Here is a 72,089-nt window from a genome sequence, read left to right as displayed (position 1 = left end):
ACAAAGCTGCACCTTTCCCGCAGTTAAGTTGGAGGGACAAAGTAATAATTCTAACAAAAGAAGTTGGAGGGACGAAGCAACCATCATTTCACTCGTTGTTGAATCTGCTTCACCCTCATCTTCTTCAAGTTAACCACATGTGGCTTCTATCGTTGTTCTGCCTCATGTGGGACGCAGATCGGCTTGGTAAAGTACTGACACATGGGACCGCATGTTAGCAAACCGCCAGGACAACATCCTCTAAAAATAAGAAACCTCCCACGCCATCCGCAGGGCAAAATCACCTCCTTTTACTAATCTTGATTCTAGAATTTTTTAGATCAATATAATTGAGATTTGTATAGATAGCACACAGGAGCAAAACCAAGTGGTACGGTTAAGGGCATCCACAATGTTTAGCCAAATGTGAAAATAGCTTTTGGCATCGTGGGAACCATTGTGGACGGTGTTGCCAAAGCCAAAAATATGGAACCGAAGCTCCCTAATTGATTGGTTCAAGGAATAGAAAAATGCAACGTCTCTCCTCTTTCTCCCGTGCTTGGATGCATGTACAGTATAGAGCACAGAGTCTACTCCCTTGTCCCTTCTATCACAAATCAGAAAGCACTGAGGCGTCAAATCACAAAGCACGGACGAAGTAACCATCATTTCACTCTTCGCTGACTCCGCTTCTCCATTTTCTTCTTCAAGAAACCATCTCACAGCACTAAGTTAGACGAACGACGCTATTGTGTACTAGTAGTACTAGTACATTTACACGTCCTTTGGTTGAATGGACTTCCTGGATGCAAATAAGGCGGTTGTCTCGGCTTGCAAGTGGCACTTGCGAACGACTTACCGTGGTCTCCCTCAATGGTGTTCTCCATCGAAGGCACTTTGCCAAACCACAACATTCGAGATATCGTCGACGTCACCGCAATGGGGAAGGAAGTCAAATATAGTTACTACCTGCATTTTTTTGTACACAAGGGCAGTATATCAAAATTACAATTTTCAAAAGGCCACTAACACTAATTGAGGCAAAATTGATGGGGTTTGCCTCGTACTAGCAACCAAGGACGTTAGTATCCCCTGCATGCATGCAGAAGTGAGAAGGTTGGTTTGCATGGCGCTGCATTAATTGACACGTCAAACGAGCATTTGTATCGATTAATCCCGCGAAGGAAAACCCCGCATTTCTTTTTTAACACTAGTACTCATAGTACGTACGTACTTATCCTATTTGGGTCTAGGCCTTGCATTGCCATACTTCGCCACACATTTTGCCAAGCTTTCCTAAAGTTTTCAAAATGAAAAGGAGGTACACTTGCGCACGGCTATCGCGGTTGCACCGCACCCTCACACGATCGCTCCTGCACGCCGCGGTCGCACCGCACCCTCACACAGTCACTCCTGCACACCGCAAACCCAACCAAGGGAATGCACCCTCACTGACACGTGTTGTTGCATGTGAACAAACCAAACTCAGCCATCCTACCACTGACACATAATTTTCGTTCGTAGAGTATGTTTATACAACTACATGTTGGGGAGTATCCGTACGGCCCGTGCGGTGGTCTGTTGGGGAAGAAGAAGAGGTGAGGAAGAAGGGTTAGGAGACGTAGGATATTCATCCAACCGCCTGAAATGGTAGACTGACCCAAGTCAGGTGACTTGCATAACAATATATGTTTTTGCACAGCAAAAGATCCATAAAAACAACAACATAAAGAAAAACTATCACTGCTCGCGGAACGAGACGGCCTCGTCATCTTTGGCTGCCAGCCCAAACCAGCCGTAGCCGCCGACGTGTGTCTCCACACCGTGGTTGTCCTCGGCCTCCAGCTACTCGTCCACGCGGAGCGTGCGGGCGCTCTGCACGGACGAGAGCACCGCCCGGTTCAAGTCGAGGACGTATGGTTCCGCCTGCAGGAGGGCCTCAATGGCAGCGGCATCCACGTGCTCCGCGTTGAGTCAAACCTCCGCTGCCCGGTTCAAGTCCAGGATGTATGGTTCCGCCTGTAGGAGGGCCTCAATAAGAGCAGCATCAACGCGCTCCGTGTCGAGTTGAGCCTCTGCCGCCCGGTTGAAGTCCAGGATGTCCGGTGCCGCCTACAGGAGGGCCTCGATGGAAGCAGTATCCGCGCGCTCCGCCTCAAGTTGAGCCTCCGCCACCTGGTTCACATCCACGACAACCGGTTCTGCCTGTAGGAGAGCCTCAATGGCAGCAGCATGCGCGCGCTCCATGTCGAGTTGAGCCTCTGCCTCCCGGTCCTCCTTTAGTATCGCCAGGTTGAACCGCTGGACCGTCTGCACCATGGGGGACTCGGACGCCAGCACAAAGTCAATGTCCATTGTCTCATACCCATCGGGGGCCTTCTACGCCGTGACCTCCACCATGAACATTGGATCGGCTTTCTCCTCCTCATAGCTTGGCTCTAGAGAACTCGGGGATTGGCCCTCCACAAAGCGAGCTTGGGAACGGAGGTCCGTGGTGCCGACCGCCACCGCGATTTCAGCACGGTGCTCCAGCGTCAGCATCTTGTAGTGCGTGATCTTGCGGCGCACCATTGCTTTCCAGCGAACTAGGGGCCGCTTGATGCGGGCTAGGGGATCGAAAGGCGGGGGAATGGGCTGGAGATTAGGTGTGGCTTTAGGGCAGTAGCTGGCGTAGGCCGAGCAGTGAAGGTTCTGGTATGAATAGTGGTTCCGGTGATGACCGGTCAATCAGTTTTGACTGTACATTGCTCTTGTCGCGTTCGCGTTGCAGCCCGGCATGCTGGACCCTCCACATCGCTTACCGAATGGAACACGCTTTGTCTTGCATTTTCGCTCGCTTGTGGGACCGTAGGTGAGAGCAAACCAACATCCCTCCCCCTCCCCCGCCCGCGTCATTTATACTACCACTCCCTCTGTTTTATGTGGAGTAAATAAAAATAGAGGGAGTATACTACGGATGAGGATCCCTTGACATGGCCGAACCCATTGAGTAACTGACATGCGGGGCCTAGCAAGCATGGGGTCCGCCAGTAAGTGACCGAAAGGGAGGGTAAGGTAGGGATACCTATGTCAGAGGATCCACTTCCACTACTACTCCATCCTTCCATTTACTGTACAGGGCCTAATGCGTTTTGCGAGGCTAAATTTGACCAAATGTTAGAGTAATAATATATGACATGCAACATACACAAAGCATACGGTTAAATTCGTATGTGAAAGGAGCTTCCAATGATATAATTTTCACATTATACATCTCATGTACTATTAATCTTGTCAATAGTCAAATGCGGTTTTGAAAAACGCATTAGAGCATGGTTAATAATATAGCCAGTTGATGGATATAAGGAACTGCCGTGTCATCTATAGCCATCATCTATTACATGAACTCATACAGTAGTGTGGGCTATTTCCCGCAATTTTTTTTATAAGGTTGGCTATTGTATTAGTACTTTTTTCCATCTCCTCTCTATCTCTTTCTTCATATTTATTGTATTTAACTAGGAATGCGTATATAGCTAGGCTCTTGCATGAGATCTCACTCCCCTTACTTTTTCACATCTCTCTCCTCCACATAGTCCATATATAAATGGAAGGAGGGAGTACTATTATGAGCACTGCATACTCTAGTACAGATGTTGTCAGTACTCCACTAGTACTATTGGACAGGGAGCTTAAAAAAGTTACTATTGGACTGGCTATATGTAGCGAAATCCTAGTAGGAAGAGCATGTGCAAGAACAAGCACATTCACGTGGTTGAAAACAAATTGGAAACCATCTCGAGTACATATCTAGGAGTACGTATGAATCTAACAATATTGATTGGGCGTTGTTGAATGTTGATATTATTTTTATCAAAGTAGAGATACTTTGACTACACATAAAACTTATATGTAAACTAGAAAGAATAGGAGGGAGTATATTGTATGTTCAAAAACGAAACGAACATTGAATACCCTTTATATATGATTTGTGGATTCTACAATCACTGGTTCAAAATTTTGAATTCGCCTTAGGTATCACACATGCCCCCACTCGTTCTCTCTCGATTTCATCTCGGGGTCCGGAGCTCAATTGAAAGAGGACTAGGGTGGGTACTATACGTTCATTTCGCTTATGAACGTACAATATACTCCCTCTGATCCCCACAGAACCCCCCCGCCCCCCGTGGGTCATTTCTATCATAGAAACAAACCAAACCTTTATCTCCTTGCAATTGATCTCTGAACATCAATCGATCTCGTCAACATGTGTCGGGGCATGAACCGAATGTGATATCAAAACTAAGGCGTGAAACGACACGTAGTGGAGGCAAAGTGAAACTTTAAATGAACCGTTTGTTTGTATGCATGTCAGACAAATTACAACATTGGAAATACAAGCATGGTCTAGGCCCACATGCGAATGATACTTGGCGGAATGTTCAAATGAGGCATGCGGGAGGATGGACTCGACCGGAAGGCGACATGATCGATGGAGAAGAGGGCTGGAGAGGAATGATAAATAAGCAAACGCCACATGATTATACTTGAACGGCTCAGATAAACAATAAGTTGTCTCGCTTGGCATACATAGTGAAAGGCCTAATGCGCAACGCGGAGCACTGACGCTCGACTATGGCCGGGAAAATAGGGAAACCGACTTGTGGGGCCCACCTGTCGGGACGACATAGCACAGACTAGTCCAATGGAGGAGCTGGCCCACGACCTCCTCGCCACCGGCAACCGTTCATGTGGGACGTGGGGGCCAACAACGTGGTGCAGCTCCAGCACCGCCTCTGGACACGGCGACTGCGGTGAGCGACACACTCATCGTTGCTAGACATGGTCGGTTTCAGTGTGCCGAGGGTGGCGTTAGTGCTGTGGCACGACCAACAGTATGTTTGGTTTGTGCCCAAGGTTGCCCCATCAAAGCATTGGGTAGCCAAAATTTTGGTTGAGGTTTTGGTTGCCCATGATTTGGCCGACATTGGCAAGAAAAATGAACTAGAGTTTGCTAGAGTTCATTGGCATGCCAAAAAAATGGCAACCATCCAAACAAAGACCAATCTTTGGGTCATGACCAAAATTTTGGTAAGGTGCACTTTGGCCACAATCCAAACACACCCCAACACCCGACTCGTCGAGGAAGCACGGGGCGCCGCGACGCGTCCACAGAGTGGTGTAGCGCGGCCAACTGCAGCCTCAGGACCTGATACCATGCCGGGTCGGCTTTCTTTTTCAATGACATGCGGGGATCGCATGTGAGCAAAGGGAATCTCCAACGTTGCCACGACCGCAGCTGACTACCCTAGCACACCAAAAACCCTCTTCCCTCGCGCCGTCGCGCAGTGCGTTCCCAGCCGACGCCAGCTGCCCGCATTCATGCCGTCCATCCGTATGCCGTCCTTAAGAGGCTCGGTGCCCGAGGAACCAACTCCGGTGAGTTAATGATGCTCAACGGAATGTGCTACTTATAGCGGCAACGCCTAGCTAACCTCCACACCATAGCGCATCGTTCTCCTACCTGATACCACATCCGCCATGACCGCAAGCACGAATGCTCTACGGGAGAGCTTGTCTTCGGGGATGAAGCTCGAGGTCGGCGCCCTCGCTCAAGTCGCCTCTCGCAACGCAATAGCGGTGTAGCCGGACGCGGATGCGACCGCACAAGCGGTGGCCACGCTGGCAGCCAACGACGGCAGCACCATCAGCCACGCGTCCTACTTGCCGCCGTCCAACGTCCGGCACCGCCGAGGTCGGGGACTCCTCCGAGGATGAGTAGGGCATGGGAGGCGGCAGGGCATGGTGTGCCAACTAGCCGGTCTGTATCCCGTGTTGTACTCTTCCTCGCCGAAGACCACACCTTCACTTCACGGGTCTTGAACCCCGCCCCCGTACATAAAGATCGCAGATGGAGGATGTCGGTCGCCACTGTAGAATAGGTTTATGGTCGGGTTTCTTTTATTTTTCTGTCCTATAAAAGTTCGAAATGTAATGAAAATCTACCGTGTTTGCATTAATCTCGGCCGGTATATATGAACTTGCACAATAATATAGTATATTGTAGGAGTACTAGCAAGATTCCCGTGCATTGCACGGAAGATCAAGATGTTGTGGAAGAAAAGGAAGAACGAGGGAAGGCCTTATCTGCAAATGTGGAGAGGAGTGCGGGTAAATTGTCATAGTTTCCTTCCTATCCATTAGATGTAGATTGGACAACCTATACTGCAGGATGACAGGCACACCATCATCACCAACTCGGCTTTTTATTGAACCGAGACAAAGCTAACATGGGAAGTAAAATAAACACATAGGGTCTATACATACTCAATTTATTTTAGGCACTCCAATAGTACTCCCTCCATTTCTTTTTAGTATGCATATAAGATTTGGTTGAAGTCAAATTTGTTAACTTTGACTAAGTTTATGTAAAATATATCAAGATTCACAATATGAAATCAGTATTGTTAGATGCATCATGAAATTAATTTTCATACCATATAGCTTTAGTATTGTAGATGTTGATATTTTTTCCTAGAAAGTTGGTCAAACTCTACAAAGTTTGACTTTGACCAAACCTTATATGCAGACTAAAAAGAAACGGAGTACGTCCACTACACATTCACGCATTTCACATCTTTCTACATCTACGGGAACCTATAAAAGGGTTAACGTAAATTGCCTCTCTCTCTCCTCCCCTGATTTTCATGGTGGTGGGCCCCTCCCTCCCCCCAATCTACAATCAACAGCTCACACTTTCACATTATGTTAATTACATAATTGGGATTACGTAGGTGTAGCATTACTCGTCCTTAAAAACCCAACTAAGCCAACCTCCCAGCATATCACGCGGGAAAAAGACCTGGCCGCACAGTTTTAGTTGGGATTACCGGATTACCAGTAGTAGTATTGATGGATCGCGCGAAGCAACAAGTTTACACACGTTTGGTCCTGCACACGGCTCACACAAACGGAACACGCTTCGGATTGCCTCTTCACTGACACGTGGGACCGCACTTGGAGAAACCGACCATGCGCCAAACTCCCCCCGCCCACCGCGTGAAAATCCTCCCCCCCCCCCATCCAAAAACTCCCCCGAAATCCTAGATTCAACCGCCCTTCAGCCAACTAAACAATAATATTCCCCAACCCCCCGCCCCCTGTCCCCCTCCACTCCATTTGCTCTGCCAAAGCCGCCCTCCCTACCGCGCCAATACGACGGTGCCGTGGTTCGTCGAGGGGACGCATGGTGATCCTTTGCTTCCACAGTACGCTCTCGTAGACTGTCGTCCTCTAGGCGCACCGCCACCGCTGGCGACGTTCTTGTGGAGGCGCATGGCGGTCTGCGCCACCACCGTTGGCGGTGTTCGTATGGAGACGCACGGCGGTCAGCTTCTCCCACAGTACACGCATTCTAGACTGAGGCCCCGTGCATGTTGGTGTAGCGCTGAATTTTAGTTGATAGACATTGTTAATGTCATTGTTTGCCGAAGTAGTTTACAGTCAATATGCTCTGCTTAAGAAGCTTCCTTGCTCAGTTCTCCACTCAATCTGCTTAGCTGAGATGGCATGCCAAGGTCGATTAGTTGCTAAAATATCCTGCCATATATTTATTGTGACGTAGATTGCCATGGTCTAGTAGCCAATCTGTTAGGTGAAATAGCTCTACACCATTTTATACTCGATCTTTTTTGCTGCGATGGCCTTCGATAGTTCGGTGGCTGTGTGCTCGGCCTCATTGACTGCTGAAACAGCCTTCCATAATTTAGCACTCAAATCTTCTTGCTGAATAAGCTTTACAATATATTTCATTACTTAGATCTGCTCGTCCAAATATCTTGCCATAGCTTTAGACATCGACCTAGGTATTTTTTTTCTGGACTTCATAAAAAAGCATATATGTTTTTCCTGTGATATCTAGTAGAAAAACTAATTTGTATGTCTAACAGATGGACATGACTTGGATAACTTTTGCTTGAAGATTCGCCGCTGCATATGTCGACGGGGTTGAAAACTTCATGAACTTCATCAGAGATGAGTACGGTGGTCCAAAATCACATGTGCTCTGCCCGTGTAGCAGTTGTATGAATTTAGTTACAAGACCCCAGTGAACTGTGCAAAATCATCTACAGTTGTATGGGATGTCGGTCACATATACTAGGTGGGTTCATCATGGTGAAGCTGTGAACATCAATGTTATTAACTACGTGGAAGCAGCAGATCACCATCTTGATCTACCTGATGCTCAAGTGGAAGAGGAGGAGGAGGTGGTGGTGGCGGAGCCAGTGAGTTTGACCAACATTGAAACAATGCTACGAAATGCTCGTGCATTCCGTGAACTTTCACCTGCAGAAGAAAACTGGTGGGCCCGCATGTTGGAACAATGCAACATGGCTATCACCCTAGGAAATAAGCTATCAGTATTCTCAACTATGGTCACCTTTCTTCAGGTGAAGACATCTGAGCGGATAACCAACAAATCATTCGATGTGATGTTGGCTTCTTTCCGCAAATCTTTCCCAGATGCGTCTGAGCTGCCACACACCTACACTAAAATGAAGAATTTCCTTCATGCAATTGGAATTGGATATGATATGATCCATGTTTGTAAGAATAATTGTGTTCTGTACCAGAAGGATTATGCCAACTTAAGTGAATGCCCGGGATACAAATCATCAAGATGGAAAGATGGCGATGCTGTGAAGAGGATTCCTCATAATGTTCTGAGACATTTTCCAATAATACCAAGATTGCAAAGGTTGTTTCATGATGCTGAAACAAGAGAGGATGTACTGTTGCATTCTAGGAACCAGGAGTACAGAGATCAGAATGCCATGAGCCATCATCTCATTGTAGTGAGTGGAAAAGCTTCAATCATAAACACAAAAAGTTTGTTGCCGGCCCGAGAAACATTAGACTTGTCTTAGCTTCAGATGGATTTAACCAATTTGGCCACCAGAGCGCCACATATAGCATGTGGCCAGTGCTTGTTATCCCTTACAACATGCCTCCAAAGGTCTGCACCAAAGAATCAAACTACATGATCGCCTTGCTCATCCCAGGTCAAAAAAGTCCTGGAAAGGATTTTGATTTGTTCATGGAGCCTCTTGTGGAGGAACTTCAACTACTATGGAGGGGTGTTCTCACTCGAGACCTATATAGCAGCCCACCAGCTGATTTCTTTTTGCATGCTATTATAATTTGGTGCATCCATGATTATCCGGCTTTGGGCACTATGTCAGGGAGAACGACACATGGTTACAATGCACGTGTTCGGTGTGACAGGAATCCACTATCATACGCAATACTTAGCAGGATCTGTTACATTGGACACTGTTGTTTCCTTGCCAAGGACAAGCCACATCCTAGAAAATACCGAATACATGTGTTCAATGCAAAGCATGAAAACCGTGATGCGCCAAAGAGGCTCACCGCCGATGAGTTGCAAGTGGAATTAGAGAAGGTCAGGCATATTACACCAGGAAACCATCCTGGTAATGGTAGCGGGAAAATGAAGCATGGCAGGGCAGAAGAGAGATTATTTTTTACCCGCAGGTCTACTTTGTGGGACTTAGAGTATTGTAAAGATTTGGATCTGCGACAAAATCTTGATGTGATGCACATTTAGAAAAATATATGTGACAACATTATCGGCACACTTCTTAATATTGAAGGCAATACGAAAGATAACTTAAAATCTAGGATTGATTTGACACACCTGGGTATCAGACAAGATTTGCATGTGCAAGATGAAGGTAAACCACGGGATATGGCACCAGCTGTGTACGTCTTGGACAAGGTAAAAAGAAAAGAATTCTGCAAGGTCTTGTCACGTGTGAGATTCCCACGTGGATTTGCTTCCAACCCTGAAAGGAAAGTCAGTGCAGATGGAAACAAGGTATAAGGATTGAAAACTCATGACTGCCACGTCTTACTTCAAAGGGTTTTACCTATTATCATTAGAGGATTGGGCCTCCCTGACTTATACAGAGCAGTTGCAGAGTTGGGACAATTCTTCAGGGGACTCAGTAGTAGAAATATCATGATAAATGCTTTGGAGCGTCTTAGAGATAAGATACCAACTATCCTATGTGACCTTGAGAAGATATATCCTCCAGCCTTCTTTGATGTGATGGTGCATTTGGCTGTTCATCTACCTTATGAGGCACTACTTAGAGGTCCAGTACAGTATGGCTAGATGTACCCTATTTAAAGGCGGCTAGGCACTTTCAAGGGCTATGTTATGAACAGAGCTAGACCTGAGGGTTCCATTGCAGAGGCCTACATTGCTACAAAAGCGTTGACATTCTGCTCAAAATACATTGAAATAGCTGATCAGCTTAGCAAAGAGGTGGGTGAAGACAATCACGGACTCAATATTTTTGATTATTCTGTTCGAGTTACAGGGAAGAGTCGACAAGAGGACAAACCTGAAGATTTGAAAATGGTTTGGTATGTGTTGAATAACTATCCTGAGATACTACCTTATATCAAGTAAGTGCTAAGTACTGCATCTTATACATCGTAATCTACTAAACGTGCAACACACTCTTATACATTTAGATGTTTGACGCGGTCACTATGTTGTGCAGCATCTACAAAAAGGAGTTACTGCCGCAAAATCCAAGAAACATTGACAAACTGGTTATGGCAGGATTTGCGAAATGGTTCAAGAGCCATGTAAGTTTTTGAATTGCACTGTCAGTTTTTTTAATATATTGAGTACATAAGATGATCAACTTGTCTATTTTCTAACCATAGGTTAAGAAGATGCGGGAGGATGGGCAGGCAGTTGATGATGCCCTTTACTCACTAGCAATGGGTCCTGATACTCTGGTAAGACATTATGAATCTTGCGTTGTTCGAGATGTGTGCTACAACACCCTTGCATGAGACAAAGGCAGGAAGACACAAAAGAGTGCCATCATGAGCACGGATACGTATGGCAAAGAGACAATTGAAATGCATGCTAACATAATAGACATTGTTTAGTTGCAGTATATCTCCAGTTTCGAGGATCATCGGTGTGTGGTTCTGTTGTGCTGTCGTTGGTATAATCTGTTTTCCAGGATCGCAAAACCCAGAGCCGATGATTATTTCAAATCCATCAATGTCAAGGCGGCGTACCAGAACAACGAGCCTTTTATTTTGGCAAATCAAGCAACACAGATATTTTTCTTGGAAGACACATTTGCATGCAGCGATGACTGGAGAGTATTGCAAAGGTTTGAGCAGAGGAATTCGTTTAATGAAGTTGCACAAAAAGATGATTCTTACACTGCTCCTAATGTACACGATAACAAAGATTTTCCTAATATCTTTGAGAACCATCACGTTAATGACGCCGATGAAAAGATTGCCTGTCGTGCTGTGGACATACAAGAGTTGATCAAGAAGCAGCCAACGTTCGAGGACATTGAGGATGAAGAAGAAGATGACACCGTGGGGAATTACGATTTAGACTGATACACATGGCAAAGATGTTGATGCTGCTATTGCGGATGATGATTACATTGCTTTTGTCATATTTGCCTGTCAAAAGACATTTTTTATGTACTATGTGAAATTGTGTTTGCTATGACAACTGAAACCTGATGAACATGTTGTTTAGTATTTTGCTGTGAGAACATCACTTGTTATGTATGCTGATTTGTGTTTGGCGATTGTATGACGACTAAAACATGATGACATTGTTGTTTAGTTGTACTCATATTTGGCTGTGAAACTTGAATTTGATGATGTAGTTTGCTGTTGGACTGCAATTTTCTCGACGTCTTCGAATGAGAACAAAGCTGACCCGATAGGGCCTCCGCTAATTTATTTATTTATTACCAAAAGGGCCTCTGCTATTTATTTATTTATGAGCAAAAGGGGATACCCCTTGATTTCCGTTAATAGAAATCATTAGATGTTCACAACACTACGCCCAACCTACTATACATGTTTCATCCATTACTAGTTTCATCAAAGTGCTCATGTCATAGCCACTGAATACATCCCGAGTGCTACATACACTTCAAATAAAGAGACTGCATCTTCCTCTTCGGCGGTTCCTTCACAAGCTCTTTCATCTCCTCATTGCTATCAAGGCCGTTCAGCAGCTGTTGCTTGGCCATGATCAGAGGAACTGCATCTTCCTCTTCGGAGGTTCCTTCAGTTACTTGTCCAACACCCCAACCTGCTGGTATTGGGATTCCTCGGCTAACCAAATAATCAACATAGTTGCATTCCCCCACATCAGCAACTTCCCAGAAATACAAATGACACGAATCTTCCCTTTTCCGCATGAATCAAATTGGAAGATCATCAACCAAACTATTAAAAAATCAATAAATGAAAGCAGCAGAACAACACTTAAACGTAATATTACCCCATGATTCGGGCATTTGTAGAAGACTCGGCCAGGGTTGAGGATTGTGGTTGAGACGCGACGGATGACTCTGTGTGATTTGCAGCAGTGGCACCAAACCAACGGCAGCGGGTTGCGATGAGCAACCGGCTATGGTGCGCGTGCCGGCGGGGGTGTGATGAGACCCACAGGCGATGGTACGGGTGGCGACTTGGCGCATATCTGGTTGTTGCCTCCTGAAGAGTAGGTGGACGAGCAGCCAGTGGACATGGTTGCTGCGGCCAGAGCTTCTGATGCTAGGCAGAGTAAGTAGAGAAGAGGAGAAGCGAATGTTGGAAATGTCAGCTTCATTACTTATAGAGTAGCATAGCACCATATATAGTCATAGTCTAGGTTAACCAGCTACAGGAGCACGTCTCTCTTTTTCTAAAACTTAGCAACGTCTCTTTACTGGTACACTTGCTTGTTCTGTACGCCTTCTCAAGTCTTTGATTTTCTTTCCCTTTTTTTGCGAGGAAAGAAGGAGGACAAAATTGAGAGTTCCTGGGACTCGAACCGAAGACCTCTTGGTTGAAAACCAAGGGTGCTAGTCACTTATGTGGCAAACATTCCCTGGGAGGAGGATGACAGATGAACGCATTTACCTCACAGTTTTAGTTGCGACACAAGATCGAACGGTCGCAGTTTCGGGAATGTTATCAGGTGAACGAGCCCAAATTTTCTTTTCTTCCTATACATAAAAAAGTATGCTACTTGGTGTCGGCTTAGTCAACAAACGATTGTGCCAACCTTGACCGTTGGATTGACATTCAATGTCTGTTGTGTTTCTTCAGTCTCTTCTTCCTCAAGCCGCCAAAGCCAAACCAGCGCCAGCCGGACCGCCTGCTCCCGCCTCCCACGGCTGGCTGGGCTGCCGCGCATGCATCGTGGCCACATCGCACCCTAAAACTCTACGCATCTTCCCCGGCTCCTGTTCGTTCCTGTCCGAGGCCTCACAATCGTCCTCCGCCTTGGTTCTCTCGCCATGGTGCCGCCCTACGATGTTGTCAACATGGTCAACAACCAAGAGGAATAAGGAGATGACTCTACATGGTGAGGACGACAGTAGGGACCTAGCAGCGCGGCAGTAATTTTATTTTTTCGGGATGGAGAAGGGTATTAACTGGGTTGTGCTGGACCTGTGGCCCATCTAGCCCAGGCTTTTATTTCATATTTTTTAGCACATGACCAGCCCAGTTTGTTTTTTCCTTTCTGAAAATGCCTAGCCAGCTATTTTGATTTTTGTAGAATAACCAACATAGGCCTACTTGCTTTTCTACGCCCTGCTGGGCCGGAAATCTTTCAAGATGAGGAGGGATGCATTTTGCTCAGAAAATGGGCTATAAGTAATAAGAAATGGGCTATAAGTAATAATAAATGGGCTATAAAATGAAAAAAATACAGCAAATAGCCAATTAGTTCCAAAATACTTTTTTCTTTCGGATTTTGATATTTTTAATTTCAATGTTTTTGTGCCGGTAAATTTTTATTAAATTTAAATTAAGGTGTATTTAGTTTTAAAATTAATTTGAATTTGGCTAGAAATTTGGGGCTTTATGCTGTTTGGGACAGATTTGTAGGCTGACTTGTGGGTCTACTAGGTTGACGTGTACGAAAGGCTTTGTCAACTTAGTCCACAAACGATTCTAGCAGCAGTGACCGTTGGATGTTAATCCAACGGCCGTGCTGCTTCTTCAATATCTGATCTTCTTGCTCCAGCCGCCCAAACCAGCGCCAGTGGGACTGCCTGCTCCCGCCTCCCGTGGTTGGCAGTGCTGCCGCACAGGCTGCACCACCCCACCCTACTTCATTGCTGGCCAGGCCATTCCTCTACCCACACACACCTCCTGTTATTTTCCGGCGACGGCAGCCGGACCAGTAAACCCTTGTACTCCCCACCGCACGGGCAACCATTGACGAGTCTTCCCCGGCTCCGTGTCGTTCCCTTCCTAGGCCTCGTCGTCGTCCACCGCCATGGTGCTCTCGGCGCGGCCTGGTCAACATGGTCAACGAACAACATTCATCGGACGTGGACTGTACATGGAGAGGCTGACAGCTGGGTCCACGGCCGCACACAAGGAAATGCCTCCTTATTACGTGTAAAATAATGATTCATCCACCTGACATCTGGGACCCACCGGAAGGGCCTCTGTATTTCGTGAAAAAAACGTGCCCCCCCGATGACAGGTCGGACCCACCAGCTATCTTCGCACGCAAGGAAGTGCCTCCTTATTACGCACAAAAAGAAATGAATAGTCCCCCTGCCAGCTAGAACCCAGCATAGTGGGAGGTTGACTTGTGGGCCTACCAAGTTGACAGGGATGGAGGGCTTTGTCAACTTAGTCAATATGAACGATTCTAGCTCCAATTATCGTACGATGTTCATCCAACGGCCGTAGTGCTTCTTCAACCTCTGGTCTTCTTGCTCCAGCCACCCAAACCAGCATGGGTCGTGCCGCGTGCTCCTGCCTCCCCTGGCCGGCTGTAATGCTGTGGAGGCTTGACCGCCCCTACTACTCCCACCGCTGGCTAGGCCATCCCTCTACTAACCCACACCCCTTGTTATTCTGCGGCGACGGCAGCCTCACACCGCAGCCGAACCAGTGAACCCTGATACTCCTCTACGCGTGGGCATCCACTGTCGCGTCTTCCCTGGCTCCGCTTCGTCCCCTTCCTAGGCCTCACCGTCGTCCACTACCCTGGTGCTCTTGGCGCGGTGTGGTCAACATGGTCAAGGAACAACTTCCATGGGAAGAATACCGTACGTTGATAGGCTGACAGCTGGGTCCATCAGAATTGGCTCCTTATTAGGCGCAAAATAATTATTCCTCCACCTGACAGCAGGGACCCGCCAGACGGGCAACCGCATTTCGCGAAAAAACAGTTCCCCCATGACTGCTGGGACCCACCAGCTACATCTTCGCATGCAAGGAAGTGCATCCGTGCAAAAAAAATGATTCGCCCCCTGACTGTTGGGACCCACCAGCTACATCTTCACACGCAAGGAAGTGCCTGACACTCGGGACCCACCTTGTCGAAGCGTATGTAGCATTGTCATTCTGGTCGTGAACGTGTACGTACATACTGGTGGATGTAGAGGCGCGCACGTGTCGTAGTAGAGGCGCGCACGTAGCATGTACACGTACGTACAATGGCCAGTGTGCAAGAAAGAAAATAAGGCCACATACGTACATATGGGCGGGGTCTTGAACGCCTGCTCGCGCATACGTACGGCCAGGGCTCGTGTACATGGTTGGGTCGGAACGGAGAAACTGCGTCGTCGTCGTGTTCATGGGGAGGCAAAGGATTGCGTCGTGTTCATCGGGAGGCAACAAAACGTGTGGAAGTCAACTGGCTTGGACGGAATAGCCAATGGAAATGAGGCCTGGCGTATCGCAGAATAGAGGAAACGGCATTGTGTTCGACCGGCCACGTTCGAAACGGGATCATGTTCATCGGGAGGGGTCTGGCGTACCGCAAAACGGAGGAAACGGATTTGTGTTGGACCTTCTATGGTTGAAACGGGGTCCTGTTGATCGGGAGGGGTGTGGTGTACCGCAAAACAGAGGAAACAAACTTGTGTTGGAGAGCTACGGTTGAAACGAGGATCCTGTTCATTGGGAGGGGTGTGGCGTACCGCAAAACGGGACTCCACGGGATACTGTTCATCTCCACCGCCGACCTCCTCCAGCCTCCACAGGCTACTATTCATCCACCGTCAACCTCCTCCGGCCTCCACCAGCGACTGTTCATCCACGGGCTCCTGTTCATCCAACCTCCACCGCGCGCTACTCCACCGGCTACTATTCAACCACCCCTCTCCACGGGCTCCTGTTTAACCACCCCTACACGGTCTACTGTTCATCCACCCCTCCACTGTCTACTGTTCATCCAGCCCTCCATGGGGTCGTCTTGTTCATCCAGTCCTCCACGGGGTCTTGTTCATCCAGCCCCAACCGACTCGATCGATCGGGGTCCTGTTCATCCAGAGGTTACACCACGGGGTCCTATTCATCCACCCCCACCGGGAACTGTTCATTCAAACGCCCCCAACAACGCTTCTGTTCATCCAAACCCCCCAGCAAACGCTCAATGTTCATCCAGAGGCAGCATCAATCGGCTTCAGTTAGCAGCAGTAGCAAAGGAATCACTCGGGTTCAGTAATGTAGCTAGTGCAATCGCTCGGGTTCAGTTAGAGCCCAACGCCTCGCACACATGCGCGTACGTGTACGAGAGAAACGCGCATCGGCTCCCCGGCCACCCACCATAACCAGGAACTCCCCGAAAATTTCCTCGCCCTTGCTTCTACCACGGTTTTTTCCGTCATGGACGACCGAAAGAATGTCATGCAGCTGCGTCTCCGACCCGCCCAGGACAAAAAGCCCATTTTCTGTCATGATGTTTTGTCATAGAAGTAGGATCCCACCACATCTATGATGATATCGGGTTTTGTCAGAAGTATGACAGAAAAAATTAGTTCGGTCCAAAATGTCACGGATGTGTCTTTTTTGTAGTGTCTTCAATGGCGCGTTATAAGTACTAAGTAGTTTTTAGAACGATTGGTACGGAGCGAAAATGGAATTCATAACTACTCCCTCCTTGGCATATGGTCGTATATGTTTATGTTGCGAGATGTTGAACCTGGTAGTTCTAGGGAAAATACTATGGTTTAGATGTTGGTTTTCAGTAATGAAAATCAGAAGGGGGAAACCCTTCTTTGATAAAAAGACTACTACCTCCGTTCTAGTTTACTAGTCCCCATCATATTTTGGGTCAAATTTTGTCCAAAATTTTACTTGTAAAATGTGAATAGAAACCGAGATTTTATTATACTCAAACAAAAAAGGACTGGAGGTAGTGATTTCTCTGACACGGACGTGACCTCTCATAGCGCAGGCATTGAACCAGCATGGCGGCCGAGAGGGCCCCACTCGCTGCAGGCCCGGCTGAACACGCCTCCTCGCCGCATGCAACCGGCTTCATACTGCCTCGCAGGACTCCATTGAATCCGCGCGTGTGCCGACAACACATCCTTCCTGCGAGTTGGCCGGCATTTTAGAACACAAAAAATGACCAAAATATAATTAAGTACGCATGGTCTTGACTTGTTGTGCTCGCACTGGTAGTAGGAACTAGAGGTTTTTCTTTATTTATAAATCTCCTAACATTTTTTTGGCTTTGAAGTGAATCATGGTTGTGGACATTATCTATGAATGTGGAGATATCTATGAACACGAGTTTGATGTGGAAGTTGAACATGGAATGTCGGGCTTGCGCGTGGACTATACCATGTCCAATGCTTCGTCTGTTATGGTTTGGAAAGTAATTGATGTTATTACATGACCCGAAAAAAAATTATTTTGTGAAGATGCACGGACGTCACAACAGGCATGCTGACTGGATAAACATTTGAACCTAGCTATTATGAAGGAAATTTTGTATTGAAAACAGTTTTAGATAGCAGGAGACGCCTAGCCTGCTCTGCCTCTGCTAGCTTATTGCTGGCTTCTTCCATCTCTTCTTTGGCTTGGGTGAAGAGAGCATCTGATTGCTCTTTTCGCTTCTTCAGGAACTCAGCTAGATTCTCAAGGGTTGCTGCATGCTTTCTTCTAGCCTTTACTAGAGCCACGAGGACACGAACAGCTGACGGCTCCACCCGGCTTGTGTGTAATCCAACATCATGTGGGAATTTGCACCTTGTGTCTAATCCAGCATCATTAGGAAACTGTGTAACATCCCAATTTTCAATTTGGATGTTATACATAGATCATCATATGCATATCATATTTTATTTGCATTTTGGTTGTGATCCTAGGAATCTTAAGAAACTCAAGGACCCAAGCAGAGAGTTGGAGGTTTCACAAAATTTTCATATTGGAATTTATTTCAAATTTGAAAAGAGGATCAATTTGATTTTAAATATTTTTCTCTCCAATTACTTCCAATAATAAAAACAAATGAGAGAAGATAAAATGACTTTTTCAACATAAGAGAAATTTTGGAGAAGAAATATTAAAATCAAATTATCATTTTATTTGTATTTTATTTGCTATTTTATTTGAATTAGAGAAAACTGGCATTTTTGAAAATTGCATTTTAGTCTAGAAAAATGTTCATCTTGTCCTAAATAATAGGTTTGGACGGTGAAAATTGTTTCTGGGATTTTTAGAATTTTTTAAATATTTTATTAGGATTTTACTTCTACAGCGAAATTATTTAAAAAAAACTTCCCGAACCGCACTGGGCCGAAGCCTAGCAGGCCCGTCTGAGCACCGCCGCCTTCCTGCTCGGGGAGTCCGACCCCGAGCCGCAACCGGGCCACCGTAGGAGTCCCCTTGGACTCCGGGTCGCCCCCGTCTTGCCTTGCCCCCTCCTCCAAGGCCGCCGCATCCCGCTGCCCTTAAATACCCCCCCCCCCCGCCCCGCCCTCTCCTCCTCACCCAAAGCTGCGCCGCCCGTAGTCTCCTCCGCCGCCGCCACCTGCCGCTGTGCCACCGCCTACTGCTGCCGCACGCACCGCCTCCGCCCTGCACCGTCACCAGCGCCGCCGCCTCGCCTCGCCGGTGCCCCGCGCCGCCGCCGCTGGAATCCCACCGCCGCCCGCCGGATCTCGCCGCCGTTTTTTCCTTTAAAAATTTATAAAACCGTTCAGTTTTATTTTTCGTTTTTTGTCGTTTCGTTGGTTTATTAGATTAGATCGGTTTATTTTGTTAGGTTGGTTTAGGTAACGAACGTTCGTTCGTCTAGATCGGTTAGTGTCGGTGTCAAAACCGGCGGATCTCGGGTAGGGGGTCTCGAACTGTGCTTCTAAGGCTAATGGTAACAGGAGGCGCGGGACACGATGTTTACCCAGGTTTGTGCCCTCTTGATGGAGGTGATACCCTACTTCCTGCTTGATTGATCTTGATGATATGACTATTAAAAGAGTTTATCTACCATGAGATCGTAGAGGCTAAACCCTAGAAGCTAGCCTATGATTATGATTGTTGTTGTCCTATGGACTAAACCCTCTGGTTTATATAGACACCGGAGGGGGATAGGGTTACACAGAGTCGGTTACAGAGAAGGAGATCTACATATCCGAATTGCCAAGCTTGCCTTCCATGCAAAGGAGAGTCCCATCCGGACACGGAACGAAGTCTTCAATCTTGTATCTTCATAGTCCAATAGTCCGGCCAAAGTAAATAGTCCGGCTGTCCGAGGACCCCTTAATCCCGGACTCCCTCAGTAGCCCCTGAACCAGGTTTCAATGACGATGAGTCCGGTGTGCAGATTGTCTTCGGCATTGCAAGGCGGGTTCTTCTCCAAATTCTCCAGAGTACCTGTTGTAACGAGCAGTGTCCGGCTTCCATCAATGTTGCACACCTCGGCTTCCGTGCTATAATAATGACTATATCCACATGTTGAGCGAATGCGAGAAGTCAGGGCATTTTTATGTTTGCCACCCTGACCATGTAAGTAAATCGTCTATTTAACGAGACGGGGATCCTCAGATCCAAATGACACCATCCTCCCCCAGCAAGCATCCACCAGAGCGCGCTTGGAAGAGACCATTCCATCATGGCTGGCTGTCGCAGCTCCTCCTCTCGCTCCCGTAGCACAAAGCCAGGCGATTGGGAGAAGTGTTCTGTTCCCCACAACCGACTAGTAGAGTTGCAGACCCAGGGGTTTCTCCCGCCTGCATACATGGTCCTCGTCCGAGCCGGACTAGCCACCTATGATGGCTGGGAGCAAGCGGAGAGTTTTCCCAACCCATCCAAGGGGGAGCTGGTATGCCTTGTCCCTTTCTTGCTGAGGGGACTTGGATTTCCAATCCATCCGTTCCTCCGCGAGCTCCTGGAGTTCTATGGCCTCTAGCTGCATAACTTCACCCCTGCCTCCATTTTACATATCGCCGGCTACGTCGCCTTTTGTGAGCTGTGTCTGGGCTGCGAAGCTCATTTCGAGCTATGGAAGAGGCTATTCTGCCTCGTACCCCATACTCAACAGGTGTCAATATATCAAGTGGGCGGAGCCAAAATATGGCGCATCGCCGGGACCGGATACCTGTCTGGTAGTCCGAAGAAGACATCCGAAGACTGGCCTTCGGGGTGGTTTTATATGGAGGACGTTCCCGTTCCGGACCCTATTCGGATGGGCCTTCCTGAGTTTGCAAATGCCCCGTTGAAGAAACGCCACAACTGGCACCCCCGGAGCCCCCAGGAGGAAGATAACAAAGAGGCCCTTTTCCTGATGGACAGGATTAAAATGCTGGCCAGATCAGGACTGACAATAATTAAGGTTACATCAATATGTATAATGCGGGGGGTACAACCACTTCAGTATCAGGGGAAACCCTTGTGGCACTTCAATGGAGAAGACGACGCCACCCGCTGCGGCCGTAAAGGTCCGGACTCCGCCGCCGCTTTGGCAAAAATATTGTCTGACTTGTTCAAAGGAGAAGAAGAGTAGTTCATCCGAATTAAACCACAGATGGATTCTCCATCTACAACCCCCCAAGCTGGGTGAGCTGATACCTTTTATTCCAGCCTTTTCCCGCATTCCTCATCACAAATATTTACCTTGCCAATTCATAGCAGGAACTACGAAAAGCTATGAGGGAGGTCCACAGCCCGTCTCCACAGCCAGAGGACCCCGACAGGGCCCTCGACCCCGGACTTGAAGAATATCCGGACATATTTGTAGAGCTCGTCGACAGGACATTTTATTAGTTAAGTTGTGATGGTGCCTTGTTGGCCATCATAGCTGATTATCCAGGCCTACTCCTTGCGTCACATGTAAGTAAAACCGGAGTCCCAATTTACAAGAAGGATACCCTCTTTGCGCCTTACCCACCGCACATGTATTGTGTTTTACAGGGAAGGCCATCGAAACGCCGCGGAGAACTCGCGGCGACTTGTCAACAAGGAGCACCGAAGCCGGGTCGGCTTAAAAGGAAGGCAACCAGGACCGAGACACCATCGCAGAGGTATGATTAAAAACCTGCTACGCAATTATCTTCCTTAAAATATAACAATGTCCATGGTTCCCCGACAGAAAAAACGCTCGCCGGACTATATCCGGAGAGCCTGCGGATCATGCCTCCACCAGCTGGACTCCGAGGCCGGACTCAAGGGCGCAGATTAATGCGGGGACAACGCCAGATGGTCCTCCTATAGAGGATGCGTATAGATTATCCGCTACGAACTCTGAAGTGGAGAGCACCATGAATCACAAGCGCCGACGGGCCACACTACGCGACCCTAATTTCTCTTAAAGAGGCGTTCAATGCCTTCAACTCAGGGGACGTGTACATCCGAGCTGCTCAAGATGGCCTTGCCAGAGCTACGGACCAGTATGTAAAGGATATATAGGTAAGAAAATTTGATAAGTATGTATATAAGTAGCCCCTGAGACTTGAAACAGTTGGCACAACTGATGTAAGGATCAACTATATGCATAGGTTCTTACAGAGAAGAATACCCAGTTGTCTAAAGAGATGGAGGAGTGCAAAGCCCAGCTACGGGCCGCAGTCGCCGGAATGGAGGAGTCCAAGAAGGCCTCGTCTGGTAATACTTGTCTTGATCAAAAAAGAATGTATTGACATATACCAATCAGTATTCGGCATGCATGCAAATCTAACATTCGATTCTGTAGAAAATCCCGAAGGTAATCCGGAGATCGTATCAGAGGATGAACAATGTGCTCAATGACAGCTAAAGCCTGGCGAGCGCGTGCTTACAAAATTTGTATGGGAGAAGAATGATCTCCAGGACGCGAAGACCCGGATGGACATTGAATTAAAGGATGTTCGGGCCCAACTTGCTGACTCCATGAAGGAGAATAGGAGGCTTCGATGCGGCATTTTTAGTAAGTGCTTGAACGAACCTTTATACAGTTCGGCAAAGAAACAAGCTAACAGAATTATATCTGTAGGTATGCTGACGGGTCGTCCCGAAGAGGAGATGCCCGGATCTACAAGCGATCTTCTCCAAGAACTCTCACAGCTGCACGGACAAATTCGGCAGGTGATGCAGGGTATTGCCCAGGCTTTGTGGTCGTCCGCATCCCTGTCTGGAGGCATGGGAGAGCTTGTGGAGATGCTCAAGGGAGCGCGGCGGTGCTTCCGATTATGGAAGATATTGGCCTACTGACAAGGTGCAAGGGAAGCCCGGGCCATGGTGAAGACGCGATACACCAAGGCTGACCCGAACCATATGGTCGAGGTCGGACCTATAGGGCTAGATGGGAAAGAGATCCATGTTAGTCTGGTATATGACCAGGTAGCTTTAGATGCAAAGTATTCCCAATAGGATTGTAGGCTAGATAGCCTGTTGGATGGTATAGAAGAAGAATGTAGTCAGTCTAAGTGACTTTGTACTTCAAAGGACATATTTTGTCCCAAGCCGGATTATAAATCATTTGTCTTGGCTGATGTTTTCGCTTCAACCTCTGGACCCGATAGTCCGGAGTGTATCCGAATACCCGCTCATTTATGTCAAAACCGGGGCATGCGTGGAAACCAGGCGTAGGGGTCATAAGTGCTTGAACAGACTAGTACCCAACTAGCTATGTTATATTACATGGGTAGTAAGAAACATCTTCCAGGGAGAATAGTTCCGTTAAGGGTTCCTTTCCCTGGGTGTGCATGCATTAATGTGCATGTTCGAACTGCAAAAAATGACGCAGTATATAAATATCTAGGGGCATGTTTTGTAATGAGCAAAAGACATCTTTTGTTCACTGACCGAATATTCCCTTAAGAATGCTAGCTTTCGGCTTCACCCAGTCTGAGGTACACATCCGGCTGACCCGACAGTAACAATCGCAGAGGTGTTCCCCTTATGCCCTAGCCGAATTAACGGGAACGTAGGGCATAAACACAAGAGCGAGGCAACCCATCTTGGCCAAAACTTAAGTCACATCGATGCATATAGTGGTGAAAAAAGGCACATATGGAGAAATGACGCATATGTGGTAGGCGTAAAGCCCAAAAAATAATTATATTAAGCTTCTGTATAAGAAGCCCCCAGGTATATTGAGAGCGCATAGTGTGGCAGGAGTGTGTGGTCAAAGAATACTTGGAGCTTTTAAGGCTATACATATAAAAAGGAGAGAGAGGATATAATTTAAAAATTAAAACAGAGGTAAGGAGACAAACACAGGGTTCGGCACTAGGCATAGAATCTTCGGAGTCTGTCTGCGTTCCATGAGTTCGGCTCGAGTCGATTATCTGATGCATCATGCTGATGGTACGCTCCTCCGGTGAGAATTTATCAATGATGAAGGGACCCTCCCACTTGGGCTTGAGCTTGTCCTTTTTCTTCTCCGATAGGCGTAGAACGAGTTCGCCAACGTTATAAGTTTTGTCCCATACTTCCCTGCTTCGATACCTTCGAGCCTGCTACTGATAGAATGCGGAATGGGCCTTTGCGACATCACGCTCCTCCTCCAGGGCATCCAAACATTCCTGCTGATCCAGCTCGGCTTCTCTCTCTTCGTACATGCGCACTCGAGGTGAGTCATGAATGATATCGCAGGGTAGTACTGCCTCTGCGGAGTACACCATAAAAATGGTTTGTATCTGGTGGTGCAATTTGGCGTGGTCCGCAGCCCCCATAGTACGGAGTCGAGCTCCTCGACCCAGTGCGTATCTGATTCCCTCGAGGATCGTACTAGTCTGGGTTTGATGCCGCTCATAATAAGACCATTTGCTTGTTCGACTTGACCGTTTGTTTGGGGGTGATAGACAGAGGCATAATCAAGCTTAATGCCCATCTTGCTGCACCAAGTTTTCACCTCGTCGGCTGTGAAGTTGGAGCCATTATCAGTGATGATGTTGTGGGGGACACCGTAAGGGTGTACGACTCCGGATATAAAGTCTATCACTGGTCCGGATTCAGCCGTTTTAACTGGTTTGGCCTCTATCCATTTGGTAAATTTATCTACCATGACCAACAAGTATTTTTTCTTATGGCTTCCTCCTTTAAGGGGTCCAACCATATCGATCCCCCAGACCACGAAGGGCCAAGTTATGGGGATTGTTTGGAGAGCGGTAGGTGGCATATGGCTTTGATTTGCAAAAAGCTGGAAACTGACGCAATGTTGGACGAGGTCCTGTGCGTCGCCTCGGGCTGTCGGCCAGTAGAAACCTGTACGAAAGGCCTTGCTTACAAGGTCCCGAGCTGCGGCATGGTGGCTGCCGAGTCCAGCATGAATCTCTGCCAAAAGTTGTTGTCCTTCCTCTTCGGAGATGCACCTTTGGAGCACTCCAGTCATGCTTTTCTTATAAAGCTCTCCCTCATGGACCTTGTAGGCTTTAGAACGCCGCATAATGCAACGTGCCTCATTTTGGTCCTCAGGGAGTTCTTGCCTATTTAGGTAGGCTAAGAATGGTTCTGTCCACGGGGCGATGACAGCCATAATCACGTGGGCCGACGGTGTTATTTCGGTGGCGGAGGCTCCGATTATGTCAGAATGTTCGGGATCTGGGGTTGTATTCGGATCCGGACTGATATTGCCGGTCTCCCCTTCCCACACCACGGATGGCTTGAACAGCCTTTCTAGGAAGATATTAGGTGGGACGGGGTCGCACTTAGTGCTGATGCGGGCGAGGATATCCGCCGCTTGATTGTTTACTTGGACCACATGGTGGAATTCGAGCCCCTTGAACCGAGCTGACATTTTAAGGACGGCATTGCGGTAGGCCGCCATTTTTGGGTCCTTGGCATCAAAGTCTCCATTTATTTGAGATATTGCGAGGTTCGAATCCCCACACACTTCTAGGCATTGAATGCCCATGGAGACTGCCATCCAAAGACCATGCAACAGAGCCAAATATTCGGCTGCATTGTTGGAATGTGTGTATAGTATTTGGAGTATGTATTGGACTGTATCTCCGGTGGGGGGATGTCAGGACAACGCCTGCCCCTAGACCAGCGAGCATCTTAGAGCCATCAAAGTGGATGATCTAATTGGAGTATGCGCCATACTCTTTGGGGAGTTTAGCTTCTGTCCATCCGGCAACGAAGTCAGCCAGTACTTGCGACTTAATGGCTCGCCATGGTTTGTATGTTATGTTGAACGGGAGGAGCTTGATAGCCCATTTATAAATCCGGCCCATGGCATCGCGGTTATTTATTATGTCATTGAGTGGTACTCCGGAGGCCACCGTGATTGAACATTCTTGAAAGTAGTGTCATAGTTTTCGGGATGCCATGAAGATCGCGTATGCTATCTTTTGATAATGTGGGTACCATGATTTTCATGGAGTGAGGACGGTGGATACATAGTATCCGGCAGTTGAAGCGGGAACTTGTGTCCATCCGTCTCTCGTTCCACGACGAGCACTGCGCTTACAACCTGGTGTGTTGCAGCTATATATAACAGCATGGGTTTGCCAATACTTGGCGCGGCTAGGATTCGATTGCTGGCCAAGAGGGCCTTTATTTCTTCCAATCCGGCCGTAGTCGTATCCGTCCACTCGAAGTGGTCGGTGCGTCGAAGAAGGCGATAGAGAGGCAATGCCTTTTTTCCTCATCGGGAGATAAAGCGGCTTAGGGCAGCCATGCATCTAGTTAATTTCTAGATTTTATTAAGGCCTGTTGGGGTAGCCAACTATGATAGAGCTCGGATTTTAGCTGGATTTTCTTCAATTCCTCTATTGCAGACGATGAAGCCCAAGAGCTTTCCGGCAGGTACGCCGAAGATGCATTTTTCCGGATTGAGCTTGATGTCATATGTTCAGAGATTGTCGAACGTAAGCCTCAAGTCGTTTATTAAAGATTCGACGTGTCTGGTTTTGATGACCACGTCGTCTACGTATGCCTCCACTGTTTTGCCGATTTGTGTTTCCAGGCATGTCTGAATCATGCGTTGATAGGTTGCACCGGCATTTTTGAGCCCAAAAGGCATGGTGTTAAAACAGAAGGGGCCGTATGGAGTGATGAATGCCGTTGCGGCTTGATCGGATTCCGCCATCTTTATTTGATGGTATCCAGAGTATGTGTCGAGGAAACACAGTCAGTCGTGTCCTACGGTAGCATCGATGATTTGATCGATGCGGGGGAGGGGGAAGGGATTGATACGTCTCCAACGTATTTATAATTTATGAAGTATTCATGCTATTATATTACCCATCTATGGTGTTTTATATGCATTTATATATCATTTTATATGATTTTTGGGAGTAACCTATTGACCTAGAGCCCAGTGCCAGTTTCTATTTTCTCCTTGTTTTTGTGTTTTACAGAAAAGGGATACCAAACGGAGTCCAAATGATGTGCCAATTTTTGAGGATTTTTTATGGACCAAAAGAAGACCACGGAGCATCCGAGTTGGGCCAGAAGAGCCCCGGGCTGCCCACGAGACAGGAGGGCGCGCCCTAGGGGGGGCGCCCCCTGTCTTGTGGACGGCCTGGAGACCCCCCTGGCGTTAAACCAACGCCAATAATTCCTATAAATACTGGCACTTTTGGGAATTAACCTAGATCGGAAGTTCCACCGCCGCAAGCCTCTGTAGCCACGAGAAATCAATCTAGGACCTCTCTGGCATCCTGCCGGAGAGGGCCATCTTCACCGGAGGCCATGGAGGAGGATCTCGCAGGGGCCATCATCGCCATGAAGGCCAAGGACCAAAGGGGGAAAGCCATGGAGGAGGAAGCACAAGGGGGAGAACCTCTCCTCCTCTATCTTGGTGGCACTGGAGTGCCATTGGGAGGGGAATCATCGCCGCGCTGATCGTCTTCATCAACATCACTATCATCATCACCATCCTCATCTCTTTTACGCGGTCCACTCTCCCGCACCCCGCTATAATCCCTACTTGAACATGGTGCTTTATGCTACATATTATGATCCAATGATGTGTTGCCATCCTATGATGTTTTGAGTAGATATCTTTTGTCTTTGGGTTGATTGATGATCTAGATTGGTATGAGTTGTATGTTTGCCTTTTATGCTGTCCTATGGTTCCCTCCGTGTCGCGCAAGCGTGAGGGATTCCCGCTGTAGGGTGTTGCAATACGTTCAAGATTCGCTTATAGTGGGTTGGTGAGTGACGGAAACACAAACCCGAGTAAGAGGGGTTGTTGCGTATGGGAATAAAGAGGACTAGATGCTTTAATGCTATGGTTGGGTTTTACCTTAATGATATTTAGTATTTGCGGACGCTTGCTAGAGTTCCAATCATAAGTGCATATGATCCAAGTAGAGAAAGTATGTTAGCTTTTGCCTCTCCCTCATATGAAATTGCAATAGTGACTACCGGTCTTGTTAACAATTGCTTAGGACAATTCCGCACACCGATCCACCATTATTCCACACTCGCTATTTATATTATTTAGTAATGTATTCTAACTTTATGATAACAGCACCTACTTTTATATTTTAGCTCTCCGATATCATACAAAGTTATCGTCTTCATACCCACAACACAGTTTTATTTCTCGTTTCTAGTTGGAAGCAAACATTCGGTGCACGTAGAGTCGTATCAGTGGCAGATAGGGCTTGAGAGAATATTGATCTTACCTTTATCTCCTTGTGGGTTCGACACTCCGTACGTATCACTTCCACCTTTGGGAATTGCTACGATGATTCCCTGCACTTGGGGATTATCAAGCTCTTTTCTGGCGCCGTTGCCGGGGAGCAATAGCGTGGGGTTGATATTCTCGTGTGAGCTTGTTTGCTTTCTTTACTTAGTGGATTTTGTTTGTCCTTTTTGTTCCTGTTTAGTTGTGGGTGAAACATACAAAAGTTTTTTAAAAAGAATGAAAATACCAAAAAGGAATTGCTTGCCTCTCATGCCTAAAAAAGTTTTTCAAAAAGAGAAGTGATAGGAAAGTTATGCATTGAAGAAGTGAGGGTCGACCTTGAGCACTTGTGTTCATGCTCATGGAAACAATGTAGAAATTTTCATGGAAGTTTCTCTGTGAATAATTATCCCCTTGTATATAACCATTGTATTATAAAAATAATGTGTCAAGCCTTGGTTTTAGCATGATAAGATTGCTTGTTTACTATGTGCAGAACAAAAACAGAAACTTTGCCTGTAGTGCATGAATTTACATTTTTTACTGGAAATTCAAATGGGTCTGAAACGTTTTTCACATTACTTCTATACAGATTGTTCAAATTGTCAAAGTTATTTCATAATTTTGGGAGTTACGGAAGTTTACTAAACTTCCAGATTACTACAGACTGTCCTGTTCTTGACAGATTCTGTTTTTCGTGTGTTGTTTGCTTATTTTGAGGCATCTATGGCTAGTATGCAGGGTATGAACCATAGAGAAGTTGTAATACAGTAGGTTTAACACCAATATAAACAAAGAATGAGTTAATTACAGTACCTTAAAGTGGTAGTTTGCTTTATTACACTAACAGATCTCACAAGTTTTTGTTTAAGTTTTTGTGAATGAAGTGTTTGAAGAACGAGGAGTTACCGATGTGACAAGAATAAAGAGAGACAAGAGTTCAATCTTGGGGATGCCCAAAGCACCCCAAGTAAATATTTAAAAGGATACTCAAGCATCTAAGCTTGGGGATGCCCGAGTTGGCATCCCATCTTTCTTCTTCAACAAATATCAGTATACCTTGTTTTTGGTTTTGTTCACATGATTTGTGTCCTTTGTGTTTGTATTTTTCTTAAAGATTCATGCTAGTATGAGCTAGCTCTTCATTGATCTACAGAATGCTTCATGTGCTTCACCTATATCTTTTAAGTATGATCTTATAGAATTGCTCTTTGTGCTTCACTTAAATCGTTTGAGTATGGTTTTATGGAATGCTTCGTATGCTTCACTTATATATTTTGAGCTTGTATGTTGGCTAGTCTATATTAATGGTAAAATGCTCCAGGAACTTCACTTATAACTTTTGGAGTATGAATTATACTATAGTTTAAAGTGGATTTGGAAGAGTGTCAACTTTAGTTAGTATTCCACTATTTCGGGAGAGGTTCCATTTGAGTATGAGAAAAAAGTTGTTATCATGTTGCTACTGAAAAAATTATTATGAGGGAGGAATATGTGCTTGTAGGAGTTGCAATAATATCAAGTTTCCTCTCTATGTCCTTAAAGTTTGGAAGTTATACTTGTTTTGCCTTCCTATGCTAGTTGATTCTTGTTCCTATAAATTGTGTGCTCAAAAAATCCCTAGGCATAGGAAGTGGGTTAGATTTAAATATGCTAGTCATATTCTTCATGATGCTCTTTTTATGTTTCAACTCTTATCTTCTATGCGAGCATCATTGAAATCATCATGCCTAGCTAAAAGGCATTAAAGAAAAGCGCTTGTTGGGAGACAACCCAATGTTTATCCTTACTGTTTTTGTGTGTCTACATGATTAAGCTACTATAGTAATCATGTTTTTAGCTTTTGTTTCAATAAAGTGCCCAGTAAGACCATTGGGAAGACTTGGGTGAAAGTTAATGTGATCTTGCTGTAAAAAGCAGAAACTTTGCGCTCACGAGATTAGCTGTCATTTTTTACATAAGAGTGCTTTTGAGTTGATTCTTTTTGAAGAAGATTAATAGACAAATTCCTCATCTCCACCAACTTATTTCATAATTTTTGGAGTAGCAGAAGTATGGTTATTGTTCAGATCATTACAGACTGTTCTGTTTCTGACAGATTCTGTTTTCATTGCATAGTTTGCTTGTTTCCTAGTTTCTATGGTTTATATTACTCAATATAAATTGTAGAAATAATATGGTACAGTAGGATTTATGTGAAAACAATTATGAACCTTGTATTTTACAGTACCAAAGTGCATGGTTTACTCTTTATCATACTAACCTATCTCACGAAGTTTGGTTGAGTTTTGTGTGGTTGAAGTTTTCAAGTTTTGGGTAAAGATTTGATGGACTATGGAATAAGGAGTGGCAAAAGCCTAATCTGTGGTATGCCCAAGGCAAACCAAGGTAATATTCAAGGACAACCAAGAGCCTAAGCTTGGGGATGCCCCGGAAGGCATCCCCTCTTTCGTCTTCGTTCGTCGGTAACTTTACTTGGAGCTATATTTTTATTCACCACATGATATGTGTTTTTCTTGGAGTGTCATTTCCTCTTGTTAGTATTTGATTGCTGTTATTTAGAATAATGTTTTTCATATTTAGTTTCAATAAAAATGTCAAGGATAGCCTTTACCATGCTTATTTTGCTAGTATATATGTTGCTGTTTCAAAACAGAAAGGTTACCGCTGTTGCAAAAATTCCCTAGAAAAGTCAGAGAATGGTATAATGTTGAATCTTTTTGCATTTTAAGATCTGATAAATTTATTACAGTGGGAATTTTCTCTTATAATTGTTGGTGTCAGGGAAGTATTGATACCCTTGCATTCTTTACAGACTGTACTGTTTTGGCAGATTGCTGTTATGATTGCATTGTTTGCATATGCTTGCTTGTTTAATGATTCTATTTGAGGATAGGAGTATTAAATATGCAGAGACATTTATTATGCAATGTTGAATAATAATTTAAGTGATTTGTTACAGTATAAAATGATAAGGTTTTGCATTGGTTTATACTAACCTATCTCACGAGTTCTTGTTGAGTTTGTTGTAAATGAAGCTTATGATAAAAAAAGAAACCGTGATATGAGAGGAATTAAGGAGACATAAAATCTCAAGCTTGGGGATGCCCAAGGCACCCCAAGATAATATTTCAAGAAGTCTCAAGCATCTAAGCTTGGGGATGCCCCGGTAGGCATCCCACCTCTCTTGTTCAACAACTATCGGTTAGTATCGGTTGAGCCTAAGTTTTTGCTTCTTCACATGAGTTGTGCTATCCTTGCAATATCATTTTATTTCAATTTTACTCGCTGTTTGAATAAAATCTTTGGATCTGAATTATTGAATAAAAAAGGGGGAACCCTTCCATGGCTAGTTAATTATTTGACTACTCAGTGTCCTTCACTCATATCTTTTGGAGTAGTTTGTCATTTACTCATGTGCTTCATGTATATCCTTTGAGTAAATTGTTGAATAAGTTGAATGTCATAAATCTGAATTTTTATATGTTTCATATGCTTATAACATGGTTAGTGATGACTTCACACATAGAAAGTATGATGCATAAAAATTGTTGAGAGTTGGCAAACGTAGTTTTGGTCATCGTTGCAATTAATAGGAAGTAATAAGGAAAGAGAGGTTCACATACAAATATTTTATCTTGGACATCTTTTATGATTGTGAAGCACTCATTAAGTATGACATGCTAAAAAGTTGACGTTGGACAAGGAAGACAATGTAATGGTTTATGTTTTCCGACATCTCAGTTAAAGTATATTGTCATTGACCTTCCAAACATGTTGAGCTTGCCTTTCCCCCTCATGCTAGCCAAAAATTCCTAGCACCAAGTAGAGATACTACTTGTGCTTCCAAATTTCCTTAAACCCAGTTTTGCCATGAGAGTCCACCATATCTACCTATGGATTGAGTAAGATCCTTCAAGTAAGTTGTCATCGGTGCAAGCAATAAAAATTGCTCTCTAAATATGTATGACTTATTAGTGCAGAGAAAATAAGCTTTGTACGAATTTGTTGTGGAAGTAATAAAAGCGCCGGACTGCATAATAAAGGTCCACATACAAGGGTCAATATAAAGTGATGTTCTTTTGCATTAAGATTTTGTGCATCAACTCTAAACGCGCATGACAACCTCTGCTTCCCTCTGCGAAGGGCCTATCTTTTGCTTTATGTTTTTACTTTATGCTTGAGTCAAGGTGATCCTTACCTTTCCCTTTTTTTCATTTTATCCTTTGGCAAGCTCCTCCTGTTTGAAAGATCATGATATATATATCCAATTGGATGTAAGTTAGCATGGGCTATTATTGTTGACATCACCTAAAGGTGAATATGTTGGGAGGCAACACAATAAGCCCCTATCTTTCTCAGTGTCCGTTTGAAACTCCATAACCACAAGTATTGAATGAGTGTTAGCAATTCTAGGAGACTATATGATAGCTGAGTATGTGGACTTGCTTAAAGGCTCTATTCTTGACTCTTTCTGATGTTATGATAAATTGCAATTGCTTCAATGACTGAAATTATAATTTGTTAGTTCTCAATGAAGTTTCTGAACCATACTTGACATTGTGAATGGATTGTTACTTAATCATGAAAAGTTTTATGAGATAAGCTACTATTATGACACTTATTGATGCTAGAAAAGGTGATTGAAATTAACATTAATCAAACTTGTGCACATACTAGCATTCACACTTCATAAATTATTTCTTTTATCATTTACCTACTCGAGGACGAGCAGGAATTAAGTTTGGGGATGTTGATATGTCTCCAACGTATCTATAATTTATGAAGTATTCATGCTATTATATTACCCATCTATGGTGTTTTATATGCATTTATATATCATTTTATATGATTTTTTTGACTAACCTATTGACCTAGAGCCCAGTGCCAGTTTCTGTTTTCTCCTTGTTTTTGTGTTTTACAGAAAACGGATACCAAATGGAGTCCAAATGACGTGCCAATTTTTGAGGATTTTTTATGGACCAAAAGAACACCACAGAGCATCGGAGTTGGGCCAGAAGAGCTCCGGGCTGCCCACGAGATAGGAGGGCGCGCCCCTAGGTGGGGCACCCCCCTGTCTCGTGTACGGCCCGGAGACCCTCCTGACGTGAAACCAACGGCAATAATTCCTATAAATACTGAAACTTTCGGGAATTAACCTAGATCAGAACTTCCACCGCCGCAAGCCTCTGTAGCCATGAGCAATCAATCTAGGCCCTCTCTGGCACCCTCCCGGAGAGGGCCATCATCACCGGAGGCCATGGAGGAGGATCTCGGAGGGGCCATCATCGCCATGAAGGCTAAAGGCCAAAGGGGGAAAGCCATGGAGGAGGAAGCACAAGGGGGAGAACCTCTCCTCTCTCTTGGTGGCACCCGAGTGCCATCGGGAGGGGAATCATCGCCGCGGTGATCGTCTTCATCAACATCACCATCATCATCACCGTCCTCATCTCTTTTACGCGGTCCACTCTCCCGCATCCCGCTGTAATCCCTACTTGAACATGGTGCTTTATGCTACATATTATGATCCAATGATGTGTTGCCATCCTATGATGTTTTGAGTAGATATCATTTGTCTTTGGGTTGATTGATGATCTAGATTGGTATGAGTTGTATGTTTCACTTTGATGCTGTCCTATGGTTCCCTCCGTGTCGCGCAAGCGTGAGGGATTCCCGCTGTAGGGTGTTGCAATACGTTCATGATTCGCTTATAGTGGGTTGGTGAGTGACGGAAACAGAAACCCGAGTAAGAGGGGTTGTTGCATATGGGAATAAAGAGGACTAGATGCTTTAATGCTATGGTTGGGTTTTACCTTAATGATCTTTAGTATTTATGGACGCTTGCTAGAGTTCCAATGATAAGTGCATATGATCCAAGTAGAGAAAGTATGTTAGCTTTTGCCTCTCCCTCATATGAAATTGCAACAGTGACTACCGGTCTGGTTAACAATTGCTTAGGACAATTCTGCACACCGATCCACCATTATTCCACACTCGCTATTTATATTATTTGGTAATATATTCTAACTTTATAATAACATCACCTACTTTTATATTTTAGCTCTCCGATATCATACAAAGTTATCCTCTTCATACCCACAACACAGTTTTATTTCTCGTTTCTAGTTGGAAGCAAACGTTCGGTGCACGTAGAGTCGTATCAGTGGCAGATAGGGCTTGAGAGAATATTGATCTTACCTTTAGCTCCTTGTGGGTTCGACACTCCATACTTATCACTTCCATCTTTGGTAATTGCTACGATGATTCCCTGCACTTGGGGATTATCAGGGATCCTTAGGGCAAGCCTTATTGAGGTCCTTGAAATCGACGCATTGGCACCAGGATTTGTCCTTCTTTGGTACCATCACCAGGTTTGCTAGCCAGTCCGGATGTTTTATTTCTCTGATGAATCCGTCCTTGAGTAGCTTGGCTAGCTCTTCTCCCATGGATTGTCGCTTGGGTTCTGAAAAGCGCCAAAGAGTCTGCTTAACCGGCTTGTATCCCTTTAGTATGATTAGGCTATGCTCGGCCAGCCTACGTGGGATACCTGGCATGTCTGAAGGATGCCAGGCGAAGATGTCCCAATTCTCGTGCAAGAACTCTCGTAGTGCGGCGTCTATTGTGGGGTTCAGCTTTGCCCCAATTGATGTTGTTTTTGTAGGGTCCATTGGGTGGACCTGGAATTTGACTATTTCGCCTGCTGGTTTAAAAGAGGTGGACTTGGGTCATTTGTCGAGTATCTCGTCGTCCCTGTCCATTGTGGAGCACAGTGCAGTTAATTCTTCGGTCGCGAGAGCTTCGAATAATTCCTCTAGGGCTAGTGTGGCAGTTTTATTTTCGGTGCGGAGTGTTATGTCCGGATCACTAGCTAGAGTGATGATTCCATTGGGCCCAGGCATCTTGAGCTTCATGTACCCATAATGGGGTATAACTTGGAAGCTCGTGAATGCGTCCCACCCTAACAGGGCGTGGTATCCACTACTGAACGGGACCACTTGGAATGTAATTTCTTCGGACCTATAATTCTCCGTGTGACGAATACCACGTCCAGTGTGATTTTTCCCGCACATCGTGCCTCCCGACTAGGGATGATTCCTCTGAAGGTCATGCTGCTTTGCTCGATGGGGCTCTTCTCTATCTCCATTTTGTTAAGAGTTTCCTCATAGATGAGTTTTAATCCGCTGCCACCGTCCATGAGTACTTTAGTAAGCCGGAAACCGTCCACGATTGGACTAAGGACCAAAGCGGCTGGTGCTCGGACTGTTCGGAATTGACGTTCATCACTGCCATTGAAGGTTATAGCCATGTCGTTCCATGGATTTATTGCTGCAACGTGGCAGACTTCAGCGAGGTTGCGGAGTGCTCGCTTGCTACTATTGTTTGAGGCGAAAGTCTTGAAGACTGACAGTACTGTATTGTTATTCTCCGTGGGATGGTGCTCTGCGGTATTGTTGATGAGGAGATCCTCGCTGCTCTTGGCCACCTGCCGGAGTACCCAACATGCTCTAAGGCTATGTGTTGGTATGTTATCCGGTGTGCTGTGAATTTTGCATGGCCCATTGATCCATCCCTCTAGTACGGTTCCACGCCCTATATAGGGCTTTGGTTTCTTTGTAATTGGATTGGGTGGCTTGCAAGAGCACACCCTTTTAGTTTGGACAAGGGATTTAGTGAGAGCCAGAGGGTCCCAGAATTTTGTTTGGGTTTTCCAGGCGCTTTCCAGCGCACAGTACTTCTGTACTATGGCCGCCAAGTCAGCGAAGTGTGCTATGTCATGGCGACTTATGGCGTTCCGAATTCCCTTTTCCGTGAAATTTTTGCAAAAGAATGAGATTGCGTCTTCCTCGCGACAGTCCTTGACCTTGCTCATTACAAGGAGGAATCTAGCCCAGAAGTGATGTACTGTATCTTTGGGCTCTTGTCTAATGTTGGAAAGATCACTTGTATCTGGGTGGGTGGGTAGATTTAAGTCCAAATCCTGACCCGATCTGAGACCCAGGGGCAGAGGAGTTCCCGAGCTTGGCAGCTCGGACTCAAGGATGTTGCCCAATTTTTCTGCCCCGCTGCCCGATTCTAGGTTTGGAGCCTGGGACATGTCCTCCCGTAGACGGGTATCCGGCTCGGAAAGCTCCGGAATCCGGACACAGTTTGTCCTCAAAATAGCGGAAGAATCACTGCATTGCTCCACCACCACCGCTATCTGATGGGTGACCGGGGGAGAGTTAATCTCCCTTTGGTCGGGTTTAAGCCCGATACGATCATAGTCCATAGCGACTCCCAGGGCGGCGATGCGATCCAAGAGCTCATTCAGGGAGGAGAGCTCCATTGGATCCATCTGCTCGGTGAATTCCAAGCTGACATGGCGGTTGTTCTTGATGACCTGAGAAGTCATCGTCAGCGTAGCGGCCGAACGGGCGGCCATGACGAAGCCGCCTAGCCGGAAAGTCTAGCCTACAACCAAGGTTCCTCCAGAGGTGATGTTGTCCTTGACAACGAGGCGAACCATCAAGCCTTATCGCGACGACACAGTGGAGCTCTCAATGAAAGCACCAATGTCTGTGTAAAAACCGGCGGATCTCGTGTAGGGGGTCCCGAACTGTGCGTGTAAGGCTAATGGTAACAGGAGGCGGGGGACACGGTGTTTACCCAGGTTCGACCCTCTCGATGGAGGTAATACCCTACTTCCTGCTTGATTGATCTTGATGATATGAGTATTACAAGAGTTGATCTACCACGAGATCGTAGATGCCAAACCCTAGAAGCTAGCTTATGATTATGATTGTTGTTGTCCTACAGACTAAACCCTCCGGTTTATATAGACACCGGAGGGGGCTAGGGTTACACAGATCGGATACAAAGAAGGAGATCTACATATCCGAATTGCCAAGCTTGCCTTCCATGCCAAGCTCCCATCCGGACACGGGACGAAGTCTTCAATCTAGTATCTTCATAGTCCAACAGTCCGGCCGAAGTATATAGTCCGGCTGTCCAAGGAACGTTCTGTTACCATTAGCCTCCGGTTTTTGTTCGTTTAGTTCTGTTAACGAACGTTCGCACGGTAGATGTTTGTTTTTAGTTTTATTTTCGGCTAGGGACCCCTTAATCCTGGACTTCCTTAGTTAGCGAACGGTTTTTGTTCATTTAGTTCTGTTAACGAACGTTCGCACGGTAGATGTTTGTTTTTAGTTTTATTTTCGGCTAAGGACCCCTTAATCCCGGACTTCCTTAGTTAGCGAATGGTTTTTGTTCGTTTAGTTCTGTTAACGAACGTTCGCACGGTAGATGTTTGTTTTTAGTTTTATTTTCGGCTAGGGACCTATCTATGAATAGTTTTCTCGCAATTTAGCCCCTGATCTTAAAACTAGCGTAACTTTTTGCTCGTTTATCCAAATTAAATGAAACCAGTGCCTAAATCTTCATAACGATCTCTTCTTTCCAGTTAACCAACTTGAACATGATTTTAAAATTTTAGAATTTGAGTTTAGTTCAGATTAGTAAACGATCTTGTTTTGTCGTATCTTGAGTTTCGTTTCTCCGTTTGAGTCCTTTCTTTTTGCAAATTGTAGCTAATCACTTGTACCTACTATTAAGATCTAATACACATGAAAATAATGATGTTAGGTTTTGTTTTCTGTTTAGTTTAGATGTTTGCTTGCTTCATGTTTGATTTGGATCTTTTCTCGATTTTTTGTTTGGTTTGAGTGGTTGCTTATGTATGCTATTGTTTGTCTATGCTAGATTTCTCGAAGTGCAAAGCTTGTTACTACGAATCCCTAGAGTTTGCAGATTGTCAGCAAGGCAAGTTACACTTTGAGCATATTCTTCTACACCCAGTTTTTACTATGCATTAGTATTTGCCCCTCAAATAATTGCATGAGTAGGATTGGGAAACATGTGGTTTGGTTGTAGTACTTGAGGTAGGAACCTAATACCTTTTGATCACCCCGGGAATATACGTTATGCTCTATTATTGCTTAGCCATGCTCGTAGATGGGGATAGGATCATGATTCACATGGAAGTTATGAGAGTTATTAATCATGGATAACAATAAGGTGGAAACTTTAATACATATCTGGGTGGATTGGTTGGGGCACCTGGAGAATCCAGTGTTTGTCCATTAAGGGAAATCCCGGAGTACTCGTTTGATTCTTCCTTGGTTCGCCACCCAGGATAAAAGGGATCATATGATATTTCATGACTAGAAATTTCCGTGTGCAGCCACAAGCCATTATGGGCTCTGGCATAGTTGAGTAAGTTGTATGAGCTCTCGAAGAGGTGGACTAGCAGATGTAGTGGGAAAGTAGGTGTACTGGTCTGCCCTGAGTAAAGAGTTAGTACTTCAGAAAGACTATGTCTGGATCTTCCGATCATGGAGGCGCTCGAGTCTTGTGGGGAAAAGTGCGCAACCTCTGCAGAGTGTATAAACTAATCATGGTTAGTCGTGTCCCCGGTTATGGACATCTTGAGTATCTGGAATTGGATATTATTGTTGATCTCATCACTCTTTAATTAATTTGAATTGGGTTTAATGATGATACTTGTTAATTGGGATTTGAGTTGGAGGAACCTTCTCAAATATTGGAACAACTTGGGAGTAGTTTAAATAAATTTATTCCTTTGTTGTAGGGAAAAACTAGCTACATGCAAAATAATAAACTTAGATCCTCCACCAGCCAAATATTGCATGTAGATATAGTTCTTGCATTCATTGCTTTACAGTGTAACTTTGCCCGCATATTCAATGTGCTGACCTACACGGTTGCAACATCTCATGTTGCGAACTACTCAGATGACGAATAAGGTGCGATAGGTTGTTGTCTTGCACTCAGCTATGCTGTTGGAGTTGATGGACTCAGTTACCTACGAATCTTCTGCAGTTCTTTAGTTTAGATGGCCTTCAGCCATGATATTTTTGTGTAATCATACTCTTTATGAGGACTAGATGTAATAAGTGTGTGGTTGAACTCGGTTATAATTCCTCGAGTACTGTGTGCGTCCTCATTACCGATCTAGGGATGACACTTAAGCACAGAGACTTCAGTACACTGGGATCGTGGTTGCTACAAGATGGTATCAGAGCACACAATGACTGTAGGACGCGACCACTAGAATAAGCCACACGATTTCTCTCCTCTTCTCATTTCTAATTCTCCTCTATTTCTACTCTATAGATGGCAGACCCTAGGAACAAGTTCACTCAGCCGGATGACGACACCCCTTTCGGACGACACCTGAAGGAAGTCACTAAGTACTTGAACATCAGACTACCAAGCTTCACTGGGACTTTCTCTGCAACTTTACCGGAAGAGGAGCACTGGAAGATCAAAGTCTGGGTACCTGGGAGGACATTTGCACCAACAACGAAGCCTATTGATTTCTACCTGGATGCACCAAGCTGGAGTTTGGGAAAGAGCATGGTAGCCCACATCACTTTTGGACGCATATGTGAAGTATATCACAAGGAGCTGGAAAACACTATCTATCAAATATGCGGACGCTGAGATGAAGAATGGGAAATGATTCGTACCAGGAAGGATGGATCAATTGCAGCTTACATTCAGGAGATGGGTGATCACATTCACCGACAAGAGAACCAACTGTGCTTCAACATGAAGAAGATGAAGAAGCTGATGGAGAAGAATCTCAAGCTAGAAGAGGAACTCAAGTTTACATGCGATAGATATGAGGAAGAAATTTCCGTACTACTGGATAAGCATGAAGATCTGAAGAGGAAGCTAGGACTACCAGTGGAGAATCATAAGCGAGAACCAACAAAGGAGATCCGTTTGGAGGACTACATCCTCTTGGACGACACTGACACGGATAGTGATACAAATGACGACAGTGATGATGGTTACTTTGACGAAGCTGGAGCAGATATCATGGAGTCTTCCTCTGATCAAAATTTCTAAACGACCACCATGTTACTAGTAGTATTCCTCCAAGTAGTTAGCATCGATCGAGTTTGTAATCGTAGTTTAGATCGTTTGTGTGAACGTTGTTTGATATTGAATGAAGTGAATTGATTATGTTTGTCTCATGAGCATATGGGTAGTGAATCTCTCTTAGACCTTGTTCTATTTTACTTGCTCACCCCTTCTAACCCATCAGATGCCTCCGAGACATGACAATGGGTTCGTGTTCCGACTGGAGCTCACTCAGTTGATCCAGCAGCAGAATGCCTTGATGCAGATGCTAGTTCAGAACCAGGACCAAGGCAACAACAACAACAACAACAACAACAACAACAACACACCGCCACCACCCCCTGTTGACAACCTAGCCCGCTTTCTAAGGTTAAATCAGCCGGTGTTCTCTAGCAGCACCGAGCTGATTGTTGCAGATGATTGGCTCCACAAGATTGGAAGAGAGCTGACCACTTAAGGATGCGCAGATGCGGAGAGAGTGCATTTTGCCGCACATCAGCTTGATGGACCCGCAACATCTTGGTGGGAGAACTTCACCACCACTTACCCCATTGATACAGTTACGTGGGATTAGTTTCAGCAGGCTTTCCGCACCGCCCGTGTTTCAGCAGGAGCTATGAGCATGGAGAAGCGCGAGTTTCGCAACTTGCACCAAGGAGGTCGTACGGTGGGACAGTATTTGGATGAGTTCAGCAAGCTAGCCTGTTATGCCCCAGATGATGTGGCCACAGATGCCGTGAAGCAGGAGAAGTTTCTTGAGGGAGTCAATGATAAGCTGAGCATGCAGTTGATGGTGGCAACTTTCAAAAGTACCAGGAGTTGGTAGACAGGGCCCTCATGATAGAAGGCAAGCAACAATGGATTGACAATCATAAGAGGAAGTATGGACAGGGGAGGTACACTTTTGGAAATCAGCAGAAGCCCCGCTACTCCCCATACTCAGGAGGACATACTCACAACCATGGAGGCCATAACCATGGAGGACAAATGCACAATGGAGCAAGTTTGCACAACCATAGTGGCCCCAAGAATGGCAATGGGAATGGAGGAAGCAGCAGCCAGAACCGTTCCAACCCCGCAACACCAGCCAAGAGGGATCTGAGCCACATTACTTGTTTCAAGTGCAGGAAGACCGGACGTTACGCCACTGAATGCCCTGAAGCCAAGAATGGAAATGAAAATGGAGGTTCTTCCAAGAAGCCCAACCCCTTCACCAAAGGTCAAGTGAACCACGTTAGTTTGGAGGAGATTGAGGATCAACCCGACGCAGTTGTCGGTAAGTTTTTGATTAAAGCATTTACGACACTTGTTCTTTTCGATACTGGTGCATCTCATTCCTTCATATCAAGGGTATTTGTGGATAAGTATAAGTTTCCAACAGTAGCCCTTAAGTCACCTATGTTAGTAAGTTCCCCAGGAGCGGAGTATATGGCTAGTAGGGGATGCTGTCAGTTGCCAGTAACCATAGGTAGACATGTTTTTCCCACCGACCTGATTATACTGGAGTCACAAGGATCAGATGTAATATTAGGCATGGATTGGCTATCCAAGTTTGAGAGAAACATCGATTGTGCCAGTAAATCAATTCTTCTCACCACCCCGGAAGGAAAAAGGATCAAGTATGTGTCTAGGCATGCGTCGAGGAGGACTCGGGTGAATTCCTTATCAGGAGTTATCAGGCATGCCACCAGATAGAGACATTGAGTTTTTGATTGAGCTATTGCCAGGCACCGGACCAATATCAAAGAAACCGTATCGGATGCCCGCAAAAGATCTGGAGGAAATTAAGAAGCAGATAAAGGAGTTACTGGAGAAAGTTTACATCGACCAAGTTCATCACCTTGGGGAGCCCAGTGCTTCTAGTGGAGAAGAAGGATGGATCTTTGAGGATGGTTGTTAATTATCGTGCGCTGAATGAGGTGACAATCAAGAACAATTATCCTCTGATGATGATCAATGATTTGTTTGACCAGCTGCAAGGAGCTAAAGTTTTCTCCAAGATCGATCTTCGATCAGTTTATCACCAGTTGAAGATGCGAGAGAAGGATATACCTAAGACAACTTTTACCACGAGGTATGGGCTATATGAGTATACAATTATGTCATTTGGTTTGACTAAAGCCCCTGCCTATTTCATGAGTATGATGAACAAGGTGTTCATGGAGTTTTTGGATAAGTTGGTCGTGGTGTTCATTGATGACATAGTGGTCTACTCGAAGAATGAAGAAGAGCATAAGGAACATTTACGTTTGGTGCTCAAGAAGCTCAGGGAACATCAGTTGTATGCCAAGTTAAGCAAATGTGAATTTTGGTTGAAGGAAGTTGGATTTCTCAAACATGTTATATCCGCAGAAGGAATAGCAGTAGACCCTAAAAAGGTTGCTTCTATCACTAAATGGTTGGCACCCACCTCAGTGGGAGAGATCAGAAGTTTTCTTGGACTCACAGGTTATTACCGGAGATTTATTGAGAATTTTTCCAAGATTACGAAGCCCGTGACGCAGTTATTGAAGAAGGACACCAAGTTTAAATGGATTGAGGATTGTGAGGCCAGTTTTCAGGAGTTGAAGAGACGTTTGGTTACAGCCCCAGTGCTGATTCTCCCAGACCAATGCAAGGATTTCCAAGTGTATTGCGACGCTTCACGTCGAGGACTTGGAGGTGTGGTTATGCAGGAAGGAAGAGTTGTCTCATATGCCTGACGACCACCTTGACCTCACGAGTTGAATTATGCTATGCATGACTTGGATTTAGCAGCTGTAGTGCATGTGCTCAAGTCATGGAGACACTTTATCATCGGAAACCGTTGTGATGTTTAGACGGATCATAAGAGTTTGAAGTACATCTTCACGTAGAAGGAGTTAATCCTCGGGCAAAGGGGATGCTTGGAGCTCATAAAGGATTATGACATGAGATTGCATTATCATCCAGGAAAGACCAATGTCGTAGCAGATGCGTTGAGCCGCAAGAGCTACATTAACATGCTCATAACCGGAGGATTACCTAAGGAGTTAGCAGATGACCTTTGAGAGCTACGCTTGGAGATAGTTCCGAGAGGTTATGTTGTAGCATTGGAAATTCAGTCCACTTTGTTGGGTAAGATCAGAGAAGCCCAAAAGATAGACAAGGAGATTGTTGAGATAAAGGAAAGGATGAGTAAAGGAAAAGCTAAAGGATTTCGTGAGGATGGGCACGACACCCTATGGTTTGAGGATCGAATTTATGTGCCTAATGACGAGATTAGGAAGTTGATTCTTCAAGAGGCTCATGTTTCGCCTTACTCGATTCACCCAGGCAACACCAAGATGTATCTGGATTTGAAGGAAAGTTTCTGGTGGACAGGAATGAAGAAGGATATTGCCGAGTATGTAGCAGTATGCGATGTATGTCAGAGAGTCAAGGAAGAGCACCAGAAGCCAGTAGGATTGCTACATGCATTGCCGATACCCGAATGGAAGTGGGACAAACTTGGCATGGATTTTATCACGGGATTACCCAGGACTCGTTCAGGCTATGACTCTATCTGGGTTGTAGTAGATCATTTGATGGAAGTATCCCATTTCATCCCGGTGAACACAACTTATACTAGTGCTAAGTTGGCGAAGATATACATGTAACGCCCCGGATTCGATGCGCCAGGTGTCTACCAGTTATTCGCCATAGTTGCCATGTCATTTGCTTGCATGTTGCATTTTATCATTTCAACATGTGCATTTCATTTTGCATACGTGTTTCTCTCATGCATCCGAGCCTTTTCCCCGTTGTCCGTTTCGCGATCCGGCGCTCCTATGCTCTCCGGCGTCCCCCTTTTGTCTCTCGTTGTGAGCGGGTGTGGAACATTCTCGGAATGGACCGAGGCTTGCCAAGTGGCCTTGGTATACCACCGGTAGACCGCCTGTCAAGTTTCGTGCCATTTGGAGGTCGTTTGGTACTCCAACGGTTAAACCGCGTAGACGTAACCCCCCTCTCTTTGCAGCCCAACACCCTTTCCAAACTGGCCCAAAACCCATCTAACTCCCCTCCATGCTCTCGGTCGTTCGATCACGATCGTGTGGGCGAAAACCGCTCCTCATTTGGACTCTCCTAGCTCCCTCTACATATATATTAGTCTCCCTCCCCCGATTTCGCGGATGAAACCCTAGCCCTCTCCCTCCTCGCGCGCCGGACATGTTCGCGCCCCACCGGACACGTCCGCCCTGCCCCGCGCCGCTGCCCGCAGCCACTCTCCGTGCGACACCTGTCCCGCCGCCGTTCCCCACCACGCGGCCCGGGGAAGCCCATCGCGGGCCCGCCCGGGCCCAGATCCCCCGCCGCCGCCTGGGTCCAGCCCCGCTGCCGACCGCCTTGCTTCCCCTCGCCGCCGGCGTGCTCCCGCGCCGCCGCCCCCGCGCGGATCTCCTCCCGTCCCTGTCGCCTGCCTTCCCCTCCGGCATCCCGAGCCAGCCGCGCCGCCGTCTCGGCCCGCGCTTGGCCGCGCCAGGGGCCGCCGCCACCTCCCGCGTCGGCCGCGGTCGCCGCCGCCGCGCTGCCCCCTGCGGTTCCTCCATGCCCCCGCGCCGAAGCTCCGCCGCCTCCTTCGCCGCGAACCGCCGTCGTTGCCCGGATCCGGCGCCGGCCGACCAGATCCGCGGCTCCGCGCCTTCCCCGCCCCTCCTGCTCGCGCCTTCCCGCCGGATCAGGATCCCGCTGCCGCCGGCCGGTGTTGACCCCAACCGGGACCGCCTCGTCCCGCGATCCCGGCGCCTAGCGATCCAAACGCGCGGTCGCACCGCGTCGTCCCGCGGCCTCGTCGTCCCGGTTGTTCGTCGTCCAAGACGGGCCCTGGACCGCCTCGTCCCTCGATCCAAACGGCCGCCCGTCCCGTACCGTCTCGTCCTCGGGACCGCGAGATCTAGTTTCTACGAGGTTCAATTTCACTAAGTCCTAGAATCCAGTAATTTTCATGCCCTGTTCAATGTATGATATCTCTGCATCCGTAGCTCCGTTTCGTGCGTGTAATATGTCAAATTGTTCATCTCAACGAGTGCATCATTTCATTCCATCGCATCATATTCATTTGAGGTCGTGTAGAATCCCGAAACATTGTTGCAAGAGTGCTTCATAATGTTTTCTGCTGTCTGTTAACAGAACGAGCTCTTTTGTCATTTTGGCCATGATTGATGTGTGCATCCTATGAGGTTGATGTCTACATGTGTTTTGAACTATGCCATGCCATCTTTAGAGAGGTGCTTGCCATGTATTTTTGTGATCAATTTGGTGACTAGCACAAGCATGCAAACTAGGCTTCGTGTTAATGCTGATTTTAGTCCCTGTTCTGCTGTAATTTTGATGCCATGTAAACTTGTTGCTACAGAGTGATCCATGCATAATTTGAGATACTTCAGTAAGGGTGTTTTGAACAATAGGTTATTGTCTATCCATTCATGCCTCTGGTTGCAATTATGGAGTAGTCTAGCATGTCATTTTCGTGCTGTACTTTTGCTTCAAAATGTTTCCTGGCAGATTGTTTACATGTTATTCAATTTGGCCAAGCTTGTTGTAGTTGATCCTTGCATGCTATGGACTTGCTATTGCCATGCTTAGCTTCAGAAATATGTCTTCTTACTGTTGGTTGCCTTGCCATGCCATGTTTTGCTCTGTAGTGAGTTGCACAAGCTCATCTACATGCCTTCATAATTATGTTCCTGCCATGTATGAATCTGTAATAATAACTTGCTATGTTTACGTGGGTGCCATCATATTTTCTGATCCTTTTTGGCTTATGGTCAGTAAGGGACTTCTGATCTATGCAATTAGTAGATTCATGCCATGCCTTTGTTTGCCATTATAAGTTCCTGTAACATATTGTTTGATAGCTCTAAACATTGCATCGTGATGTTATTTTCTGCAAAGTCTGAAATTGTTATAACTTGCAATCTTACCATGTGTGTTTGAGTATGTTCTAGTGATTTCTGGAGATAGCTCAGTGTTCATGTTTTGTTGTGCTTTACCTGTACTTCATGCCCATGCCTTTTGTTTTTATGTTGGGGTGTTGTACCATATTTCCTTGATGCTTGCAATATGCCTAGTTGCTGTTTTGGACAGCTTGTCCTTTAAACTTGTTTCATGTGTGTGTGTTGAACCGTTGCTCCGTTTTGAGTGTGCTCTATATGAAACTTGTTTAGAATTGCATGTAGCTTCATATTATCATGTTGCATCCATGTTTTGAGGTGTTTGCTTGATGTTTGTATGCATTTTGCATCAATGCCATGTTTAACTTATTTTGCTCATATCTTCTAGGCCGTAGCTCCGAACTAAATGAACTTTATATGTAACTTGACTAGAATCTCGTGTAGATCATCTTTGTGCATATTAACTTGCTATTTAACAACTTGAACATAAGGTTTATTCAGATCTGGACCCATTTCGAAATATGCATAAGAGGACTTACTGGAATTGTTATATGTTGTTCCCGGCCTCATTTAAACTTGCCTTGGTGTGTTGCTCTTGTTTGCATCATATCTTGCCATGAGTAGGTTCATGTAGCTTTTCCATGCATCATGCTTGCTATGCATCATGCCTTGTTCATGTGTGGTGTGTTTACTATGTTGTGTGCTTCTTTCGATAGTTCCTGTTTCGTTGCGATCGTGAGGATTCGTTCGTCTACGCTTGGTTCGTCTTCATGGATTCATCTTCTTCATGGACTCGTTCTTCTTCCTTGCGGGATTTCCGGCAAGATGGCCGCTACCCTGGATCTCACTACTATCATTGCTATGCTAGTTGCTTCGTTCTATCGCTATGCTGCGCTGCCTATTACCTGTTTATCAAGCCATCCCAAATTGCCATGAACCTCTAACCTTTGACACCTTTCCTATACAAACCGTTGTTTGGCTATGTTACCACTTTGCTCAGCCCTTCTTATAGCGTTGCTAGTTGCAGGTGAAGTTGAAGATTTCTCCATGGTGGACAGGATTTTGGTTGGGATATCACAATATCTCTTAGATTATTAATACATCTATATACTTGGTAAAGGGTGGAAGACTCGGCCTTTTGCCTAGTGTTTTGTTCCACTCTTTCCACCCTAGTTTCCGTCATACCGGTGTTATGTTCCCGGATTTTGCGTTCCTTACGCGGTCGGGTGATTTATGGGACCCCCTTGACAGTTCTCTTTGAATAAAACACCTCCAGCAAGGCCCAACCTTGGTTTTACCATTTGCCTCACCTAGCCCTTTTTCCCTTGAGAGTCGCACTCTCGAGGGTCATCTTTATTTTATCCCCCCTGGGCCAGTGCTTGTTGTGAGTGTTGGTCCAAACTGTCAGCCGCCGGTGGCCACCAGGGGTAACTCTGGGCTGGCCTACCGGAAGTTTGGACAATCTGGTGTGCCTTGAGAACGAGATATGTGCAGCTCCTATCGGGATTTGTCGGCACAGCGAGAGGCTTTGCTGGTCTTGTTTTACCATTGTCGAAATGTCTTGTAAACCGGGATTCCGAGTCTGATCGGGTCTTCCTGGGAGAAGGTCTATTCCTTCGTTGATCGCGAGAGCTTGTCATGGGCTAAGTTGGGACAGCCCTGCAGGGTATAATCATTCAAAAGCCGTGCCTGCAGTTATAGGCAGATGGGAATTTGTTAATGTCCGGTTGTAGATAACTTGACACCAGATCCGAATTAAAACGCATCAACATCGTGTGTGTAGCCGTGATGGTCTCTTCTCGGCGGAGTCCGGGAAGTGAACACGGTTTCTGGGTTATGTTTGACGTAAGTAGGAGTTCAGGATCACTTCTTGATCATTACTAGTTCACGACCATTCCGCTTGCTCTCTTCTCGCTCTTATTTGCGTATGTTAGCCACTATATATGCTTAGTCGCTGCCGCAGCCTCACCACTTTACCCCTTCCTTCCTTTAAGCTTAGCTAGTCTTGATACCCATGGTAATGGGATTGCTAAGTCCTCATGGCTCACAGATTACTACAACAACAGTTGCAGGTACAGGTTTCGCGATGTTCATGACGCGAGAGCGACGCTTGCTTGCGTTGAGTTCTTCTTCTGCTTCTTCTTCGATCAGGGGATAGGTTCCAGGTCGGCAGCCTGGGCTAGCAGGGTGGATGTCATTTGAGTTTATGTTTGTGTTTCATCCGTAGTCGGATGATGCTCTGATGTATTGTGATGTTGTATTCGTGTGGCATTGTATGCCTGTTGTATGTATCCCCATTTATTATGTAATATTGATGTAATGATATCCACCGTGCAAAAGCGTTTCAATATGCGGGTCTATCCTTGGTGGGACCTTCGAGCTCCTTTTGGATAGGGTCGCATATTGGGCGTGACAAGTTGGTATCAGAGCCTCGACCGACCATAGGAGCCCCCTTGATTGTTGGCTGTTGTTGAGTCTAGAAGAAAACTATTTTGAGTCTTAGGATTATATATATCGGAGAGTAGGATTCTTTTTACTCCTTAGCCCCCTTCGTTGCTCTGGTGAGGTCTCCTGACATAGATGTTTTGACTTTCCTCTCCTCAAATTTCACAAAAAAAAATTAGGATCACGCGGGTATCTTGGAATCATTCCGATGGTTTTGTGACGAGAACATTGTTCTTGGTGCCTCCTGTCTATTTATGTGGCATTGACCCGGGGAGTTGAGCTCCGAGGTGTTGTCGTCACAATTTTATCATTGCAGTTCTGGAATACCTGAGTTTTTGCCGACATCGGAAATCTCTTTTATGGAGTTGTTGGTGAGATAACCTCGACGTCACCCAGTACTGGGGAGTTCGGGAGTATTGCCATAACTCGTATAACGGATGCTTTTCGAAGGTTGAGGTACACGATTTCCGAAGGTTTCTTGGTTATGTGTTGACGGATGGATACAACTGGATGTAGGGATTGTTAGTTTGCGTGAGATATATTGCTTCCCCTGTATCCCCAACACCAGATTGCATAACCAGAAAGTTTCGGGAGTTTTATAGGTGGGAATTCAAGTAGCTCTAGTTTTTTCTTTCCAACAGCCACATGATATGATATGGGATCTATCATATGTTTGTTTCCGGCTTATTCTGCAAGCCAAATCCTTTGTTTTATTTTATTTGTGGTATTCGAGTTGCTTCAAAGTCAAGTGTTGATTCCATACCTTTCCTAAACGGTCTTCTCATATTTCTATGGGAGTACTGATCCTTCTTGATCACTGAGGTTGTCATGTCAACTATTTTCCAACCGGCGTGCTTCTCTTCAGGTGGATCCCATCATTTTTTTCCATCCGCAAGATCAATTCTAAGTTTTCTCGACGGTGTTTATTTCATCTGTCCCAAGTTGCCTTTGTTTTCCCGCCCTCCCACCCTTTTCCTTCAAGGACCCAGATTTCTTAATCAAGTATCCATTTATTCATGTGAAGTCTCTTCATTCTTTTCTTTCAATGTTCTTATCCGGTGATTTCCCATGAAGATGCTCAACAGTTTCAAGTTCATTATTCTTCATTCTCGTATTCTTCTCCGGTGAAGTAATTTCAAGCTTCGGTGTTGATCATATCTCTTCCTTCGGTTTCACATATCTTCCCATGTGAATTTCTTATTCAAGGCTCTCTTATTCATTCACCTCTCCCAGTTCATACCCGGAGTGTTGAAGATATCTCACAAGACTTGTGTTTCCATTCTCAATCCGTTCAAGCTATTTCGAGATTATTATCTCATTCAAGTCATTTTATTCTACCGGTGCAATCTCTCTTTAAAATCGTTGAATGGTGTTTCTTTTGAGTGGGCCCTAACCCACATGTCTTTTCCCAAGATCTTACCTGACTCTTCGAATTATCAGGAGCGATTCTCAAATTCATTTCCAAGTTTGACGTAAGAATGAATTATCATCAATCAAATGTCTTTCTCCAAGATCTTTCAAATTCTTTTCATCTTTGACTTAACCTTTCCTCTTTTAATTCTCCCGGAGTATCTCAACAATTCATGGTGGTTCTTATCATCTTTCTCAACATTTGAAGACCGAAGAAGAGTTTCTCTTAAATCTTGTTCCATTCTCTTCAAGATTCATGGTTCTAGCTTGATGCCATCCTCTCATAATTGTTTTCGATTGTGAGAATTTTTTTCATCCATCCGGAGCAATTCAAGAGTCTTTTCAGATTGATTCTCCGTAGCCCATCATCTCAGAATTATTCATTCAAGCTTTCAGCTCTCGCTCTCCAAATCATACCGGTGCTTCATTCAAGTATTCTTCAATCAGCTCGTGATCTCTTCGTTCTCTTGTATCTAAATCCCCTCAAGTATATTCATTCGTTTTTCCAATTCTTCCCGGTGAATTGTACCTTTGCTAATCTCATTTTCAATTCTTACGGTGGTTCCTTCAAGATTTCTCTTCCTTCGTTATAATATAGATTCATCCGTTCTTTCCAATCCTACCGGTGGTTCGTTGAAGACCTTCTCAAGTTTATGCTATATCTCCCTTAATTCTTTCTACGAGAATAAGTAGTATGCCAAATCCGTTGCTTGTCATCAATTTAAATTGGTGAAGGATAGGCATGACAAAATTCTTATTCTTGTTTCATCCAAGTGATTAATTCCTTCTTCCGGAGTTTGTTCATCAGGATGTAATTCTTGGTTCGAGATGGTTTATATTTTCTTTCCAGAGTTCCAAGTTTTCCGCTTTATCTCGTCGTGAAGCTCCATTTAAATCATTGCAAGGGTTCACCTTGTGTTTTCAACCTCTCTTTCTTTCTATCATCCTTTTATTACCGGAGTTCTTCATGGAGGCTCTACATGATGGTTCATCAAGGATTTAATTTCTTCTCGAAGTGTTCATCGAGATTCTTTTCAGAGGAGTTCAAGTATTCTTCATCTTGCATTCCGAAGTGCAATTCTTTCTACCTTATCATTTGAGGTGGTGTTATGTCATTCTTGATAATTTTGAGTTCATGTTCCTTGATTCACATGTTCTCAAGAATGAGGTATTTTAAATCCATCAATCTTTTCTCTGGAGTTATCTTGGTATAGATTTCACCTAAAGCCTTCCCTAAGGAATGTTGCTATTGTGGTGTTTATCAATGATCCAAGTTTTCTCCATATCCTTCTCTGTGAAAGAGGTTTTTCATCTCTTCGTTGTTCTCAAGCAAGCAATTGTTTCCTTTAGTGGCCAGTTGTCACCTCATCATTTTGAGTTGTTTTCCATAAGCCCACAACAAGCCTGTGCTTTTCGTTGTTAATTTTCCAACAACTCCATTCAATTCTTCTTTGCAAGGGTGCTTTCCGAGCTCTTTTGTGGCAGAAGTTGGTATTTTCTCCTCCATCTGTTATCCCAATGATCTATATTCTATTCTTTCTTCCGGAGACATTGTAATGTTGCTCTCTTCACTCATCGTCTCATATTGAGGATCGTGTTCTTTTCATTCTTACCTCGTTTCAACCAGAGTGGTTTCAATTCCTTCTTGTCCTTTGTGCTCTTGATTCATGTCTTCGCAACCTTCAAGTTCTCGTAATGTTCCTTGTTCCTCTTTTCTAACAGATTGTTTGCAATCTTGTTCATCTTTGTTGTTTTCTTTCTTTCTTATTTCTCAACCTCTCAAGGTGCTTTGGTTTCACTCATTTGTCGAAGAAGCAACTTAGTTTTACCGCTTATCTTCCTCTTCCTTTTCCCTCCGGTGCCATCCTAGATCTCGGGACGAGATCCTCTCGTAGTGGTGGAGTGTTGTAACGCCCCTGATTCGATGCGCCAAGTGTCTGCCAGTTATTCGCCGTAGTTGCCATGTCATTTGCTTGCGTGTTGCATTTTATCATGTCATCATGTGCATTTCATTTTGCATACATGTTCGTCTCATGCATCCGAGCCTTTTCCCCGTTGTCCGTTTCGCGATCCGGCGCTCCTATGCTCTCCGGCGTCCCCCTTTTGTCTCTCGTTGTGAGCGGGTGTGGAACATTCTCGGAATGGACCGAGGCTTGCCAAGTGGCCTTGGTATACCACCGGTAGACCGCCTGTCAAGTTTCGTGCCATTTGGAGGTCGTTTAGTACTCCAACGGTTAAACAGCGTAGCCATAACCCCCCCTCTCTTTGCAGCCCAACACCCTTTCCAAACTGGCTCAAAACCCATCTAAATCCCCTCCATGCTCTCGGTCGTTCGATCGCGATCATGTGGGCAAAAACCGCTCGTCATTTGGACTCTCCTAGCGCCCTCTACCTATATATTAGTCTCCCTCCCCCGAATTCGCGGATGAAACCCTAGCCCTCTCCCTCCTCGTGCGTCGAACATGTCCGCGCCCCACCGGACACGTCCGCCCTGCCCCACGCCGCCGCCCGCAGCCACTCTCCGTGCGACACCTATCCCACCGCCGTTCCCCACCGCGCGGCCCGGGGAAGCCCATCGCGGGCCCGCCCGAGCCCAGATCCCCCGCCGCCGCCCGGGTCCAGCCCCGCCGCCGACCGCCTTGCTTCGCCTCGCCGCCGGCGTGCTCCCGCGCCGCCGCCCCCGCGCGGATCTCCTCCCGTCCCCACCGCCTGCCTTCCCCTCTGGCAGCCCGCGCCAGCCGCGCCGCCATCTCGGCCCGCGCTTGGCCGCGCCAGGGGCCGCCACCGCCTCCCGCGCCGGCCGCAGTCGCCGCCGCCGCGCCGCCCCCTGCGGTTCCTCCACGCCCCCGCGCCGAAGCTCCGCCACCTCCTTTGCCGCGAACCGCCGTCGTTGCCCGGATCCGGCGCCGGCCGACCAAACCCGCGGCTCCGCGCCTTCCCTGCCCCTCCTGCTCGCGCCTCCCAGCCGAATCAGGAACCCGCCGCCGCCGGCCGGCGTTGACCCCAACCGGGACCGCCTCGTCCCGTGATCCCGGCGCCCAGCGATCCAAACGCGCGGTCGCACCGCGTCGTCCCGCGGCCTCGTCGTCCCGGTTCTTCGTCGTCCAAGCCGGGCCCTGGACCGCCTCATCCCTCCATCCAAACAGCCGCCCGTCCCGTACCGTCTCGTCCTCGGGACCGCGAGATCCAGTTTCTGCGAGGTTCAATTTCACTAAGTCCCAGAATCCAGTAATTTTCATGCCCTGGTCAACGTATGATATCTCTGCATCTGTAGCTCCGTTTCGTGCGTGTAATATGTCAAATTTTTCGTATCAACGAGTACATCATTTCATTCCATCACATCATATTCATTTGAGGTCATCTAGAAGCCTGAATCATCTTTGGAAGAGTGCTTCATAATGTTTTCTGCTGTCTGTTAACAGAACGAGCTCTTTTGTCATTTTTGCCATGATTGATGTGTGCATCCTATCAGGTTGATGTCTACATGTGTTTTGAACTACGCCATGCCATCTTTACAGATGTGCTTACCATGTATTTTTGTGATCAATGTGGTGACTAGCACAAGCATGCAAACTAGGCTTCGTGTTAATGCTGATTTTAGTCCCTGTTCTACTGCAATTTTGATGCCATGTAAACTTGTTGCTACAGAGTGATCTATGCATAATTTGAGATACTTCAGTAAGGTTGTTTTGAACAATAGGTTATTGTCTATCCATTCATCCCTCTGGTTGCAATTATGGAGTAGTCTAGCATGTCATTTTCGTGTTGTACATTTGCTTCAAAATGTTTCCTGGCAGATTGTTTACATGTTATTCAATTTGGCCACGCTTGTTGTAGTTGATCCTTGCATGCTATGGACTTGCTATTGCCATGCTTAGCTTCAGAAATATGTCTTCTTACTGTTGGTTGCCTTGCCATGCCATGTTTTGCTTTGTAGTGAGTTGCACAAGCTCATCTACATGCCTTCATAATTATGTTCCTGCCATGTATGAATCTGTAATAATAACTTGCTATGTTTACGTGGGTGCCATCATATTTTCTGATCCTTTTTGGCTTATGGTAAGTAAGGGACTTTTGATCTATGGAATTATTAGATTCATGCCATGCCTTTGTTTGCCATTATAAGTTCCTGTAACATGTTGTTTGATAGCTCTAAACATTGCATCGTGATGTTATTTTCTGCAAAGTCTGAAATTGTTATAACTTGCAATCTTACCATGTGTGTTTGAGTATGTTCTGGTGATTTATGGAGATAGCTCAGTGTTCATGTTTTGTTGTGCTTTACCTGTACTTCATGCCCATGCCTTTTTTATTATGTTGGGGTGCTGTACCATATTGTCTTGATGCTTGCAATATGCCTAGTTGCTGTTTTGGACTGCTTGTCCTTTAAACTTGTTTCATGTGTGTGTGTTGAACTGTTGCTCCGTTTTGAGTGTGCTCTATATGAAACTTGTTTAGAATGGCATGTAGCTTCATATCATCATGTTGCATCCCTTTAACTTATTTTGCTCATATCTTCTAGGCCGTAGCTCCGAACTAAATGAACTTTATATGTAACTTGACTAGAATCTCGTGTAGATCATCTTTGTGCATCTTAACTTGCTGTTTAACAACTTGAACATAAGGTTTATTCAGATCTGGACCCATTTCGAAATATGCATATGAGGACTTACCGGAATTGTTATATGTTGTTCCCGGCCTCATTTGAACTTGCCTTGGTGTGTTGCTCTTGTTTGCATCATCTCTTGCCATGAATAGCTTCATGTAGCTTTGCCATGCATCATGCTTGTTGTGCATCATGCCTTGTTCATGTGTGGTGTGTTTACTATGTTGTGTGCTTCTTTCGATAGTTCCTGTTTCGTTGCGATCGTGAGGATTCATTCGTCTACGCTTGGTTCGTCTTCGTGGCTTCATCTTCTTCATGGACTCGTTCTTCTTCCTTGCGGGATTTCAGGCAAGATGACCGCTACCCTGGATCTCACTACTATCATTGCTATGATAGTTGCTTCATTCTATCGCTATGTTGCGCTACCTATTACCTGTTTATCAAGCCATCCCAAATTGCCATGAACCTCTAACCTTTGACACCTTTCCTATGCAAACCGTTGTTTGGCTATGTTACCGCTTTGCTCAGCCCTTCTTATAGCGTTGCTAGTTGTAGGTGAAGTTGAAGATTTCTCCATGGTGGACAGGATTTTGGTTGGGATATCACAATATCTCTTATATTATTAATGCATCTATATACTTGGTAAAGGGTGGAAGACTCGGCCTTTTGCCTAGTGTTTTGTTCCACTCTTGCCGCCCTAGTTTCCGTCATACCGGTGTTATGTTCCCGGATTTTGCGTTCCTTACGCGGTCGGGTGATTTATGGGACCCCTTGACAGTTCACTTTGATTAAAAGTCCTCCAGCAAGGCCCAACCTTGGTTTTACCATTTGCCTCACCTAGCCCTTTTTCCCTTGAGAGTCCCGCTCTCGAGGGTCATCTTTATTTTATCCCCCCCGGGCCAGTGCTCGTTGTGAGTGTTGGTCCAAACTGTCAGCCGCCGGTGGCCACCAGGGGCAACTCTGGGCTGGCCTACCGGAAGTTTGGACAATCTGGTGTGCCCTGAGAACGAGATATGTGCAGCTCCTATCAGGATTTGTCGGCACAGCGGGAGGCTTTGCTGGTCTTGTTTTACCATTGTTGAAATGTCTTGTAAACTGGGATTCCGAGTCTGATCGGGTCTTCCTGGGAGAAGGTCTATTCCTTCGCTGATCGCGAGAGCTTGTCATGGGCTAAGTTGGGACACCCCTTCAGGGTATAATCTTTCGAAAGCCGTGCCTGCAGTTATAGGCAGATGGGAATTTGTTAATGTCCGGTTGTAGATAACTTGACACCAGATCCGAATTAAAACGCATCAACAGCGTGTGTGTAGCCGCGATGGTCTCTTTTCGGCGGAGTCCGGGAAGTGAACAAGGTTTCTGGGTTATGTTTGACGTAAGTAGGAGTTCAGGATCACTTCTTGATCATTACTAGTTCACGACCATTCCGCTTGCTCTCTTCTCGCTCTTATTTGCGTATGTTAGCCACTATATATGCTTAGTCGCTGTTGCAGCCTCACCACTTTACCCCTTCCTTCCTTTAAGATTTGCTAGTCTTGATACCCATGGTAATGGGATTGCTGAGTCCTCGTGGCTCACAGATTACTACAACAATAGTTGCAGGTACAGGTTTCACGATGTTCATGACACGAGAGCGACGCTTGCTTGCGTTGAGTTCTTCCTCTGCTTCTTCTTCGATCAGGGGATAGGTTCCAGGTCGGCATCCTGGGCTAGCAGGGTGGATAACATTTGAGTTTATGTTTGTGTTTCATCCGTAGTCGGATGATGCTCTAATGTATTGTGATGTTGTATTCGTGTGGCATTGTATGCCTCTTGTATGTATCCCCATTTATTATGTAATGTTGATGTAATGATATCCACCTTGCAAAAGCGTTTCAATATGTGGGTCTATCCTTGGTGGGACCTTCGAGTTCCTTTTGGATAGGGTCGCATATTGGGCGTGACAATACATGACCAGGATCATATGTCTGCATGGAGTTTTGAGGACCATCGTATCTGATAGAGGAACACAGTTTACTTCAAAGTTTTTGAATGAGCTACATGAAACCTTGGGTACTAGGCTAGAGTTCAGTACATCCTTTCATCCACAAACAGATGGACAGACCAAGAGAGTCAATCGGATTCTAGAGGACATGTTGAGAGCTTGTGCGCTAGATTATGGATCTAGTTGGGATGCCATTTTTCCCTATGCAGAGTTCTCTTATAACAACAGTTATCAAGCCAGTTTGAAGATGGTCCCTTTTGAAGCTTTGTACGGAAGGAGGTGCAGGACACTGTTATCATGGGATGAAGTTGGAGATCGATAGTTGTTCGGATCAGACTTAATCAGGGATTTTGAGGAGAACGTTAAGTTAATTCGAGACCGACTCAAGGTAGCACAATCCAGGTAGAAGAGTTATGCAGATACTAAACGCAAGGAGATAGTCTATGAAGTCGGAGATAGAGCATATCTTTGTGTGTCACCACTTTGAGGAGTTAAATGTTTTGTGGTTAAGGGAAAGCTAGCACCATGTTTTGTGGGACCATACAGAGTTTTGGAACGCATGGGAGAAGTTGCGTACAAGTTGGAATTGCCCAAAAGATTTTCAGGAGTTCATGATGTGTTTCACGTTTCCCAGTTGAAGAAGTGCGACGCTGGGATGGCCGATATTCCTTTGAGCGATACAGTGCCATTGGAAGCAATTCAGTTGGATAGTGAGCTGACCTATGGAGAAGAAGGCCGAGAAAGAGAAGTGCGCCATGGGGCAAGCTGCCTGGCAGGCCTATGTCACATCCGGGAGAGTCAGACAACTGGCTCTTTGGCAGAAGGCTCGGGCGAGGGCTGTGAGGGTGGTGGAGGACGCCCATGCCAAAGCCCAGAGTGCAGTCGGGCCCAAGCGCCTCATCTACGCTTGGCGGTACGTGGACCAGGTGCATGCTTACAGCGAGGAGGAGTACCTGTTGGCGCCAGATCACCACACTGGTGAGATCGCGCTCGCCCGCCGGCAAGCCACCAATCAGCACCTCGCGAGTTGTGAGGCTAAGGAAGAGGTGTTGTGTCGGTGCGCTGGGAAACGGCCACGCACCAGGGCACTCCTGGTGCGCCGCAAGCGCTCCTACAAGCGCCATGGCTTTTAGTAGGAGTATAATTTAGTTTCATAAGGCGATCTCATTAGTTTTGGGATGCAAATGATAAATCCCGAACGTTCAGGCATTATTAGCGTCCTTAATTAAGTATGTAAAAGGGAAAGTTTGGAAACCTTGTGTATCCGTACGCATTTTGTAAGTATGTGCATATAGCACAAAATTTACTATATACTATCGGACTACACGTCTCTCTCTATATATGCTTGCAGACTACGCTACTCCCTCCATCCAGGTGAATAAGTCATATTTGGTTGTGCACCGTGACCAAGAAGGAGGGAAGACTTATACACCTAGACGGAGGGAGTACTACTATTACTTATGTACGTGCAAATCCACATTTTAACATTATGATGCGGTTTTTGTAAAAGTAGAAAAACAACACTAGTCAAGCTTGTGAAACGATTCAATGCAAAAAAAATGCAAAAATGCTCGTTTGATTGTTTACTTTTAGCTTCCTTCTCTGTGGTTATTTCTCTGTCATACTTTGTACGGAGTATATCACTGGTCGGAAAGGCATGCGAATTCCCAAACCGTTTCCTACACCCTGTATCGAATTTTTTGCCTAACAAGTTGTGTCGTGCAATTGGAATTCCAACTTGAATACTACTACTAGTAGGAGTACCAGGGGACAGTTCTTTTAGGCTTCTAGATTAGTAATCCCATAACTACTACCTCTGTCCTGGTTTATTGGTCCCCATTGTAATCTGTGTCAAATTTTGATCATAAATTTAACTAATGAAATGTTTGTGCATGTCACATGCACTAACATTTTATCAGTTAAATCTTTCGTCAAAATTTAGCACAAATTACAATGGTGACGCATAAACCAGGACGGAGGTACTAGTAGTAGTTTAGAAGCCCAAATAAATGAGTGAGGCGCCTTAATGTTACTCTCCACTGTGACTAGTCTTATGGGAAAAGCTAGGGAAAAGATGGCTTATTTTTTAAGCTGCCAAAAGAACTGTCCCTAGGAGTAGTAGTTAGGGATACTAGGAGTAGTAGCTAGGGATCGAGTGTGTGAGATGAACCGGAGAAAGTAAATGCAGAGAGATGAAATGCAAAAAAGACGGAGGGATGTGATGTTTGCTTGTCCGTTTATTTCACCGAGAAACATATTACTGGGAGTGGTTGGATTTTGTGATATGAAGGCCTTACTGCCGCGCCATAAGTAGGGTGAGACTCCCGTGCAGCGTCGCCCTCTACACTAGTACTACATCGGTCGTGGTTTATTAGTCCCCCATTGAATTTTGCTGAAGATTTAACTGACAAAATGTTAGTGCATGTCAACAAAAACTATATCGTTGGATTCGTATTTGAACATTGTTTTCAATGATATAATTTTAGGTGACATGCATCAGCATTATCATACTATATATAATTTTTGTTCAATTTTTGGTCGTACTAATCAATAGTAAGGTGCCCGTGCATTGCACGGAAGAGTGAAATGCATTGATCGGGGAGTTGTTTATTCTGACAAAGATGTGGGGGTCATCTCATGTGTAATGGGTATCGATAGGTTTCTTCGGATATTATTTCATCTCTAAAGCTCACAAACCTCCGGGTGAAATAGATAAAAAGTATCTTTTTCAAACAAAAGCGTTCAACTATTCAACCTGCATCCAAAACTTGTGAAGAAATAACACTTATTGTGCTTTGCGAGAAATGATCTTTAAGAATTAGTTATTGAGTATCGATTGTTATACATGTTGGCTACAGATGACATGGCACATTCTTATAGTCAACAGTTGGCTATACTATTAAGTATTAACCATGCCCTTATACATCTAGACGGAGGGATTAAATCAGGATGAATTGGAAGGGGGCAGAGGAGGTGTAAGAAATGGTTCATCGTAAGTCTTTCACCAATACTGTATTAAAAATTCATACATGGACGATTCTAGACTAAACCATAAATGGATACACTTTTATTCATGCGTGATACTCCAATAGAGCAAGATCATGCATGGAAGGATCCACATGCTTAGACAGCGGATTACATTGAGCAAAGACTAATGATCAACATTTAACTTGGTAATGCATATGTCTAGGTGAACCTCCTTGGAGTCCCTGTGCACCATGTTGGGGGGGGGGAATCATACCATGCGTCTTCCATGTCCACATCGGTGGGAAGGTCCCAGCTCGGCACAGTCCTAGTCAGCTTCATGTAGCCAGTGTTGTCGCCCACGTGCCTCTGAGGGGTAGTAACAGTGAGCAAGCACCCGAACATTGTCCTTGTGTCAATGTCAGCATCAGCGGCGTCGCCCTGACGCACACTACAGAGACGGGGCGGTGGCCTGCGTGGGCCTCACCGGTGCCCATGATCAAGAGGAAGACGCTGTCGTCCTCCTCCGAGACTAGCAGGCGGCGGTGATCCTCCAGCGACTCCGACACGGTGAACGGGTAGCATGTCTCGTACTTTATGTTCTCCGCCAAGGACCAGTAGTGATCGCCGCATGCCTGCGTGAGGTGATGCACGATGTCTGTCGGCGAGCCCCAAAACGGCATCGGGCACTCATATCAGTAGACGAAGGGCTCCTTGGAGGCATCAACCGGGCCGTCCATGAAACGGGAGTGGCTGTAGGGGACGTTGCGCCAGTTGAATATATGAGAAGTTACTACGAGATTTAGTTCGAATAAGCACAAAATAAATCATGACGGCTATAACAAAGATTAAACTAATCATGTGGACTAGCATAGTAGATGAACAGATAGAATCTAGGACACGGACTAGAAACATGAATTCTACCACGATTTCAAACAGGAAGGACATAAACACATACGGTGCAACGGGAGCAGCACCATTGGCATTGAGGTTGTGTCCCATGTCGTTGAGGAAGAGGTTGCCGAGGTCGGGGAATAAGTTGTCGTCGGTGAAGTTGTTGCTGCCAGCAGTCGCGAGAGTGCGCTCCCAAAATTTTAACAGCACCCGCCGAATGGAGCGTATGAGAGAGTGGCTGTAGGGGACGTTGTGGTCGCCGAATGGAGCGTAGGAGTAGCACACGAAGCATTAGATGGTGCTCCTCCCTAAGTCTCTATCTCTACTCTTATCTCTATCTCTACTACTCTTTGTTTGTTTTTTATAACAAATCGAATAGTACTACGCCGTCCGCTGCACGCCTGCCGAACACCCCTCCTTGCCTCCATCAATCGCCTTTGTTAAACCCGCATGCAAATCGAGAAACCTACTCTGGCCCGAGGGAGGAAATTTGCCGGTTTCCATGGGAGAATAATAGAGTCATGTCCAATCCATTTGAGTTAATTGCGTGTATAATTCTCCCTCTATAAAAAGTTAATTGCATCCTTAATCTTGTATTCTAAGTACTCTATGGGTTCCACTGTCAGTATAGTGTACATGACTTGTAGGATGGCTACAGATTCGTATAGAAAGTTAAAAAGAAACAAATCCTTAATCTTGTATTCTAAGTACTCTGTGGGTTCCACTGCCAGTACAGTGTACATGACTTGTAGGCTGGCTACAGATTCATACCGAAAATTAAAAATAAACAAATCCATCCTTAATCTTGTATTCTAAGTACTCTGTGGGTTCCACTGCCAGTACAATGGCGAAATAAGTATATATTTAAAATATATAAAAAGCTAAAGTTTAGAACAGAATTCGAACTCGGGTCATCACGCTGCGAGCATCCGGCCCGGACCAGTACACCAGGTGTTCGTTGCGGATGATACAAGAGATAAACCTTTATAACAATGAGCCCATCTGTTGCAATGGATCCAAAGTAGAATAATACATATTCACAAATTTGAAAGAAAATAGTTTAATTTTGATATACATATCACTAAAAATATCTTATGTTTCACTCCAAATATATTCTTTGGGCTGTTTTGATGAAGTAAGGGATAAATGTGGTTGGTTTCAAAATACTAAGGGGTTTTGTGTAAACTGGAGCAGAGAAGTGGGAATTGTTGCAAAAGGCCACAACTTACGTCACAGCTGTTAGATGTAGATCTAATGGCTAGAAATGGCGGATGTTAGACACACCATCATAACCAACGGAGTCTTTAATAGGAGTGGGAGTAGAGAAAAAACTGAGTTGGTGATGATGGTGTGCGTGCCATGTTATAATATAGACTGTCCGATCTATATCTGACGGATAGAAAGCAAACTATGACAATTTTACAAAAGATACCTACACCTCTCTCCACATTTACAGATAAGGCCTTGCCTCGTTCATCCTTATCTCCCGCAACCTCATTGCTGAGCAATTAAAAAAGGAAGTCTCTGGAACAATCTGGCATGGTGGCCGCTGCCGACGCCGTCCATCCCCATGCCTCCGCCCAGTCCGACCACCGGTCACCACCACACCCCACTCCTCCTCACCTTATCTATCATCTTTCTCGAGATATCATTTTTTCAATGAAGTGGTTGAGATACCATTTTCCAATAAAATTCTCGAGATATCATTAGTTTTTACACATGGGATTACTCTTGCATGGGTCAATCACAACAGGTGTTTTGTAAAAAAATGCATCTTGATGTTCCATGCAATGCATGGGCATCTTGCTATTTTTTTGCATATAATTCCAAACACGGCGTAGACAAGGTATTTGACCATTTTACACCTATGTTAGTATGATTGTTTGTGGTCAGTCAGTGCAAATTATAGCCCAGTGTGTTTTCACCTTTTTTTAGTAATGATATCTGGCGATTGTTCGCCACGAGCTCAATCCTGGCGAATCCCACGTAACCGTAAGATTTCCATCCGACGGTGGCCTGTTTTTAAGCCATAGTATTTGACAAAACCGCCACCCTTACACACGTACTGTAACTGTGTCGTGGGCGTTTGCAACTGCCATGGCTCCCAGCGAACGTTTGCTGGGGATTGGAGTTAGCACCGATGGCGGTTTGTAGTTGTTCCACGCTCAGGCATTGAAGTTTGTAACTATTTTGGATTAGAATATAATAATCCTCCGGTGCTAGTAGTAGAGCAGAGTCCTACTCCACTACTACTCTACTCAAGCATGGTAGGGCATAGTAGTAGGTACTGTAGGGAGTACCAGTACTGTGATCACTCAAGCAAGTTGTCTAGCATCAATATGACCCTACGCTGCTGGTATGTGTCTCGTAAGTCAAGTGGCGTGCTGTAGTCATCATCACTTGTCCACTTCCCGTAGCATTATTCACTTCTCCATCTTTGTCCGCACATAATCTCATCCAATCTTCCATACCCACTAAGGCGCCTCCCCCCCTTGTCCGAAACCCAAGCCCTAATAATGGCAAAACCGAGCAGCGTCCGCCAAAGGAGTGGCTGGAATTCGCTAACACGGAGGTAATCAAGCTCATTGTTTCGCGTGTGGACAATCTCAGTACCATGCCGCTCGCCACGTGCTCGTCGGGGCTATACAGTTTACTCAAAGCCCTCAGGCCGGAGCTTTTTAAGCCAGCTCCTTGCTTGCTGATGCCGCCTGATCTTCAGAAATAGCATGTCACACAGCATAACAATCATAGGGTGGCGAGCATCAACCCCCTTGACTGCGATCTGATCCCCGTCACCCTTAAGTACACTAACGGTATATACTGGGTCAACATGAACACGTCTTGGATGGTGCTCGTCGATGGTCGCGACAGCTGGATGCTCGTGGAGGTCTACACCTGGCGATTGATACCCCTTCCTTCGATTAACATTGCACTCCTTTGGCCCCGCGGCACGGAATACTCAGAATCTTACAGTAGCCAACATGATACCAAGTTTGATCTTCTCAAGGTTGTAATCTTCCAAGTGCCCACAAGATCTGTGATTTATAAAGACTTCAGGCTAATTGTGTTCTTCAACCGCGGTCTCGCCTATCTGACAGGTCATTGCGGTAAGTGGATAAATCTGCACATCCATCATAGGATCATACATCCTCCATGGTTCTCTGATGCCATTGAACACAAGGGCTTCATTTACGCTGTCGACTCCTTCTATGGTTGGACGTATTGCTGGCCTACTCCAGTCATTTCTACAAATGGTTGTCATAGCAGTATGTTACTTTCCTATGATATCATGATGGCTTGCTTATATTACTGTCAACATTCACTGAAAAAATATTCATGCTCATAACATGATGTTCTTAAGATTGACTACATTAAGAGCCCTATTTTATTTGACTCCAACTTGATATGATGTTGTAGGCCGTCTGGTGTCCCTACCCTTCCTAATTCGAGAACCTTTCAAAAAAAGCGGCATGGCAGTTGCAGGTGGTTCCTGGCTCGATCAGACGATGGTGAACAATGGATGATCGTTCGCATGTACCAGACGTGTTGTTTCGTGGAATACAATCACAATCACTGCAAGGTCTTTGAGCAGGATCCCAGCTTCTCTAGGCCTTCAGGAATTTTTGACTAGAGGATGGTAAGTAGCCTTGGTACATGCTCTCTGTTTCTCGGACTGAATTATCCGATTAACCAGGAGATAACTGATGGCAAGGATCATGATGGCATCGCGGTTTCATTCATTAGGGAAAACTATGTGTACACAGCGTACCATGCGTCTCTGCATGCACCATACCTTGATATGTGTCGCCATGCTCTGCAGCCCAAAGTAGGAGAGAGGGTCGCAAGTATCAGACTTCGACCTGCTGGCTGGAGTTTCCCCCGCCAGGCACCCATCTGGTTCAAGCCGTCAGCCAATCTCCATAGCTTAATAAATAGTAACATGTAACTGAGCCAATTAGTTAGATGCGTACACTTGGTGTAGTAGGATCTTTATTTAGTTTGATGCATACACTTCTTCTTTTTTGGTAGCCCTTTTGTAATGATGGCTGATGTTTGCTTTGGAAGAGAGAGTTGCATCTTTACTCTTTTGGCCTGGTTACCGCTTCTGTTGTACCCCCAGCCCTGGTTGTTGTTGTTGTTGTTGTTGTTGTTGTTGTTGTTGTTTTCAATGTACAATCAGTAGTATATTTTGTCTGTTGGTTGAATAAATGTGTTGTTAGAACAACAAACACAATGTTTTGGAAGTCGTTGGACAGCCCGATCCTTTAGTGCCCCGTACCATACATAGCGCATAATATTTTTGGTACAGAACACATTTTACACTTGTTGATAACATGCAGCCCACTAATGAAGTACCAATAGAGGAGCCCATAATTAACTGGAAGGGAGCCTCTCACATGAATCTGGCCCAGGTACATGCTCATGGTCCCCTAAACATAAATACGTAAGTAAGTAAATAAATAAAGCTAAATGCTCATGCACCAGTTCTTTAAGCTCACGATTTAACAGGAGGTTATCATTTCCTATTATACTGTCATTACATTCAGTCGATATTATTCTTAGGCAAAGATAGCGACAAGTCTTCTTTCTCCCAGCATTTTTCTTCCTGCAACCAGCAGACCCATGCAAATCGTAGTCAATGTCGTAAATAGTTCCGGTCCATTTTTATTTTTCAATAAGAATGTCCAACCTAGCCCAGCACATTGGCGACATCACTTTATCCTCCACATTGGTGCGCTCGCCGCAGCGCCGCCGTCCGGCCCTGTCAACATAGTGAGTCGGGAGAGGACTGTAGTTATGAGTATGATAGTACGGACCCACCAGGTCCACTCCCGAACACAAGCAAGTGCCTCTTTTACTACTCAGATGCACCCCTTGTTTTTTACTCTAATCCACCCTACTGATATCTGGGACCCACAACATTTTCAATGTATAGTCAATTAACGACAGAATTGCACAACTTTTCTAGTAGTAATTCGGAGGAGCAGGCTATAAACTGGGTTGTGCGGTCTCTATGGCCCGTCTAACAACAAGACCAGCCCAACAGTTTTTTCTTTGGGAAAATAGGTAGCCCAGTATTTCTTTTTGAAGAATACCCAAACTAGGCCTATTTGTTTTCTCTGACTTACTGGGCTGCAAATCTTTCAAGACGAGGCGGGATGCATTCCAGCCTGGCCAAAGAGTATGGTCAGTGTCTGTTAAAAGTAATATCAAAGGGGTTGAAAATTCCAAAAAAAATAGCAAATGGGAAATTAGTTTTTTTGTTCTTCACTGGTATTTTATATTTCATTGGATTTAATATGACATAGTACTAATTTATTTTTAAATTTGTTTTAGTATGGCTACTAATTTTTGGATTAAGAATATTTTGTTCCCCAGCAAAAAATTGTGAATTTTCAAAATTTTGCACATATTTAGTTCAATTATTTAACCCTAGTACTGACCAAAAAATGGGCAGCAATTCTAAAAATGGAAAATGGGCTGCAATAAATTCCATATGAATTAGAAAATGAGTAAAAATTATAAGAATAATAGCAAATGGGTTGTACACGCCACAGATTTTGAGGCTGACTTGTTTATGCAAGGCTTTGTCAGTTAACACACGATTCTAGTAGCAGTGACCGTTGGATGTCCATCCAACGGCCGACGTGATTCTTCAATCTCTGATCTTCTTGCTCCATCCACCTAAACTAGTGCCGGCGGGACTTCTTGCTCCCTCTTTTGTGGCCCATTGTTATGCCGCGCAGGCTTCACCGGCCCACCCTACTCCCTCCGCTAGCCTGGCCACACGCAATCAACTGCCTCCTTATTACACACAAAAAATGATTCCTCCCACTGACATCTGGGGCACACTGGTTGGGAGGTTGACCTGTGGGCCTACTAAGTTGACTTGTACGGAGGGCTTGTGAACTTAGTCAACAAACGATTCTAGCAGCAGTGACCATTGGATTTGAATCGAACGGTCCTGCTGCTTCTTCAGTCATTGCTCTTCTTGCACCAGCCGCCCATACCAGCGCCGATGAGACCGCTTGATTCTGCCTCCAGTGGTTGACTATGCTACCGTTGAGGCCTCACCGCCCCCTACTACTCCTATCGCTAGCCAGGCCCTGTAGCAACGACAGCCTCATATCGCAGCTGAACTAGTGGACGCTCGTACTCCTCTTCGCGTGGGCATCCACTGCCGCGTCTTCCCCGGCTCCGCGTTATCTCCTTCCTAGGCCTCGCCGTCGTCCACCGCCCTGGTGCTATCGGCACGGCGTGGTCAACATGGTCAAGGAATGACTTCCATCTGAAGAGTACAGTACATGGAGAGACTGGCAGCTGGGTCCACGACAGCAGCAAGGAAGTGCCTCCTTATTACGCGGAAAATAATGATTCCTCCACCTAACAGCAGGGACCCACCGGACGGGCCACCATATTTCATGAAAAAAGTGTCCCCCTGACTGCTGGGACCCACCAAGTACATCTTCGCACGCAAGGAAGTGTGTCCATATTACGGGCAAAAAAATGAATCGCCCCCTGACTGCTGGGACCCACCAGTTACATCTTCACATGCAAGGAAGTGCCTGACAGTCGGGACCCACCTGGTCGAAGCGTACGTAGCATTGTCATTCTGGTCGCGAACATGTACGTACATACTGGTCGATGTAGAGGCGCGCACGTGTCGTAGTAGAGGCATAGACGTGTCATAGTAGAGGCGCACACGTAGCATGTACACGTACGTACATCGGCCAGGGTGCAAGAAGGTAAATACGGCCACGTACATACATTCGGGCGGGGTCTCGAACGCCTACTCGCGCATACGTACGGCCAGGGCTTGTGTACATGGCTGGGTCAGAACAGAGAAACTGCGTCGTCGTGTTTATGGGGAGCCAATCGGTTGGGTCGAAATGGAGTGCGTCATTGTGTTCATCGGGAGCCAACCGACTTGGACGGAACAACCGATCGAAAAAAGGTCTGGTGTACCGCAGAATAGAGGAAACGGCCTTGTGTTCGACCGGCCATGGTCGAAACGGGATCGTGTTCATCGGGAGGGGTCTGGCGTACCGCAAAACGGAGGAAACGAACTTCTGTTGGACCTCCTACGGTCGAAATGGGGTCCTGTTGATCGGGAGGCATGTGGTGTACAGCGAAACAGAGAAAACGGACTTGTGTTGGAGCGCTACAGTCAAAACGGGGTTCATGTTCATCGGGAGGGGTGTGGCGTACCGCAAAATGGGACTCAATGGGATACTATTCATCTCCATCGTCGACCTCCTCCAGCGTCCACGGGCTACTGTTCATCCACCATCGACCTCCTCCAGCCTCCACCTGTGACTGTTCATCCACGGGCTCCTGTTCATCCAGCCTCCACCGCACGCACCTCCACCGGCTACTGTTCAACCAGTCCTCTCCATGGGGTCCTGTTCAACCACCCCTCCACGGGGTACTGTTCATCCAGCCCTACACCAGCTATTATTCAACCAACCCTCCACCGGCTACTGTTCAACCTTCCCTCCACAGGGTCCTGTTCATCCAGCCCTCCATGGGGTCCTCTTCATCCACGCCCAACAGGCTTGATCGTTCGGGGTCCTGTTCATCCAGCGGCAACACCACGGGGTCCTATTCATCCAACCCCCACCAGGAACTGTTCATCCACCCCCCCCCCCCCCCAACAACGGTCACTGTTCATCAAGGGAGGGAGGCAGCAGATTTGATCGACTTCAGTTAGCAGCAGTAGCGAACGAAGGAATCGCTCAATCGGGTTCAGTTAACAACCATCGCTTGATTGCTCAGGTTTAGTAATGCGTAGCCTAGAGTGAAATCGCTCGGGTTCAGTTAGGCGAACGCCTCACTCGGGTTCAATTAGTGCCCAAAGCCTCGCACCCACGCACGTACGTGTATGAGGGAAATGCACATCGCTCGACCCCGACCACCCACCGTAACCAGGAAGTCCCCGATATTTTCCTCGCCCTTGCTTCTACCAGGGTTTTTTCCATCATGGACGGCCCAAAGAATGTCATGCAGCTGCATCTCCGGCCCGGCCTGGACGAAAAGCCCATTTTCTGTGATGATTTTGTGTTATAGAAGTAGGAGCCCACCACATCTATGATGATACCGGGTTTTGTCACAATTATCATCATAGAAGTGTCATAAGCATGACAGGAAAAAAATTCATTCGGCCCAAAATGTCTCGTATGTGTCTTTTTTTAGTGGTGGATCTTGGATGGATGGTAACAGGAACAGAGATACGATGTTGTACCCAGGTTCGGGCCCTCTTGATGGAGGTAAAACCCTACGTCCTACTCTTGTTTATATTGGTATGGATGTATCGAATACAAAGTTGATATACCTCGAGATCATAAGATGTGGTCTAACTCTTGGGCTAGGTCAATAAGATTGCGTTGATGTCCCTCTAAGGGCTAAACCCTATGACTTATATATATGCCAGGTAGGGTATCTAGGGTTACAAGGTCGGTATTTAGGCCTAAGGCAGGAGGAGAAGTCTTGGAGTATGCGGCAAGTCTTTGGTAGATGTAGCCTTGATCACGCCTCATGCGTACAACCTCTGGTGTCCTTTTGGGAATGAATGAGGGCCCATCGGCCCAATCCGAGGAATACTGGCCGACTTTGTTAGTACCCCCAAATCCAGGACACCATCAGTAGCCCCCGAACTAGTCTTCTATGCCGAGGATGATGTTCTTGACTAGGACAACTTCGAATCTGAAGTCCTTGGCTTGACATATGAGTTCCCTCTTGTGATTGCAAGATTCACAGACCACTCTTTAAAGGTGCGGTTTCCAGCAAGTCCTAGCCGAGTTCATACCCTGCCAGAAGAGATCAGGTAACTTAGCCTCGAAGGCCGACCACCTAGGTATGAAAAGTTCCACCTAGTCTAACAACTTTATTGAACAGGCACACCCCACTATGGGTTAGGCAGTTACTGCTTCCCATAAATCATGGCTCAAAGTGGCCTTTTTACTTGCACATCCCATCAAGGTGGAGATCGTGCCCGTTTTCTGAGGGATATCATCAAGATTTTGTTTTCCCCCACATGCGTAACGACATCTCTCACGTGGATGGCGTGTTTTATTGTCACGGCAAGGGGGACTCTTGGCCTTTCAACAACCTATAAGAGAAAAATAGAACAGCGCAATCAACCACGCTCTCCTTTCCCCCACCTGCTGCTTCGTCTAGCTCCAGTGCCTAGATCCAATCTTGCACCACCACTCCCCCACTAGCTATGGCTGATACCCTAAAAGGGCATTGGGGTGGTTCCATCGTGATGGACAACACCAACCAGGAGCTGCATGATGCGGGGTATCTCTTCACCAACATTGCCGCACGTGCTCCAAGGCCAACCGACTAGTGCCCTCCCCCAATGTAGGGGAGCGGGTAGTCTTCGTCCCCCACCTCATCTGAGGCCTAGGGTTCCCGGTGCACCCATCCATGCATGGGATGATGTTCTACTACAGACTCCACTTCCACCACAGGGTCCCAAATTCCATCCTCCACCTTGCCTCCTTCATCACGGTCTATGAGGCCGTTGCGATTCGCACTTTGGCCTATGGCTGAAGATCTTTGTAGTTAAGCCGAAGTCCAATGGCTCTAATCGCTCTAATCTAGCAGACTGTGGAGGGGCCATGGTCAGTAAGAACCAGGGCGCTGAATGGTTCAAGGGGACCTTCATCGAAACGGTGAAGGAGTGGCAGTGCAAGTGGTTCTACATCACCGAGCCGCTCGCCTCTGGCCAAGCCGAAGTCTCGACCTTTTTGGCCGAGCCCCCAAGGAAGCTTAGATGCTGGAGGGAGAAGGGCGTTTCCTGGGGGAACACAAAGGAGGTGGAGCTCCTGATCACGAAGATCAAGTGGTGGTCCGACAAGCACAACCTCCAGATGGCTGACGTCATAAATGTCATGCTCAACCGCCACATCCTCCCACTCCAACTATGAGCTACCCCGGTGTGGGGGCTCAAACCCGAGGATGTGTGGACCATCACCCACTTCTTCCGCTCCACCTTGGCTGGTATGTGGACACGACTACTAAAGCTGGCCAAGGTCAAGATCCCCAAGGAGGGGGAGGACCTCGGCTTCGAGGACGGTTATGAAGCCCCCCGGTAAGTGTTCTAGCACACGTATTTATATTCTTCTTCTGTTAAGCAAGGCGTTTTCTGACAAATCGGACTAGGGAGACCGCGGTCACCTGGTCCAAAGATACCCACACCTCTGCCACCCATGCAGACCCTCCCCTCAAGGGGAAGAGGGCAGCGTTGGTGGAAAAAGACCGGGATGCAGCCCATAGGCCAAAAGAGGTCAAAGAGGACCTCGACCGGAGCCGTCGGGCAGTTGTCAAAGAAGATCATGCTCTCCGAGGAGTCAGAGGTTGACCCCCTTGCTATGGGGAGGAAGAAATTGGCACCCCGGGGGTACGTTACTGTCTTTTATAATTCATGTTTTAATAAGTTCCTTTAGTAGGAGCAAGCTCACATGGGCATTTTTTACACAGTCCGCCGAAGGTGCGCCCAAGCGACTCCTCGAGTGGGTTGTCATATGCCAGCGGGACCCCGGATCCCGCTACTCTTCTGCCGGCTCATGATGGGATGGGGAAGGCAACCTCTAATACGTCTCCAACGTATCTATAATTTTTTATTGTTCCATGCTTTTATATTACCATTCTTGGATGTTTTACAATCATTTTATAGCACTTTTATATCATTTTTTGGGACTAACCTATTGACATAGTGCCCAGTGCCAGTTGCTGTTTTTTCCTTCTTTTTTACGTCGTAGAAAATCAATACGAAACGGAGTCCAAATGCAGCGAAACTTTTTGGAAAAAATTTCTGGACCAGAAGACACAAGATGGTCCAAAGAAGTATTAGAGGGGGGCTCCGAGGGGAGCACAACCCACTAGAGCGCTCCCAAGTGGGTTGTGCCCACCTCGGTGGCCTCCCGCACCACCTCTTCTCCCTATAAATCCCCAAATATTCCAGAAACCCTGGCGAATTCTACGAAACACAATTCCAGCCGCCGTAAGTTCCAAAACCACGAGATCCAATCTAGATACCATCACGGAGGGGTTCATCATCCTATTTGTGCCTCTCCGATGATTTGTGATTAGTTCATCATAGACATACGTGTCCGTAGTCCATGGCTAGATGGCTTCCTCTCTCTCTTTTGATTCTCAATACAATGGTCTCTTGGATATATATTTGATGTAACTCTTTTTGCGGTGTGTTTGTTGGGATCCGATGAACTTTGATTTTATGATCAGATTTATATCCATGAAAGTTATTTGAGTCTTATTTTGATCTCTTATATGCATGATTATTTATAGCCTCGTATTTATTATGCGAATCTTTGGTTTAGTTAGGCCAACTAGATCGATTGTTCTTGCCATGGGAAGAGGTGCTTTGTGATGGGTTCGATGGTGTGGTGTTCTTTCGCAGTGATAGAAGGGGCAGCAAGACACGCATGTATCATTGCAATTAAGTATAACAAGATGGGGGATATTCCTATATGAATAGATCTCATCTACATCATGCCATTGTTCTTATTGCATTACTCTATTTCTCCATGAACTTAATACACTAGATGCATGCTGGATAGCAGTCGATGCATGGAGTAATAGTAGTAGATGCAGGCAGGAGTCGGTCTACTAATCTTGGACATGATGCCTATATATTGATCATTGCCTGGATATCATCATAACTATTCGATTTTCTATCAATTTCCCTACAGTAATATGTGTAGCCGCCGTGTGCTATTTCTTGAGAGAAGCAACTAGTGAATTCTATGGTTGTCGGTGTTCTGCGAACCAGGGTACCCAAACTTTCCTACCTGCAGCCCATAGCGCGGCTTCATCGATGGCCCAGTACATCCCAACGGCTAGACCTTCAAGACATGACCCTCACGAGGGTCTGGCATCGCGAGGCGGATGATGCCAAGACCTCCCGAGGGGGCGGCCTCCATATGCTGCCTCCCGAGGAGCGGAGATTTCTATGTAGGTACCCAGCCTCACGAGGATGCAATGATGTAAGCCATGATGACTATGGCAAGGCGGGCGCCAGCGGGTGCAAAGGAGACAGTTTCCTCTTTGGTGCTAAGGAGGCAAAGACGCCCGCGGGTTCCCAAGGAATCC

Source organism: Triticum aestivum, chromosome 7B (assembly GCF_018294505.1).
Source record: "Triticum aestivum cultivar Chinese Spring chromosome 7B, IWGSC CS RefSeq v2.1, whole genome shotgun sequence".
NCBI classification, from domain to species: Eukaryota; Viridiplantae; Streptophyta; class Magnoliopsida; order Poales; family Poaceae; genus Triticum; species Triticum aestivum.
Note: the sequence above shows the minus strand (reverse complement) of the source record.